Genomic DNA, 72,089 nt, shown 5'->3' with positions numbered 1-72,089 from the left:
TTGCCACTTTTCCAAGCCTTCAGTGCTCTCCAGCTGGCTTTTATTGGCTTCACACTAAGTTACCTGAAACACGTGTTTAAAACATTTTATCAGCAAGAAATACTGGTGAGTGAATCCCAGTTTAATCAAGTTTAAGTAAAAAGTCACAGTGTACAGTATTGAGGGTGCATCTGCAATTACATTTGTTTCTAAGATATACCAATTAACATCAGTGGTACTGTCATACTCAACTTGTGGAAATGTTACTCCTTGACCAGGTGGTAACAAATTTTGTATACAAAACCCCAACATACCCACTATAATTGTATTCTTACAAATACTCAATAACTGTTATTCGCATGAAAAAGTATTTAAGGTTTTGTAAAAACATTTAACAAAAAGAGGATTACTCACATTGCTATTATAGAGCTTTCCTTTGTGATTCCCTGGTTATAATCTAATTAAATAAAAATGCACATGCCTTAGTATAATAACCCATTTTAACATTAGTAATACCCTTCCCGAGACGGCATTCAAACGATTACGTCGGGCAGAACCACGACAGCCGTTACGGAACCCTAGATCAATCGGGCAGAGTATCTAATATGTATCCAGGGGTTATGATACTTACAACGAGGCAGAGCTTCGCTAATTAGGGGGGTATAATACCCGCGTATTATGCCTACTATTCAGAATTTGAGATTGAGAAACGATTGTGAGCGAATTCCGAATGAAATCCGATGCATTCTATATATAGCGTTGAATTATGTCTTTCTCGCGGCCCGCGTCACACAAGAGAAGGGCCTACGCGGCCCGCGTTGACCTCTGGTCAATGCGTAGCTTGTCCGGATCATCGCCTAGACCTGCCACGATGATGACACGTGTCATCACCGGGCTGCTCCACCATTCTGAACCTCTCACGGCCCGCGTAAGGGTTATGGGGTACCTTACGCGGCCCGCCTCAACTTCAATTTTTTATGTTTTTCATTTGTTTTAATGCTATATTGTATTTTGGGCTCGGTTTTTACATACGGGGTGTATTTTAGGAAGTGTAGGGTGTCAGGGGTGTTTTAGGAGGGTTGTTATATTTTGGTACAACTCCTGGAGTATTTAATAAAATATATAGTGCACTCACATTAAGTATAGTAACCCAATTCTACTTTATCCCTACGTCACGAGACAGAACCCCAACGAATTTAGGCAGAGCCTTGACATACGTTACGAGGCCCTACGTCAGTCGGACAGGGTATCAGTGATCAGGGGCTACAATACTTAAAACAGAGCAGGGCTTTGTTATTATTATAATTAAAAATAACAACAATGAGAGTTGGCAAGAGATAAAGGTGTGAGGATTTATGAAAGCTTACAACTCCTATTTATACTAAAATTTGTGGAGTACATGCAAAGTTTGTTTATCTACATCCTCCACGTAAACAACAACAATTAATTCATGTCCACCTAAACCCCTCCCACGTAAACAGCAATTTGATGTTCCCAAGATTTTGCCATACAACATGCATACTAGCACTAAATATAAATTTTAGCTATTTATTTTGAAACTCACATACACATTTTCAAAATGTGAATGTTTTATTTGATTTTAATATTAATTTATATATTATAATTAATTCTAACTGCTTTATTTATTTGGCGCGTATAACTTCTAAAATATGATGTTTTACAAAACAATGGATATGTCTTTAGAACAAGAATATTTGTATCTACATTTTGAACCAAGTTTCATTAAAAACGGAGTAGGTTCAAATATAATGTATTTTTATAATTTAATTATTAAATGGTTCATACGCTTGCCCAAAGTATCTTATATTTTCATTGGTCAATTTACCCATGATGCATCATTTTAATAACATAAATATTTATATATTTTGGGAACGTTACATCCTCCCCACCTTGTTTTAAATCTCGTCTTCGAGATTCCCTGTAATATGGATGAATATTTTTAGATAGTTTAGTTTCTAGGTATATTCTGGTCCTTGTTTTGAATTCCACTTTACTTTGACCAGAACTATTCTCTATAAGATTCTTATTCTTGGCTGAAATATGTTTTGTATTTTAACACAGCTTTTAGTTACAGGTTTCCTAATACGTCAATAATCGCAAGGGGAATTCTTATACTTTCGATGGCGTTCCAACTTATAGAGTTCCTGTTGTTTATCTTGTCGCACGAACTACGAGTCGGATGATCAAACGAAATAATGTTTGATATCGAAATTATAGATGTATACGAGAGATTGCTGATTAAATCTAAAATTATCATTGACACATCTGTTCGTGATTTATCCCTAATTTTCAATCATTATGGTCTTTGGATTTCCTCATAGATATACATATCTATATAATCATATATTTCACATACTGTAATATACACATCATTCATAAGGTCAATGTATTTAACAGATTCATATTTCCAAAGACATGTCAGACATCAGTCATGGTACTATTTAGGGAATTCCATTAACATAACATATACCTCATCTCACCCGGTCTTGCCGGAGAGGTACCCCCATCTTACCCGGACAAGCTGGAGTGTATACCACATCATACCCAGGCTTGTCGGAGAGGTAGTTATCATTGTATTTCCCATAAGCATAATTTTTCTCACATCATGATTTGCATCATTTATTTTGACTTATATCAAGAAACAAGGAAATTAGTATTCTCATGACGGATCATATTCTAGAACCGAGTAGTACTAATAAACAAGAGATAACAGTGGCCAGGTGTTATTGCTTATTTATCATACAGGCACTGTTCTAGTCATCATCCTCACGGGATACCAATAACCATCACACTTTATCTACACAAGTAATTGGCTTATCTCAAAGCTTTATACCAAGGCATTTTCTTAGAGTCAAGTCTAAATACTGTCCTGGCTGTTACCAGTGAATATCAATATCCTAACTCTTTCATTTAAGCATAGATATTATTATGGTTGTGGCTTTCTTTTGCTTGGGAAAAAAATGGAGTTTTGACAAAAATATCGTTGTCTCCATTGAGAGTATGCTTACAGCTAACTTTATTAGATTCCGTCACAAGGAATATTTTATTGAGACAGATGGCATTTTAAAACATAATACGTTTCAGGATTTATTCTTATATGACTTCATGTTTTCATAAAAATCACCAATGATATTTTCTCTTATGTTTATCTTACAGAAGATATTATGTTGGGTATACCATCAAGAAATTCTATTGGGTATATGCATATGTGTGTATAAAATTTCAAATCTCTAGTTAATATTAAACTTACGGAATATATACACACATATATAAAATAATAACTATACATCCGATGGTACCAATCATCAAGCTTATTTCCATGACTTTATTTTATCCTTGTATAAAAGTAGTATGTCAAATACAATATGTTGGAATTAAAAGTTTAGGGAAATAAATTACTCAAAATATAAATTTTCTGGACTCATAAGAACAATTTCATTTTTAACTAATGGGTTAAACTATACCAGGCTCACTATTTATATTACCTTAATAATTTCTCCTCAAGTAACCATCTATATATCTATTCCAATTATCATATGCCTACCTTTTCCCTTTTGAATCAATCATAATATACATTTAAGATTGAGAGGCATTATTTAGAAGAATATGTGCATATGTGACCCATGACATTGTATTTATGGGTTACCAAGAGATATATATACTATACATAAATTACTTTCTGTAATTGAAAACTTTAGTTATAACAATATAGCGGATATATATAAGATTAAATATTAATACATAATATAAACTTAAAACATTTTTTTCCAAATCTTATGTAGTGTACTTCATCCCATACCATCAAAGTATGTCTATTTTATATTCAAAATATGTTAAGATTAATACTTTACTTCGTATATATTCGAGATCTATATTCAAGTATTTAACTAAATAGATCTTTTATAGATTCACGTAATCGACTTTATAAAAATTTATTCGTGTCACGGGTATAGCACTGATATTTTATTACTACAGTTATCTTATGAGAATCTCCATCTCCATTATTATTCTTTTAGTATTAAGTTTAACCAATCACAATCCAATCTCATCTCTTTTATCTTCATTATAATCTTTTTTTTTAAAGTATGAGAACTTCGAAACTACTTAAGGTAAGTTTAACATCCAATTCATCAATTCAACTCATTTACTAATATTGTATTATTTAGCTATTATACATCAGCCAGCTGACTCGAATATTTTTCTTTATAATTTAGGATACACAATCCTATAACTAATATGACTGGTTAATCTTGTAGTTAATCTTATAATCTTATATTAACCATTTCCATGCATAAGATCTATTCTGGACATACCTTAATATTAAATATTTGTAAAAATGTTTTCAACGTTTAGTTAGGCCTTTCTACGTAGTCCAACCAACCCAAATCTAAAAAAAAATTAAATGATTTTATTTAATCATGAATACCCATCATATTCATTTAACCATTTATTTTATCGCTAAGTGATGTGGAAAAAGTAGTTCAACTAATTAAACTAAAATTACCCTAAATTAAGACTCAAGTAATAAAAATCTAGACTCTTTAACCTGACTAAACTACTCACCGGCAAGTGTACCGGTCGACTCTAGCACAGAAAAGTAAGTCCGGATGTCGAACCCACAAGGACTCTATGAATTACGTTAACGACTCAATTTAGACTAGACACTGACACGACTAAACGAATATTGTGTTTGGGGGGGGGGGGGTTTACTAAAATCCTAAAATTATGATTAAATTGAAATTAACTAAAACACGAACGAAAACTAGGGTTTTGTTTCAGATGAGATTAAGGGCTACCTAGACTTGAATCCAGTTTAACTACGAATGGACTTCTAACGGTTTTATTGTTGTATGGAGCCGGGATCGTTAAATACTAAACCTTAAGGTATTTCAATGCTAAGACTTCCCGACCCTTCTCAGGAAGAAACCTAGGAAACCCTACAAGGCTGTTATGATTACCGACTGTTAGATTTCCTCTCAGTCCTCTAACGACTCTAAAAGTGCCCTAATATGACTATCTACCTCTCAGCGCAATAATCTAAGGCAATTCTAGGTTCTGACTTGGTTTACTAGACACAACTGCAATTAGGGAACTAACTTCGACTTCTCTCAAAATCTAAATTAGCTATATACTGCACCGCGACCTAATAACTAACCCGAGCCTCTCAGCGACAAGTTAAGCAGAATACTTACTTCTAATTGTATTTTAATTACTGTTTCTAAGGCTATCGGCCGATTTACCCAAAGATCACCCGAACCCGCAAGGATGCAAATAATCAACACAGATCTATTATGTGATAAAGACCGTTACTAAAATCTATGTGAAACAGCAAACAATCCACAATCAAAAGTAAATACGCACACGCACCAAATCAGAAAATCTAGAACACTTTACTTTCAAAGTCAATCCATAATCAAACAATAAAAACCGTTAAAAGATCCAAACATAAATTAAACCTTCATCAAATCTAGGTAGTATCTAAGTTTAGCCAAGAAACATGTTGTTCAAATCAAACAAAACAAGTTCAAAACAAGAATTCATCATAAAGTATTGAAAACGCGAAAATAAGGAACACCGGGAGATAAAACCCGAAAGATCTTCACTCTCACGATCCAAGCTTCAACCGGATGATTCCCGTTAGCCAAAATACTCCGAAAAGCTCAAAATCTCCTCTGAAATTCGTCCTAGGGTTTTTTTGTTCGCAACTAGGGTTTTCAGTTAAGTTTCTTGGTAATATTAAGTCAAACCCTAAACCCAGAAGTCAAAATCAGTCAAATAGGGACCCTCGCGTGGCGCGAGGGTGGCTAGGCGTCACGCGGCGCCTCTAAACTCAATTTCTTGATTTTTTATTCTTTTCCGAATTCCAGCTTCTCCGACGCGCGTACGAATTCCGTTTTTCTTCCGAACTGCTCGTTTTTACTCGTTTTTCAACACTTTAAGCTACGGGACCTGAAATCAAAGCTTAACGTCAGCAGTATCATAGTTCTAACCTAAAACAGACTCAAAACGACTGAAAACTGACCAAAATATACACTATAAACATATGTACTTTTCAGTACATCAAACATCCCCACACTTACTCTTTTTTCGTCCTCGAAAAAGAATTATGCAACGGAATCAGAAACGAACAATTACTCGGGTCAAAAGTATAGGTACAATTAATTAAAACCAAAGCTTGCGTTAGCTGCGATTGCGAATATACTTTATCCACTCTAAACCCGAATCCAATCCCAAACCCTTATCATGTGAATTTAATTTAAGTGCGGTCAATCCACCTAGGGTCTCACACTAGAATCAACAGTCCACCTACTCCCAACTCAAGCTTATAGGACTAAAAGAATGATCATTTGACCAATTCCTAACCGTTTTATACCAAGATAAAGAGAGTTTGAAATCAAATCTATATATTTTTTTTTTTCATTTTTTTTTCTTTTTCAGCTTGCTTTTTTTTTTCAAAATCATTTTCGTGAGACTAGACGATGCTTTCCCTAACCCAGCGGTATTCCGACTGTAGAGTCGCTATCCCCAATCACAGATTACATAGGTTTCGGTACTTTTATTCTGCAAGTCGATTTCACACATCCCAGAGACATTCCGGCTGTAGAGTCGCTATCCCCAACCACAGATTACATAGGCCTGTGTTACTTTCATTTAGTTTCTAGCTCACTTTTATTTATTTTTTTTTCTTTTTTCAGCGAGATATGATAAAAAACTCTAACTATCTTAGCTTATAACGACATCCCTTATACTATTTTTGCCAGTTTTAGTTTCCCATATTTCCCAGGCGAGAACCCACTAGCAGACCGACAATTAAGGTATATTAACTCAAAGGAACTTAGAACCAAAACCCGGGCCTATCCACATATCCCAAACTAGACGCAAACTCGGTTTATTTAGATCTCATATTATAATTATTTGAACCCGAGCAAAAATTCATTTTTTCTATCATTTTCCGCTTTATTTTGCAAACTTCTTTTTATTTCGAAAGACATTTTCTGATTTTTCAATTTTTTTTTATAATAATAAAGACTCAATATTTACATGTATCCCATCCCCACACTTAGAGATTTGCATTGTCCCTAATGCAAGAACGAAAATACGACTCAACAACTACCTAAAAAAAAAAATAAAAACAAAATAACGAACTAACGAACTAGACTCGACGACGAAATAAAAATACAACAACAACAAAAAGAAGGAAAACGACTTAACTCAATATGTGAGACTGTCAAAGTGCCAGTCGTTTCCACATAGCCCTCCAATACCGAACGTGCTCAGCAAACAGTACCAAACTCCCTCACACACGAACGGAAAGCGGCTCCAAATCATCAACCTAAAACCAACATAGCATACCAAACCAACTACTACAAACGTTCAACGTACCAACATCCCAAGTTCAAACAGAAAATAAAAATATGTCTGCTAGTACAACCATATCGAATCTACCAAAACAGCATAAACAAAAAAAAATAAAGATATCAAACGATATATGCTGCTTCAGTCCATCCGCTCCATCACTCCTCATCATCCCCAGAATCCTCCTCCATCTGCTGAATACCTGAACCGCCGGCCTGCTGCCAACCGAACTGACCACTGTAGGCATATCCACTCTGACCTCCCCACTGGTCATACCCCGGGTACTGACCATACACATACGGGGCCTGCTGGTCGCCTCCGTAAACCGGTGGAGGTAATAGTCCGGCAAAAGGCTGTGGTATCGGTGCATTAAGTGCCATACCTGACATCATATATCGGAGCATATCATCCTGCCTGTGGTGGCTCTGCATCACCCACTGCTGGTCCACCCGCATCCTACTGTCCATCTGATCCAACCTCTCCTGGGTGTAGTCAAAAGCAGCCTCGGGAGTGAACGGGTTGGGTCTCGGCGGTCTAACCGGCCGTGGTGGAGGGACCGCACGCCTCTCTCGAGGTACCGGCTCTCTCTGTGGGGGAGCTCCAACCTCATGGTTCCACTCTGGTGGATCAGATTGGGTAAGAATACCCGCCAACTGAAGGTCCAAAACACCCCAACGAACTGTAGGCATACCCACATTCATCTCAGTAAGTTTGTACTTTGTGAGGGCCCGAATGTTCCTTGCCAACCTAGTGATGTAAGGGCCCATATCCAAAGCAGCCCTTTTACCTCCCCGACGAGGCCTATTGAACGACCACGCGAAGAAGCTAGCCAAATTCCAGTTCCGCTTCTCCACCATACACATCAAGGCGAAGATATCTAGCCAATTTGCCTTGTTCTCCCCCGACTTTCTCGCCACCACAGTCGTCGCTAACATCTTTAAATTATACATGTAAATCGGGTCACGAACCGATGAGATAAGGTTCGTGTGCGCGAACGACTGTGTCGAGATCGAACCCCAAAATTCACCCAACTCTGTCGGGCCCAAACTCTTCGGCCTATTATAGTTAAACACACCCCGAAGCCCATTCACGAACTCTTCCGTCGCGACCTCTTCCGACGAATACAAACCCAGTGCCACCCCAAATTGGGGTATAGTCATCTCGTACAAATTCCTCCCCAACGAAAATGATACCGCATTAGCTTCAGAAAATGCACCCTCCTTGTGACGGAAGGTACAATGGAACTCTATAGTAAGCTCGGTATATTGCGTCTCTTCACACGCATCCATAACCATCCACAACCTTGGTCCTAGCAACTCATTGACCCGTTCACTCGCCCCCATACTCTCCAACCATTCCCAATCTATGATCCGATGTTCCAAAGTTTGGGTTACCACATACTTTTTCATCTTAACCCTTTCTTCAGTATCTTCATCAAAGTCTAACATCGGATGATCACTCAACTTGTCAATCTTGGCGTACACTCTCCTATCGTTCCCACGATACTTGATTCTTCTCTTCCTTGGGTTGGACGAGGATCCTGCACCTGACATGATCTGCAAAACAAGACATATTTGACAAGAAAACAATGCAGATTATTAGTACCACGAGCTATTTTTGGTCTTTTTAATTTTTTTGTGTTTTTATAATTTTTTTTAAAGAAAAAGAAAAACAATAAAGAACTAGCCGTATAGCATTTCGTTCGCGGCTAATTTCGAAAAAAAATGGGTTACCGTTTACAAAGGCGTAAGTTACACATCCTTTCGCCTGAATGGAGATTGAGTACGGGCAAAAAGTTGTGAACTTGTACATGCATATAAGTAAACCCGACACTAGACTCAAACTACTATCCTAAAAACACTTCTAGACTCACGACTCGAACGAACTATGACTCAATGTACACTATCTCCTCCCGGCACTTTAATTGTCCTCAATTAAGCATAAGTGCCAAAATATCCCTACACTTGAGGCGAAAACACGTGAGAGTTGGACATTTTAAACCTTAACATAACATTTGAAGCAACAAAATCTGTTAAGGAAACTAAATTCGTTTGTAAAAATCAGTTCAAAAACTTATTTTTTTTAGCAAAAATCCATAGTTACACCCAAACAAACCCGCAAAGCTTAAACATGATGCGTAGTGGTCCAAACATACCCCAAACGTGCCAAACAACCTCAAGCAAACCAACCCGAACCATCCGCAGACCCGATTTGTAGGTAACATCCAAACCTTACCACCCACATACCACTAACATGACAAAGAGGAGCAAAAATTCTAACTTTAAGACCCTACACAAACCCTAACACCAAGACAAGACTGACCCGACACTAAAACAAGGCAATAAAGCTACCTACTAGTGAGAAATTACAAGAAACATACCTTGGAATCGGATTGAACAAGAAAAATGAGGTCTTGAACTTTTTGCACACGGATTTGCCCAAAATCGTGAAAATGGGGTGAGAAATCGGGTGAAATAGATGGCTAAGATTGTAGGGAACGTGATTGTGGTGATTTTGGAAGAAAAATGGAGCGATTTGGTGAAAAAACGAGTGAGATATGGTGAAAATGGTGAAATTCGCGATTTAGGGTTTGGAAAGGGGAAAGGATGGGTTTCAGCGAACAGGTTCAACTTTAAAATGATTTTCAAAGGGCCAGGGGGGCGTCGCGTGACGCGACAGGGGGTCACCCAGGCCTCGCGTGGCGCAGCGGTATAGAAAATAAATGTTTGGGGAATTGGCCAGTAATAATCCCACCTAGACCTTATTGGCCATTAATAATCCCACCTCAGAATATTCCCCACACCAGTCCCACCTTTTACCTATTTTTCCTACAATGGTCCCCCGTTAAAAAAACTTAACGGAGTTAAGCTTTTTTCCAAACTACAAACAGATTTTTTAGGGCTTTTGATCAGAACGATGATACGAGTCCATTGATGTAAAACTTACTTCGAAATGGTGCTCCAAGTGACTTGATTTTGGTTAATTGGAAATTTAAACACCCGAATTGAAGCGCCGTTTTCATCGTTTAGAGCACCGTTTCGAGGCAAGTTTTACATCAATGGACTCGTATCGTCGTTCTAATCAAAAGCCCTAAAAAATATGTTTGTAATTTGGAAAAAAGCTTAACTCCGTTAAGTTTTTTTAACGGGGGACCATTGTAGGAAAAATATGTGAAAGGTGGGACTGGTGGGGGGAATATTCTGAGGTGGGATTATTAATGGCCAATAAGGTCTAGGTGAGATTATTACAGGCCAATTTCCCTAAATGTTTTGAACCCTTAACCCCTCGCGTGACGCGAAGGAGCTAGGCGTCGCGCGAGGGTCTGTTTTTGGCAAAATGTTGCGTAAAAAATCCTTGTTCATGCCTTAGAAAAATTTCAAACTCTTTCCCAACCCAACGAAAAACCTCAAAATTTTTTCTAAGTGTTTAAAACACTTACCTGGGACCTCTTTTCTCGTGCTTTCTCCGTTCCGTAGCGATGATGAAACCTGCAAAATTCTCAACGACACAAAACACAAACCGAAAAACTACGAAAAACTATGAAAAACACGAAAAATTAAGAAATTTACAAACGGTACATACTCTACACGAGAAGCTTTTCGCGCTCACTGTTCGGCAAAGGTAGGTGGGTCCTCTAGAGGAATTTCTTCCTCTTCAGTAGTATCAATAGGACCTCCCAAGTAATGTTTCAGTCTATGGCCGTTTACCTTCCACACACCCTTGTCGACCTCATCGTATAGCTCAACCGTGCCATATGGAAACACTTCTTTCACCACATACGGGCCACTCCACCTCGATTTCAATTTTCCTGCTATCAATTTCAACCGTGAGTTGAACAAAAGTACTTTATCACCTACCTTAAAATCTTTCAAACCTCTCAACCGCCTATCATGCAATGCCTTAGTTTTCTCCTTGATACTCCATGATCTTTCATAAGCGGCATCCTTCAATGCTTCCAACTCATGAATCTGGAAGAATCTCCTCCTTGCGGCTTCGGTAAGGTCAAGGTTTACGGTTTTTAATGCCCACAACGCCCTATGCTCTAATTCTACCGGAAGATGGCAAGCTTTGCCATACACGATCATAAAGGGTGTTGTGCCTAACGGTGTCTTATAGGCGGTACGGAATGCCCACAAAGCGTCGTCGAGCTTTTCCGACCAATCCTTTCTACTTTTTCCTACCGTTTTCTCTAAGATCCTCTTCACCCCTCGGTTAGCATTCTCTACTTGGCCACTAGTTTGCGGGTGGTACGCGGTAGAAAGACGATGAGTGACACCGTAGCGTGCAAGTGCCTTTTTCATGGCGGAATTGCAAAAATGCGTGCCACGATCACTTATGATAGCTTTAGGGACTCCGAAACGCGTAAACAACTTCTTAAGGAATCTCACCACCACTCGGGCATCATTGGTGGGCAAAGGTTGAGCTTCGACCCACTTCGAAACGTAGTCAATGGCCACGAGGATGTACCTATTCCCACTAGAGGATGGGAAAGGTCCCATGAAGTCAATGCCCCATACGTCAAAGATTTCCAAGACTTGGATGGGATTTTGAGGCATTTCATCCTTGGATGAGATGGTGCCGGTACGTTGGCAACGGTCACAAGTCCTAACAAACTCTACGGCATCCTTAACTACCGTTGGCCAATAAAACCCACTATCAAAAACCTTTTGTGCCGTCACATTCGCTCCGTGATGGCCCCCCGTTAAACCCTCGTGCACATGTCTAAGGATGTCTAAACCATCCTCCTTTGAAACGCATCTCCTAAGCACTCTATCTCCACCTATCCTAAAGAGGTAAGGGTCGTCCCAAATATACTTCCTAGCCTCCCTAAGAAGCTTTTTCTTTTGTTGGTAGGACATACCCCTCACAAGATCTCCGGTTGCCAAATAGTTTGCCAAATCCGAAAACCATGGCAAACCCTCTACCTCGGCACTAACAAAATCTATGGTTTCGTGGGGAAAGGTATCTCCTATGGAATCCTCACGAACCTCCTCTCTCTTTGGATCCTCTAATCGTGACAAGTGGTCGGCGGCCACGTTTTCTGCTCCCTTTTTATCCTTAATTTCTATATCGAACTCGGAGAGCAAAAGAATCCATCTAATAAGACGCGGCTTTGCGTCTTTCTTTTGAAACAGAAATCGCAAAGCGGAATGGTCGGTGAACACGGTGGTTTTAGAAAGCACGAGATATGAGCGAAACTTGTCAAACGCAAACACTACGGCTAAGAGTTCCTTTTCCGTCGTGGTATAGTTCTCTTGAGCATCGTTTAGAGTTTTGCTCGCGTAGTAGATCGGATGAAAGTGTTTATCGACTCTTTGACCTAGGACCGCACCTACGGCATAATCGCTTGCGTCACACATGAGCTCGAAAGGTAAGCTCCAATTGGGCGAAACAAGTATCGGGGCACTAACAAGTTTTTCTTTCAAGAAGTCGAACGCCTTGATGCACTCCTCGTCGAAGACAAAAGGTACATCCTTCTCTAAAAGCCTAGTCATCGGGCGTGTGATTTTGGAAAAATCCTTTATAAAACGCATATAAAAGCCCGCATGACCCAAAAAGCTCCCAACGGACTTAACACTAGTAGGTGGAGGCAATCTACTTATTGTATCTATCTTGGCCCTATCCACCTCTATGCCTTCTCTCGACACCTTGTGTCCTAACACTATCCCCTCCGTCACCATAAAGTGACACTTCTCCCAATTCAACATAAGATTTGTCTCTATGCACCTCTTAAGCATCCTATCAAGATTAGAAAGACATTGGTCGAAAGTGGTGCCATAAACCAAGAAGTCATCCATGAAAACCTCCATGGAAGTCTCAAGCATGTCTTGGAATATGGCTACCATGCACCTTTGGAAAGTTGCCGGAGCGTTGCATAACCCGAAAGGCATGCGGCGATACGCATAAGTGCCGTAAGGGCATGTGAATGTCGTTTTATCTTGATCCTCCGGGGCGATGGGGATCTGAAAATAACCCGAAAATCCATCGAGAAAACAATAGAATTGTTGACCCGCTAGACGCTCCAACATTTGGTCAATGAATGGTAAGGGGAAGTGGTCTTTCCGGGTGGCGTCGTTTAACTTTCGATAATGTATGCATACACGCCAACCGGTAACGGTACGGGAAGGGATTAACTCGTTCTTTTCATTCATGATCACCGTCATCCCACCCTTTTTTGGGACGACTTGGGTCGGGCTAACCCATGGTGAATCGGAAATGGGGTAAATTACCCCGGCATCTAACAACTTAAGAACCTCTTTCTTAACAACCTCTTGCATGTTCGGATTAAGGCGCCTTTGAGGTTGCACCACCGGCTTATAGTCATCTTCCATGAGTATTCGGTGGGTACAATAGGCGGGGCTTATGCCCTTGATATCCGAAAGGCGCCATGCAATAGCTTCCCTATTCACTCTCAACACCTCTAATAACCTACCCTTCTCTCCCTCCTCTAACTTAGACGAAATAATGACGGGATTCTCGGAACCCTCACCTAAGAAAGCATACTCTAAGTGGGATGGGAGGACCTTGAGTTCTAAAGGGGCGGGTTTCTCTATAGGAGTACTTTCACTCTCACTCTTAATTTCACTCAATTCTAGCACTTCAGGGACCCACTCGTCCTCGTCTACCTCTTTACTCTCACTAACAATCTCCTCTACCTTCTCAACTACCTCCTCTATCCTACTCTCGACTAGGTCGGCTCCACTAATGTAGTCAAAGCAATGGTCAACACAAGATAAGAAAGACTCTATGAAATAGACCGAATGACAAGGACTACTAAGATCGTCGGAACCACTAGGGTGTTCCATGGAGCGTGCTATCTCGAAAGTCACCCTCTCCTCGCCGACTTGAAGTGTGATTTTCCCGTCGAAGACATCGATGATGGCCTTGGCGGTACACAAGAATGGGCGTCCTAGAATGATGGGAACCTTTTCGTCGGCTTCCATATCAAGAACGACAAAGTCTACGGGGAAGACGAACTTATCCACTTTGACTAGAAGGTTTTCAATAATGCCTCGTGGATACTTAACGGACCTATCGGCTAGCGACAAAGACATGCGTGTAGGTGACAACTCTCCTAGACCTAACCTCTCATACAAAGAATATGGCATTAGGTTTATACTCGCTCCTAGGTCGGCTAGGGCCCTACACTCGGTATCACTCCCAAACAAGCACGGGATGGTAAAAAGGCCCGGATCCGTCAATTTTTCCGGAACCTTGTTCAACACTACGGCGGAACATCCTCCACTAAGGGGGATGTTAGAAACCTATCCTAACCTATCCTTGCGTTTTAGAAGGTCTTTTAGGAATTTTGCATATTTCGGCATTGATTGAAGAGCTTCTATAAAAGGAAGGTTGATCCTAAGCTGCTTAAAGATCTCTAAAAATTTCCCGTACTCTTTGGAATAAGTTTGATTTTTAAGGCGGGAAGGAAACGGAGCACGGGAAGTATCAACATTGGGTGAAGGAACAACCTGAACGGGTTTCTTTCCTACACTCTTCTCACTCGAAGGCCCCCCGGTGTGTGCGGTACTTTCTGGGATTAACCTAGGTTGCACTTTACCGGGCGCCTCCATTTCAATCTCCTCATCTACGGGGTCCTCATCTTCTATCTCAACACTCTCGGGTCTCACTACCTCTCCTAAGGTCCTACCACTACGGGTCGAAATTGCCTTCAAAGAGCCAGATGGGTTGGGCCTTGTGTTGCCCGAAAATTGACCGGGAGGTCGTTCTTACAACTGGCGTGCAATATCCCCAACTTGCCTTTGAAGGTCTAAGAAGCTTGAATGATTATTCTTTAGGAGCGTAGCATGGTCCTCTAATGTACGTTGGGTAGCCTGATCCTTAACCAATAATTGGGAAAGAAGGTCCTCTATCCTAGACAAACTACCACCTGACCCCTCACTCTTAGGTTGAACCTCTTGGTTTGACCTCTCACCTCTAAACTGCCCCCTGAACCTGAACTAGCAAATTGACCTGTTTGACCCGACCCCCCACTAGAATAAAAACCTGGCCCCCTACTTTGGTATTGACCTGACGGAAAACCAGGGGGTTTACCTGAGGAGCGATAATTATTAGCACGCCAATTAGAGTTACTATTGTTGAACGGGTTAGTTGGACCCCTATTTTGACCTGCTAAATACTCGACCTGCTCTAGGGTGATGGTTGGGCAATCTATGGTGTCATGTCCCCCTCTACAAACCTCGCATCTATCTACCTTCTTCTTAATTTCTAGCAACTCTTTGGTGATATAGTCAAGCTGAGATATTACCTTTGAGTCTGAAACGACTTGATTCACTCCTCGAGAAGATGAGGAGGTAATCACAGGATTGGAATTCCCGCCAGTAGCACTATGATCTATATCAGCATGAGCGAAGCTCTCAAAGAGGTCGTTGCAGTCAGCCACAGTTTTCTTTCCCATTAGGTGGCCTCCTGCGGATGTGTCGAATCGGGCCTTGCACTCAGGGGTAAGACCATTATAAAATTTTTCTACTAAGGCCCAATCCGACAGTCCATGTTGGGAACAACGCGAGAGCAATGTTTGAAACCTCTCCCATGCTAAGTGATAAGGTTCGTCAGGCTCCATTCTGAAGGAATGGATCTGATCTCGAAGGCGGGATGCCTTCGCAGGTGGGAAATACTTAGCAAGGAAGGCATCTCTAAGTCCAGCCCAAGTGGTGTAAGTACCTGCCGGCTGCGAATCAAGCCAGGTGGCTGCGCGGCCAGCAAGCGAAAAGGGGAAGACTTGGAGATAGCGGGCATCAAGATTCACACCTTCGATGCCGAAGGTGCTACACAGACGGGTGAGACGGTTGATATGTGCTGGCGCGTCTTCATCATCACGACCGTGAAACTGACAAGAGTTGTTAATGGCAGTCATGATGTATGAAGGAATTTGCCAAGACTTATCATTGGTGATTTCAGGGAGGGTGATGGGTGAGTTTGCGGTAAAACCCGCGGTGGAACGCTGGTGGACAGTTTGGTTTTCGGCCATTTGGTGAACTGGTGGTGGACTAGGGTGACGGGAGGGTGGTGGGGAATTGTGGGGTGATGACTTAGGGGTAAAGTCGAAGTTCGGTGGTTTAGATGGAAGTGTAGAGTCAGAAAGGGCTGAAGATGAAGTTGGGGGTTTTCGAACCTGAGGGATTGGTGTGGAGACGGAAGACTTGTCAATTGGTGGCTTCACTGGTCCCTGCGAACACGTGTGGGGCATGAACTGCAAAACCAAGAATAAAACAAGTAAGTCAACTCCAATAAAAGACTCAAAGAAATACGAAAAAGACACTAAAAGTACTTGGACTCCTACGACTCACAAACACACAAAAAGCACGTAACGATATCAGTTGAAATCCAAACAAAGCAGTTAACGCAATTGCCAAGAATCCCCGGCAACGGCGCCAAAAACTTGATGTGGAAAAAGTAGTTCAACTAATTAAACTAAAATTACCCTAAATTAAGACTCAAGTAATAAAAATCTAGACTCTTTAACCTGACTAAACTACTCACCGGCAAGTGTACCGGTCGACTCTAGCACAGAAAAGTAAGTCCGGATGTCGAACCCACAAGGACTCTATGAATTACGTTAACGACTCAATTTAGACTAGACACTGACACGACTAAACGAATATTGTGTTTGGGGGGGGGGTTACTAAAATCCTAAAATTATGATTAAATTGAAATTAACTAAAACACGAACGAAAACTAGGGTTTTGTTTCAGATGAGATTAAGGGCTACCTAGACTTGAATCCAGTTTAACTACGAATGGACTTCTAACGGTTTTATTGTTGTATGGAGCCGGGATCGTTAAATACTAAACCTTAAGGTATTTCAATGCTAAGACTTCCCGACCCTTCTCAGGAAGAAACCTAGGAAACCCTACAAGGCTGTTATGATTACCGACTGTTAGATTTCCTCTCAGTCCTCTAACGACTCTAAAAGTGCCCTAATATGACTATCTACCTCTCAGCGCAATAATCTAAGGCAATTCTAGGTTCTGACTTGGTTTACTAGACACAACTGCAATTAGGGAACTAACTTCGACTTCTCTCAAAATCTAAATTAGCTATATACTGCACCGCGACCTAATAACTAACCCGAGCCTCTCAGCGACAAGTTAAGCAGAATACTTACTTCTAATTGTATTTTAATTACTGTTTCTAAGGCTATCGGCCGATTTACCCAAAGATCACCCGAACCCGCAAGGATGCAAATAATCAACACATCTATTATGTGATAAAGACCGTCACTAAAATCTATATGAAACAGCAAACAATCCACAATCAAAAGTAAATACGCACACGCACCAAATCAGAAAATCTAGAACACTTTACTTTCAAAGTCAATCCATAATCAAACAATAAAAACCGTTAAAAGATCCAAACATAAATTAAACCTTCATCAAATCTAGGTAGTATCTAAGTTTAGCCAAGAAACATGTTGTTCAAATCAAACAAAACAAGTTCAAAACAAGAATTCATCATAAAGTATTGAAAACGCGAAAATAAGGAACACCGGGAGATAAAACCCGAAAGATCTTCACTCTCACGATCCAAGCTTCAACCGGATGATTCCCGTTAGCCAAAATACTCCGAAAAGCTCAAAATCTCCTCTGAAATTCGTCCTAGGGTTTTTTTGTTCGTAACTAGGGTTTTCAGTTAAGTTTCTTGGTAATATTAAGTCAAACCCTAAACCCAGAAGTCAAAATCAGTCAAATAGGGACCCTCGCGTGTCGCGAGGGTGGCTAGGCGTCACGCGGCGCCTCTAAACTCAATTTCTTGATTTTTTAATTCTTTTCCGAATTCCAGCTTCTCCGACGCGCGTACGAATCCCGTTTTTCTTCCGAACTGCTCGTTTTTACTCGTTTTTCAACACTTTAAGCTACGGGACCTGAAATCAAAGCTTAACGTCAGCAGTATCATAGTTCTAACCTAAAACAGACTCAAAACGACTGAAAACTGACCAAAATATACACTATAAACATATGTACTTTTCAGTACATCACTAAGTATTTTAATAGAAATCTTTACAAGTAATCCCAACATCAGTTATTTCATAAAACTATGAAAGTATGAAGTCTTATGGTCAACTGGTTACAAACCAGAAGGAATAAAGTAAAGTGGGAAATTGGTATACCTGGGTTTCAAAACTTGCTTTGGCTCGATCCACTAAAGCAATCTTTTAAATTTTTATTAATTCTTAAAATCCTTTTGGTTAATTTAATAGCTTTGGTTTTATTTATTTAAATATAAACTATTTTGAAACAATATTATTAAAACCACGAAGGTTTAAAGCTTTATACCATATATTTCAATATGTATTTTAAACCAAAGTAAATGATTGGTTCCAAAAGAGAGTCATAAACATGACTGCTTTGTTAATAATTAACTTAGTTTTATGTATATTATAATATTATTTGAGTAGGTGGCATTAATTATCACAGACAAATTTCTAGTACAAACATCTGGGTACAATCATAAAAATAGATTGATTAAAAACGGAGAACATTGCGACTTATATATATATATATATATATATATATATATATATATATATATATATTGCAAGCTACAACTGGAATTCAAAATATACTAGTGACAATGCATCCGTAACTTATTTTAGTCTATCTAGGTTATAAGAGTATTATACTCAACATGCTTTTATATAAAGTTTATTCTATCTCCTGTCTCTACTAGGTTGTATCTAATGGGCAAAGTTCCTTTAAAATTTCTAGCTCATAGGTGGCATGGGTGCTGGGACTGGTTTGGCCGTTCAACTATTTAATATAAGTTAGCATTTACTGCTGTAGTGGCTAACATATGGAGATTTTCCCATTGTTCATCTAATTCATCTTCCCCTGGTAGGTTATTGTCTGTTTCCTGAGTTTGTGCATTTGTTTCCTTATTAATTATCACTTCCTTTGGTTGTGACTTCTTTATTTTCTTTATTTTCTCTTGACTTTTTCTTTTCTCTTGACTTTTCTAATAATTCTACTTCTCTTTTTAGTGGCAAATGGTTTCTCAGACTGTGCCTTACGAATAAAAATTCCCTCCTCAGTATTTGCTGAGTATCCTGAGGGATTTGGTTGAGATGATGTTTCCTTATCTTTTGGTGAACTATCTAATTAAAGATAGATGTCTGAAATTCTTTGCTTACCCATACTGTAGACTAACAAATAGGCAAATAATATAAAACACATAATCACATAAGTTATTTCCTAACACAGAATTTAAAACGTAAGTGTCAGCAGAACACTTCTTTGGCTTAGACCAGTGGCATAGCTCTGATACCACCTTCTGTCACAACCCCCGTCCCCCTGGTACAACATGGGAACGGGCGGCCGCGAGCCAGTTCTGGTGGTATCTTGTTTTGTCTAATTTGGCAGCGGAAATTTTCATCAGGACCGTAGTTAGGAAATATTTTATCAGAGTAAACCACCACATTTTATAACATTAAATACATGGGTAAAACCCAAGTTTGTAGTACACACATTTTCATAGGAAAAAATCCTATTTTGTTTAATAAAAACATCTATTTTATTTTAGGTAACTTTATTGCCACTTTTCCAAGCCTTAAGTGCTCTCCAGCTCGCTTTTATTGGCTTCACACTAAGTTACCTGAAACACGTGTTTAAAACATTTTATCAGCAGGAAATACTGGTGAGTGAATCCCAGTTTAATCAAGTTTAAGTAAAAAGTCACACTGTACAGTATTGAGGGCGCATCCGCAATTACATTTGTTTCCAAGATATAACAATTAACATCAGTGGTAATGTCATACTCAACTTGTGGAAATGTTACTCCTTGACCAGGTGGTAACAAATTTTGTATACAAAACCCCAACATACCCACTATAATTGTATTCTTACAAATACTCAATAACTGTTATTCGCATGAAAAAGTATTTAAGGTTTTGTAAAAACATTTAACAAAAAGAGGATTACTCACATTGCTATTATAGGGCTTTCCTTTGTGATTCCCTGGTTATAATCTAATTAAATAAACAATGCACACGCGTTAGTATAATAACCCATTTTAACATTAGTAATACCCTTCCCGAGACGGCATTCCAACGACTACGTCGGGCAGAACCACGACAGCCGTTACGGAACCCTAGATCAATCGGGCAGAGTATCTAATACGTATCCAGAGGTTATGATACTTACAACGAGGCAGAGCTTCGCTAATTAGGGGGCATAATACCCGCGTATTATGCCTAATATTCAGAATTTGAGATTGAGAAACGATTGTGAGCGAATTCCGAATGAAATCCGATGCATTCTGTATATAGTGCTGAATTATGTCTTTCTCGCGGTCCGCGTAACACAAGAGAAGGGCCTACGTGGCCCGCGTTGACCTCCGGTCAATGCGTAGCTTGTCCGGATCATCGCCTAGACCTGCCACGATGATGACACGTGTCATCACCGGGCTGCGCCACCATTCTGAACCTCTTGCGGCCCGCGTAAGGGTTATGGGGTACCTTACGCGACCCGCCTCAACTTCAATTTTTTATGTTTTTCATTTGTTTTTAATGCTATATTGTATTTTGGGCTCGGTTTTCACATACAGGGTGTATTTTAGGAAGTGTAGGGTGTCAGGGGTGTTTTGGAGGGTTGTTATATTTTGGTACAACTCCTGGATTATTTAATAAAATATATAGTGCACTCACATTAAGTATAGTAACCCAATTCTACTTTATCCCTACGTCACGAGACAGAACCCCAACGAATTTAGGCAGAGCCTTGACATACGTTACGGGGCCCTACGTCAGTCGGACAGGGTATCACTGATAAGGGCCTACAATACTTAAAACGGAGCAGGGCTTTGTTATTATTATAATTAAAAATAACAACATAGAATGAGAGTTGGCAAGAGATAAAGGTGTGAGGATTTATGAAAGCTTACAACTCCTATTTATACTAAGATTTGTGGAGTATATGCAAAGTTTCTTTATCTACATCCTCCACGTAAACAATAACAATTAACGCATGTACCCCTAAACCCCTCCCACGTAAACAACAATTTGATGTTCCCAAGACTTTGCCATACTACATGCATACTAGTAGGGCTGTGCAACGGTTCAGAACCGGACCGAACCAGAACCGAACCGGAACCGTTAATTGCTAAATTTAAGAATCGGAACTGAACCGTATTATAACGGTTCCGGTTTGGTTCCGAACCGGTTAAACGGTTCTCGCGGGAACCGGTTGACAATTAAATCCTAAAATTAACAATTCAATAGAAACGAATCAAACCATTTAAAACATTAACTAAGAGTTGCAACATTCAAAGTTCAAACCAACCAAAATAAAAGTAGCAAAGCAACAATAAAATATTTCAAGCCATAAACAATCTCTAAATAAAACTATTACAACCATCGTGTTGACAATTAAAACAAGCGATACACTATTTATATACACATTTACAACTCGATCAACATTGATTTGATTATTTTTGTTCAATTTTTATTTTCACATACAGAAAACTATATGTATCAGAAAGCAAACATCTAGAAAGAAAATATATGCAACCATAAAAAAAGGTCATGTAGAATAGCGTACCTGTATTTGCAGGGTGTTGATGGAGATGAACTTGTATCATAGCAATTAGGGTTAGGGTTGAGAGATGGAGAATAATTAGAAGATGAAAGATGAGATCGTGGAATGAATATAAGAAGAGGGAATAAGAACTAGGATGGTCGTATGATGTTGAAAAGCCCATTAATAAAATAGGGTTTTAAATATTTATAATCCCAACTGGTTCTAGCGGTTCTTTAACCAGAACCATGGTTTTAACCGGAACCGAACCGGGAACCGTTTTTACCCAAATTTAAGAACCGGAACTCGACCCTATATCCAAAAATACGGTTTGGATCTAGCGGTTTCGGTTCGGTTCCCCGGTTCTGACGGTTCTAAACCGTATATTGCTCAGCCCTACATACTAGCACTAAATATAAATTTTAGTTATTTATTTTGAAACTCACGTACACATTTTCAAAATGTGAATGTTTTATTTGATTTTAATATTAATTTATATATTATTATTAATTCAACTGCTTCATTTATTTGGCGCGTATAACTTCTAAAATATGATGTTTTACAAAACAATGGATATGTCTTAGTGAGGAGGCACCAGAGAGTGACACATGTAAAAAAGATTTTTATTTATTAGTATATATATATATATATATATATATAAAAAGTTTAAGTAAAAACTCATAGTTTAAGATTAATTTCTAAGCATGTTGTAGTTGTATACATATATATACAGAGAAGAAGAGGATGGCAAATGATATTTACAAAATTAAATGTTTGTTGAAACTAGACAAAGTATTAATTATTTGTGGTGGAAGTTGGCTACAAAGTCAATTTTTCCTACAAAGTGTAAAAAGTCATAAAACACCATAATGCCAACCATAAAACACACTCAAAACCCACAAATAACAAAGTTAAGATCACTAAAACGGCATATCTGTGGGTTTTGTGTTGAGTTTTGGATGATAAGGCTTTGATTATCGAATGACTAACATTTGTGTGTTTTATGTTAATTATCGTGTTGTGTTTTATATTCATAATTCTACGATTGTGTGTTTGAAGTTTTTATAGACTGTTAGGGATTGGATATTGTATTTTAGTGATCTTCATTCTGTTATTTATTATAAGTTACGAGGTTATGGTAAATGAATTGTAATTAAACTTTACTATGTATATTAATGATATAACAAATACTTTGATATAAATACTATTTTTAAATATATAAATCATGGGACGAGATATGGATCTCATCATAGTATAGAAAATAGGGAAATTGGCCTGTAATAATCCCACCTAGACCTTATTGGCCATTAATAATCACACCTCAGAATATTCCCCCCACCAGTCCCACCTTTCATCTATTTTTCCTAAAGTGGTCCCCCGTTAAAAAAACTTAACGGAGTTAAGCTTTTTTCCAAATTACAAACAGAGCTTTTGATCAGAACAATGATACAAGTCCATTAATGTAAAACTTACTTCGAAATGGTGCTCCAAGTGACTTGATTTTGGTTAATTGGAAATTTAAACACCCGAATTGAAGCGTCGTTTTCATCGTTTGTAGCACCGTTTCGAGGCAAGTTTTACATCAATCAACTCGTATCATCGTTGTAATCAAAAGCCCTAAAAAATATGTTTGTAATTTGGAAAAAAGTTTAACTCCTTTAAGTTTTTTTAACGGGGGACAATTGTAGGAAAAATAGGTGAAAGGTGGGACTGGTGAGGGGAATATTCTGAGGTGGGATTATTAATGGCCAATAAGGTCTAGGTGAGATTATCACAAGCCAATTCCCCTAGAAAATATTACATATTAAAATAAAATCATACTACAAATAAAGTATCCGTTAAAAAACAGGACTAAAGTTTTTTAAACTATAATTTAACAATATCCGGAATATGAAAATTTATTTCATACATTTTTAGTTATAGATAATTATTAATTAAATTTGAAATTATATGTGTGATCTCTAACTATATTAATTAATATTATATTATACTATATACTATATTATATTAGTTGATACATTTATATTAGTTATAGATAATTATTAATTAAATTTGAATTTATACGTTCATCTCTGACTATATTAATTAATATTATACTATATCATATTATATTATATTTTGTGTATAAAAAAAATTAATATGTAATATTATTATTAGAAGTGAGGAGGCACCAGAGAGTGACACATGTAAAAAAGATTTTTATTTATTAGTATAGATATATATATATATATATATATAAAGTTTAAGTAAAAACTCATAGTTTAAGATTAATTTCTAAGCATGTTGTAGTTGTATACATATATATATACAGACAAGAAGAGGATGGCAAATGATATGTACAAAATTAAATGTTTGTTGAAACCAGACAAAGTATTAATTATTTGTGGTGGGAGTTGGCTACAAAGTCCATTTTTCCTACAAAGTGTAAAAATTCATAAAACACCATAATGACAACCATAAAACACACTCAAAACCCACAAATAACAAAGTTAAGATCACTAAAACGGCATATCTGTGGGTTTTGTGTTGAGTTTTGGATGATAAGGCTTTGATTATCGAATGACTAACATTTGTGTGTTTTATGTTAATTATCGTGTTGTGTTTTATATTCATAGTTCTACGATTGTGTGTTTGAAGTTTTTATAGACTGTTAGGGATTGGATATTGTATTTTAGTGATCTTCATTCTGTTATTTGTGGGTTTTAAATGTGTTTTATGGCTGAAATTGTGGTGTTTTATGACTTTGTACACTTTGTATGAAAAATTGACTTTGTAGCAAAACCCAAACCTTGTCATTTAATATATATATATATATATATATATATATATATATATATATATATATATATATATATATATATATATATATATATGGGATGGTTCAAATGAAAACCACTTTTATTGCGAAAACTCGAAACTAACTAAAAAAAGCCTAAAAAACACACCAATTTTTTTTTTACAATTTTTTTATTAAAATTCGCTAGTTTTTATATATAAAAAAACCTTTTTTTCAAAAAAAAAATCAGTGCACATGTGTAATAATTCACATGTGTAGTACTATTACACATGTGTACTATTATATATGTGCACTACAATTTTTTTTTGAAATTTTTTTTTTTATATAATTTAAATAGCGAAAATTGGTATTGCAAAAAAAAAATTGGTATGTTTTTTAGGTTTTTTTAGTTAGTTTTCGAGTTTTCGCGATAACTAGTGGTTTCAATTGAACCTTCTCCTATATATATAGAGAGAAAAAGTATATCGTACATTACGGCTTAACGTACTTCACGTACGACAACGTGCGTGATTTGTTCTATAACATGCATGATTAATGTTTTCAATATACGTGATTATTGTGTTTCAACATGCATGATTTTGGATTTTTGAGTTATAACGTGCGTGATTTTAAAATGAGCGTGCATAATTACCTGTCGTACGTGATGTACGTTAAGCCGTAATGTACTTTAACCTTCCTCTATATATATATATATATATATATATATATATATATATATATGGTAGGGTCACAAGAGAAAGACATGTTAATTGGAACCGTGAGAACAATTTTGTACCACATATTTTCTTTAAGTAAGAAAAATCTTTTTTTATAATTACACGTTTTGAAGAGTGTTTTTTATATATACATATAGTGGAAAGTTCAAATGAGAAGAAAATTTTTGTAAGAATAAAAAAGAAGAAATTTCAACCAATAAGAATGCTTCATTTTACTTCATTTAATTTTTGTATTTAATATTAATGTAAGGGTATATTGGTAAACTTAGATAGATCATTAATTGGTAGTCTTCCTTTTTAATAGCTAACTACATTAAATTTGTAACTTATTTTCAAAAACATATTTTTCAAAAAATGAAAAATATATAATTTAAAGTGTAGCATAAATTACGAGATGTGTATGATGAATTATGAGATGTGTAGGATAAATTTCAATATGTGTAGGATAAATTTCAAAACGTCTAGGATAAATTTTGATGTGTGTAAGCAAAAATTTAAGTGTGGAGGATGATAGTGTTTATGACTAACTAATTAGTCAAAGATAATAATAAATGAGTTGAGAAAAAAACTATTTAATGTTTTACACTTGTACCCTTTGTTCTTTTTCTTCTTAAATTAATTTTCTTCTCAAATGAACCTTCCCCTGCTTGTATATTCCCAAATTTTAATTATACACATATATTTCTATATTGTCAGTTTTTTAATTTTACATGTGTGTATATTATCAAAATATATGTACGATACTTGTTTTCAACTTTAAACACGTATTTACATATATGTACAACATAAAAACATGTGTCAGAACCATAATCTTCCTTTATTTATATATTTATTTGTACAATCATTTGTACATATATGAACATTATCAAATATAGATGAACAATATTTATATTTAATTTTAAACATGTGTATATATAAAAAAAACTAACAGAAAAAGTTACGCTTTTTTCAAAAATAAAAAATCATAATTTTATGTAGTTTGTCTTAGGAAAATGCATGGTCAAGAATTGTTCAGAACGTTCTAAACTACCCTAATGATTCGCACACGATCCAAACCCTATATATACAGTGAGATTTCTCCAGAAAGTGTTTTCGACCATTGGGTGAGTGATTTTAATGGTTGAGATTAGATGAGTGACATTTTTGTAAGATACATGTTTTAAGTACTGATTGATTTATTTAATGGAGGACATTTTGGTAATTGAACATGTTAAAAAAATAAACAACTGTGATTCAATAACCCACCCTTCTTTCTCGCATAACTTCTATCTCATTCTCTCCCCACATTAAAAAAATCCCCTAAAATAATGGATGAAGATGAAGATATAAGATTTGATTGTGTTTAAAAGCTAAAAATATACTAAATCGGAGTTCGTTTTTGGTTTTTTATCAAGGGACGAGAATTTGAGTTCAATTTTGTTTTTTATCAGTAGTGTGCTTTATATTGGGGGCGCGGTATAACAACCCTCCTGAAATATTTCCGACACCCTTAATATATTTAGAATGTCCCTGTACACCCCGTATTCGAGAAATGGCCCTAAAGACCTTTCATTTTGTAAAAATAAAATAAAAACAATTTTTATTGGTTCCTGGCGGGCCGCGAAGACTACCTCTTCGTCTTACGTGGGCCGCGACAGCTCAAAGTCAGGGCGACACCCTGAGCTGCCACGTGGCAGCAACGTGTTGGGTCTAGGGTTTGAGTCGGACAAGCCAGGGCCTACCCTAGCTAGCCTCGCGGGCCGCGAAGCCCTTGGCTGAAACCTTCGCGGGGCGCGACAAAGGGTCGAACATACACTATAAATAGCAACCATCGGCCTTCAGTTTACATCGTTCAATTCTCAACATTCTCTCTCAATTTCTATAGAGTAAACACTATACTCGGGCATAATACCCCCTTAAATAATGAAGTTCTGCCTAGTTGTAAGTATCATAACCCCCGGTTACGTATTAGATACGCTGCCCGATTGATCTAGGGTTTTGTAACGGCTTTCGAGGTTCTGCCCGACGTAGTCGTTGGAATTCTGTATTGGGGAGGGTATTACTAATGTAAATATTGGGTTATTATACTAACGTGTGTGCATTGTGTAAATAATAGATAATCACCAGGAAATCACAAAGGAAAACCCTAAGATAACAATGTGAGTAATCCCCTTTTTGTGAACCTTTTTGCAAACTGTTTTTACAAAACCTCAAATGTTTTACATTATACTAAACAGTGATTGAGTATTTGTATTCTACAATTATCGTCGGTATGTTGAGGTTTTGTATACAAAATTTGTTACTACACTGTGAGTAGTAACATGACCACAAGTCGGGTTGACAGTACCGTGGGTGGTAATTAAAGTAGATGGAAACAAATGTAATTGCGAGATCGCCCTCAATACTGTAAAATGGTTTTACTTGTCTTGATTAAACTGTGATTTACTCACCAATATTTCCCACTGACAAAATGTTTTTAAACGCGTTTCAGGTAAAAAAATGTGAAAGCCAAATAGAAGTCAGCTGGACAGCACTGAAGGCTTGGAAAAATGGCTATAAAAGTTGCCTAAATAAAAAGATGTTTTATTTAAGTAAAATAGGGTTTATCCCTATAAAAATGTGTGTACTAGAAACTAGGGAATTTCCCATATGTTTAATATTATAAAAGCGTGTTATTTTACTCTGATAAAATATTTCCTAACTACGATCCTGATGTAATTTCCGCTGCCAAACTGATAAACACCGATACCATTGATACTGGCCGCGGCCGCCCGTTCCCGGGGTGAATATGGGACGGGGGTTGCGACACGTGTTATACGTGATAATGTGTTTCATAACATACGATGATATGATCAGTGTAGTGGGTGTGTTATACAGTAAAAACACAATACAACCTGTTCAATAAACCACATCACCACATACTAAATAAACACAATACCATATACGATGTAAAACACAATACCAACATGTTTAGGATAACACAAAAGCCACATACTCAGTAAAACACAATACCCCTTACTGGGTAAACTACAATAAATATAACAAAGCTGCATTAGTGCAATGGAAAAAGTTTATAAAACCAAAAAACCGATAAATCATAATGTGAAGAAATAAATCACGAACATGCATAAAAGGTTAACGTTAACAAAAACATGCATTTCGTTGATCTGAAAACACGATATACTTATCATTCCCACAATCAATAATTGCGTTAGACATCGGAATTAACACTTGTAATTACAACCCTAATTACAACATTAGGCAACATTATGGCCATGCTTTTCGAATCAAATTTGTCAAAAACACAATACCCTAACTTTTCGGGTATCCCATCAACCTTAAAACCCAACAGGCCTCCAAACTCCATATCACGTACCACCACTTATTGCCTACTAGTAAGAGCTAAAATCCCCTTAAACAATTGCCTCGGAGATGACCTTGTTTTAAGGTTGAACCAGTTCTGTGTTTTTTTATCGCTTCTTTTTAGGTTTTGAATATTCAACTTCGTCGTCATCCGAATACATTTTTAGTCTTTTTTTTATTCCCCTTCACCGTTACTCACTTAACACTGTCCTTTTGTTAACTTGGTTGTCTGTTGTCATATGAGGAATCAACATAGCTCTTTTTTTACAAGTGTAAAACAAGGAGACCATTAGCACAAAAATGGGTAACTAGGAGAACATTATATAAAAATAAATGTTCTCCCTAAACTTAGGCAAATAACTTCTGCCTGCGGAACCACCTTCCTAACTTTTTTATCGCCACCACATGCGTTTGCCACCATTTTTATCTGTGTTCTACTTTCCCTACACCATCAAAAAATAACTCCTTAACATGGATTTACATCAACAAAAATATGTTTTAACTTATTTCCCACACACATAAACCTAACAATGTTTACTGCAACTTCCCTTCAATAGTAAAAGCACCCGCAAAATTGTTCACCTTCTCATACACCATAAACCCTGGTTTTCGATTTCAAGAAAAAGTGCCACCTAAATGTAACATCCGCCAAAAACGAATGCCCGAACTTGACTTGTATTGTAAATCAGACCCTTTAGAAATAAATAAATAAATAAATATGAGAATTTTTATTGTTTTTTATTATATTTTTATTATTGTTATATTGTATTTATCGTTACGAATGCGTAATTTAAAAAAAATAAAAACGATTTAAAAACATAAATTATATAAGTAATAATTGGTTAACGTAGTCAGTTGTTATAAAGGGGTAAACTAACTAAGTTAGTATGATAAGTTACATAAGTTATAAGTTAAAGTGGCTGAATCTGACAAAGCTTGAAAGTTATTAGAAAGGGGAAAGAAAAGAAACACAATTGTTCAAAACTCAAACAGGTAAAATAGTTTTTAGTACAAATCTAATAGTTATTTTTATTGTTATTACCTCAAACATATTAAAAATTGTAAAACACATATCTTAAAGATGCAATTTATGAAAAAAAAAAAAAAACTAGTATCAAGCACCCGCGTTACGGTGGGGGTGTAAAACCGTGAGAAAAAGCATCAATGCCACACCACCGACAACGACCGCCAATACTGAAGTTGCGACGTGTTAATGCGAAAAAATTAGACCGGAACGTAAAATATAGAAAATAATAACTAAGTCGATTTAGGACACGCGTGTTGCGACGAACCTGTAAAACATGAAAAAAATAGATGATGTAAAAACGTTGAGCGGAATGTAAAGACATTGAACTATATACGCACGTTGCGTCGTGTTAACTCGTAAAATTTTGACCGAAACATAAAACGAAATTTACGAAATATGAAAAGGAAGAGACCAAAGTTGAAAGTAAAAAAGTTGTGAAATTAAATTGGAAAAGATAAAAACTTTTGGGTTAAAAATAAAAAATACAAATAGTTTTGGGTTAAAAGTGTAATATCATTTTTTTGAAAACTCCCCTAAACCTTAAGTACAAACCCTCTATGTATAAAAATGTTGCAAATTTATAGTATGGAAATAAAGTTTTGGATTAAAAGTGTAATATTTTTTTTTCTGAAAACTCCCTTAAACCTGAAGTACAAACACTCTACAGTAAAAACTCTATAAAATAATACACTTGGGACCACCAAAATTTATTAATTAAAAGAGTTATTAATTAATCGATAAATTAATAATTATTAATTAATTTTTATTAATTTATAGAATTATAGTAGAATACTTAGTTTACAAACACCTTTCAAGCTTCCACTTAATTATTGTATACAATGCATGTATATCAAATGAACGGCCCAATTTGAAAGAAACCTTCAATCTCCCACCTTATTATGCTTCTTGTGTTCAATGAGAAATTGATTTCTTGTTGAGCTATGAGAAAACAACACCAGAAGTTCTTACCATGCTAAGGAAAATTAGAGACGAGATTCAAGGGAAAATTGATTTCAACAAAAAACAAAAGACAATTGAGTCATTTTTCAAGAAACCTTCATAAATCATTCATGTAATATGCTATATATAAGGAATTATTAATTTATATTTTATATGGGGTCTAAAGAAATTATCAAAAATGTATTATCTTATAATTTTAGCGAATTATTAATTTAGCACCTTATCCCCGAGTCGGGACCGGCAAAAAATATTATGTTAGAGAGTTTATTAAATAATCAAGTATTAATTTATTGAGTTTGTACTGTATATATAAAAATGTTGTAAATTTATAGTGTGAAAATAACCCAATGCAATTTATGAAAAAATAAATAACTTTTATCAAAGCACATGACGGGTAATTATTTTTATCAAATATACAATGAATTTTAAATAAAAAGCCAAGATTTCATGTTCCATCGCTCCTCAACACATAAATCCACACAGGGAACAAGACCGCCTGATATATGGGGCCATGGCCTTAAAATTGACCCCGTGTAGTATTAAAGATATTGTAAACATAGATAAAAAGTACTTGCCAATGATCCTTTGGTGGAGCGGTGGAAAGGACTTGGCTATGTGAGTGGTCTCAGGTTCGATTTTCACCTCCATCAAAGGTGAGGCATTGGGGTTATTCCTAACCCAAGAATGGCAAGGACTTCGGTTTAAGCCTGAGGGAACCCGAGTTTTTTATTACGGCCAAGGTTGGAGAACTCGCTAGTCGCTAGCGGGTCGGTGAGGTAGGGACTAGCGACTACTCGGAATTAATCGGGATTAATCGGATCGGACTTTTTATGTATAATTTTAAGTTTTTATACATATATACATATATTTTTATACGTAATTTTTTTAAGTGGACAAGTTTTGACCGGAATCTGGGAGGTTTTGGCCGGAATATGTGTTTTTTCCGATTTTTTCTGACTTTTTCCAATTTTTTCTGATTTTTTCCGTTTTTTTTTTTGTTTTTTCCCGATTTTTTCCGATTTTTCCCGACCGACTAGTCGCGATTAGGGCCGACTAGGGCCGATTAGGGCCAACTAGGCCGACTAGCGATTTTTTTACTGATTAGCTGAAAATTACTCAGTTGATGGGCGACTAGCGACTATTCAGCGATTAATCGCCGACTAGTCGCGATTTTTGCAACCATGATTACGGCGCATTTACTCCAGCGGGTCGCTCTGTCACAACAGGCGGTCGATTTATGTGGAGGGTGCAACTCCTATCAACTGGCAGGGGGTCGGAAATTTTCTAGGGGAAAGCTATGTCCCATTTCTACCGAGGCGTGGGCCCCGTTAAGACAACATAGTCCTTGGGACAGAAATGGGGCGGGCCTGCGTCTTGCGGGTGTGTATTAACCGTCTGTTGTGAATTACACCTTTCAAAAAAAAGACAAAAAGTACTTATAAGTTATAATAGTGTATTTAGAATTTTATAACGCGTTATATTATATTGTTTTATTAAAATAATGAAGACGGTAATCATCGTCAAGTTATATATAAAAACCAAATTATGTGATAACTTTGATAATATGTACGTTTGTGCTTTGATTACTTGTACATTTCTATTCACAACTTGGTTTCTAGTAAAATTTATATCGACATGTATATAAAAATTAACACATCACGACATACCCGAACTTTATAAAACATCATATTTTAAAACATATAAGACAAACAAAATATTCTCAAATTAATTATATCTATACTATATAATAAAAGAAACCTGATTTGGTTTACACATGTCATTCAATGGGGGCATCAATAATTTATTGATAAATTTTAAATTTTAAATTAAAAAGATTTAAAAATTATATTAGAACTTTATTTTAATTGTAAATATAAAGTCTAAAATGTGTTTTAGATACCTTTAATATTTGAACTGATTATCTAATTAATAGATACAAATCACTATTTTTCATAAAAACTATTTACGTCATTTTATATCTCATAAACAATTTAAATATCTTCTATCCGATTTAATTTGAAGAGATAACAACGTAATTTTCATAAATTCTCAAATAGTTAATATATACTATTAGTTAGCATGTATAACAAATAAATCATTTAATTTGAGTTTTTTGAAGTTCGGGTCATTACAATATCTATATCTATACTATACAATAAAAGAAACCTGATTTGGGACACATGTTATTCAATGAGGGCATCAATAATTTATTGATAAATTTTAAATTCTAAATTAAAAAGATTTAAATATTATATTAGAATTTTATTTTGATTGTAAATATAAAGTCTAAAATGTGTTTTAAATCTAATCTATAATTTATGGATTTAATTTTGATTTGAAATTATTAAACAAAAACCCATAAAATTAGTAACCATTTAATCAATTTCGTAAGTTTTACTTTCCCTTCTAGAATTAAATTAGATTTTTGTGATAATTAAAGTTTTGCCAAGAATATAAAAAATCATTATTTAATATTCAATATATTACATCAAATATTTAGAATTAAACTCCACTTCATTCTAAATACTAGGTATGTTTTTTTACTCTTCATATGCTATGCATATTATCTATGTCACATAGAAAACATCATGTATTTTTATATAAGTTAGATACATGTGTTTTAAAACAAGGTAAACTCTTAACATACATATTTTTTCCTATTATAACTAAGATGTAGAGGTCTGTGAAAGGTATCTTCACATTCGGAATGTCATAACTTTTTTTTTAAATTTAGATTTACTTAGTTGTCGTATGGTGTCTCATGTCTTTATTTTTATTTTTTCACTTATATATATGTTTCATTGATTCAGTTGTACATGTAAAGTATTACACTATACATAGTATTTTCTCAACTACAGTTAATTGGTTTTATTGATTCAATTTTTGTCTATTCATTTACATTACTTTTATCTGTCTAGAAGTCCCTTTTCAGACCTTTCAAATGGTATGGGACATATTACATTATCAATAGTTTTTATTGGTTTCCTTACTAACTGTGATAAAAGTAATTATTTCGTACAATTCATATTGGTTTATAGCTTTGAATACGAGTGTAATGTTAATGATAGCGAAAGTGAGGAAACTATATTTGGATGGTAGAAAATATAATATTATGCCAACATTAACCGTCAGAATAATCTATTATCAGATAAAATCAGACACGTTACCTTTGAACAAGAAAATGTCACAATAAATATTAGTAGTGGTACAAAATTTTAAGTTCCTATGACAAATCCTAAAACAAATAACAAATCATATTATTATGAATGGCTATACAAACTTCAATATTTATTTCGTATTTGGTCTGCATATTACTCTATATTATATATACTTAGATCATATTATGAACATATTTTTTTTATTTCACATTATAATTATGATTCACCCCGTGTATTACACGGGGCAATAACCTAGTTATACTAATAAAATATAACAAAAAAAATAATGTTAGCCCCTCGTATCATAACTTTGCTAATTATAGTTTTATTGTTGTAACAATATTTAGAGTTAATTACATAGTTAGTCCTTGTAGTTTGCACAAAGTAACATACTTAGGTACTAATAGTTTAAAATTACATTCTAGGGTATTAACTTTTCATTTTGTAACATTTGGAGGTATTAACGTTATTTGTAGGCTTAAAATCACATTCTATTAGTACCTAAGTATGTTATTTTGTGCAAACCACAGGGACTAACTATGTTAATACCCTAGAAGTTAATACCTCCAAACGTTACAAAATGAAAAGTTAATACCCTAGAAGGTGATTTTAAACTATTAGCACCTAAGTATGTTATTTTGTGCAAACCACAGGGACTAACTATGTAATTAACTCCAATATTTATTAAGAGTATGTTCTAAACCTCTGTTACTGTAATTCAACTAAAATAAATATTCTTTTCTAAACTTTGTTTAATTTTCAACAACCTTTCACATCAAATTCTCTATCTTTATTTCTATTTTAATCACAAACACTTATTTTAATATATTTTATTGGTTTCATACACTCATAAAAATATATTTAGAAATGAATAGTAAGTCTCGGTACTTAGAGAACTAGTGTAGGTTTTCTAAACCTTATCTCTATTCTAGAGATCCGATGAAAACTACAAATGCAAGAAAACCTTATATTTTTTCTCAATAATTTTAAGAAAATACTATTGTGAATGCTCTATGACCATACGATGTGCAGGGGAGTGCCAACTGCCAAGTCTGCTCCATGGTCACAAAACACCGTGACGGGTGAGGTGCGAAGAGGACATGAGTCACTGACAACTCTCCACCGTTTACACAATTTGTCACAACCCCAAAATACCACCTAGGGAAAGTCCCTGTTAGACGTGTGACATTCCAACAACGAGCCACTAATTACATTGAACTCATACATATATTTAAATAAAGCTTTCATTTATTAACATAAAGTATTACAAAACGTTACATATCATTCATTGTATACAGCGGAAGCAAAACTCATTTGTTAAGTATTTCATAAACCATGTGTACATAACCATTAGGTTTGTATTGCAGTTCCAAGTATCTCGACCCATGACCACTTCAGCATTCCAGACAGCAGGTTCCCAATGCTATAACCCTATAGTCCTGCAAGCATGCAGACAAGTGTGTCAGACGACGCTGGTGAGTTCAAAGTTTTGTTACCGAGTCTAGTTACCAGATACATGTATAAAACAGTTTAACAATTTGATTTGATGTTGTTATTACTCGATTACCGTATGTGGCGACTAGATGTGAATGCCCAACCCCAATGCCTCCATTTAAGCATTGGTCATGAGGTCAAGGTATCAAACAACCTTGAATAGATGTAAGGGGTCTTATATGTACACGATGAGAATGCCCAACCCCAATGCCTCTAACTAGGCATTGGTCATGAAGTCCAGGTAATTAGTTCACGCCCGTCCTTTCGGCCCGGTGTGAGGGTGCCAAACCTAATAGCGCTATCAACTAAATACCTCGTTGCTTCTTCAGCAACACGGTAGATGTATGGGGTCTTACATGATTTATACTGTGTTCAATAACCAACATCCCAAATAAACAGTTTACCCAGTATTCCCTTTAGAAACGTTTACCAGATGTCCCAAACCACCGGGACGCATGCTTAGAAAAGAGCAGTGAACTCAGCTTTGGTTTGCTCGGTAAGATTAATTACTTGTTTAACAGAAATGATCAATCGAATCCTATGATAGTTGTACATAACAGTCAGTTCACATACAAGCTTAGTGCGTATTGTTTCACATGTACTCATCAGACAGTGCATTAGCATTAAGCAGGCTGTGGAAGTGATATCAGTCAATCAACAGGGTCCATGTCTCACAAAGGCATTTATCAATTCATGTCATCTACACTGTTACACGCAAAAATCACAAACACTACTCAACACATTGCAACTACTCGCATCCTGCTCATATTACCATTTTCCTAGCTAACATGATTTAGCTCCTTATAAATAATATAACCATCTGACTACTATTGTGAGCTCACAAGAACAACATGTTACTTGAAATTATATACATGCGTGTGGGTAGCCCATTGGGCCCAAGTTCAGTTTATTATCATAACTACAAATTAATACTAGCTCCACACTTTGAGTCATAACAGTCAATTAGGCTTCGGTCCACAACACTTTATGTTACAGCTACATCGATTGGTCCAGCAAAACAGACCCAGTTATGACCGACCTATCTTAATTATTTTTAGTGTATAAGTGTGTGTGCGGCCCATTGTCTTACCCAGCCCTAGCCGACGAAGCGTAGCCCAAAGATTAACCCACAACATCAGATTATAACCCAACCTCTATTGGACTCTCAACATCATAACACTTAATTCCTTTATTGGGTCTCGGCCCACTATCCCCATATTCATTTAGTGGATTAATAGTCTATCTAAACAGCACGATATGAACTAATGTTGACTATAGAAATCATGAATTCAAGTATCACAAAAATTCACATGTGCTCACCTAATCTGTTAATTGATCGAACCTACACCCCTATCGGCTGCTTAATCAATATTTAATACATATACATGAAATATCATAATCATTACTTAACATCACCCATACTAATAGATTTCAGCAATTTACCAATTGTTGTGCACATTAGCCGTAAACATGTCATCAAATAACAAACATAAATCATGCAGTAACACTCCATTTAAGTATATTGTTACCCTAATATTTAATCTTCAAGAACATCTATATGCAAATAGTACATGTTTATTAACATATAAATATATGTCATAACACAAGAATTTAATTCAAAACATCAAGATATCACACTAACCCATACTAGCAGATTGCTTCGAAGGGGGAAGGGATCCACAGCCGTGTGAGGTATCCTGATGGGGGGGTGGGGGGGTAGGGTTTTGTTTGAGTTCTTGTTATCTTGTTTACGTAGAGATATGTGTATTAATAATCTAAGTTCAACAACAGCCCCAAATACAAGTCCTATTTGGGTTCGTCCAAGCCCAAACGTGACTACCAAGGTTCCAAGTGTGTTTGTGTTATATGTAGGCCCAACATGTATAAACTAATAATCGGCCCAACATATGTGTTTATTACTCATAATTGTGGTGTAAGTAACCCAAGTTCGTTCGGCCCAAATGCAATGTGAACAAATTTAATCTAAACTAGCACAAAACGTTTCGCACAAGAAGGGAATGAATAACAGAAGATTTAGATCACAAGATTAAACGTTATTAACCTCAAAAGTGCGGGTTGTCACATCATCCCCAACTTGAAAGAAATTTCGTCCCGAAATTTGACAAGTAGGCACAGAGGAGTGAAGTGAGAAATCAAGATTGTTGCGAATTTTCCTCAGGTGCCACACAATTCCTACATGACACCCACTTTTTATTAAGCATTTATGTCACACAATTATTTATTTATTTTTTCACATTTCACGTTCACCAAAATATATGGTTAAATTAGGGATGAACATTTAGTATTTAGTATCGATACCGGTATTGAACCGTGTCGTACCAAGGCATTTTCAATACCAATTCGATTTTTTTTTTTGTTTTCCAGAATCAGTACTTTGGTTCGATACGGTACGATATTGATACCGAACAAAACAGTAAATTGTAGATCAAGTGGTAAAAGACTTGTATGCCTCTTGAGAGATACAGTTTCAATTCTCACTTGGTGCAGTTGATACCAAACAAAACCGTAAATTGTAGATCAAGTGGTGAAAGACTTGTATGTCTTTTGAGAGATACAGTTTCAACTCTCACTTGGTGCAGAGTGAGGCACTGATGGGCAATGATAGGAGACCCAAGGAAACTTGGGTTGGATCCTTGAGCCACACGGGTTTTACCAGTAATTTCACCGTTGTGCATACGGACGGATGGGTTACTGGGTTTTTCCCGGAATTGGTGATGAACTCGCGTTACTCTCGGAATACTCTGTTTGTCTAGTGGGTACCCCGAGAATGTTCGGGATTGATTCTGTGCCGTTTAAAAAAAAAAAAAAAAAAAAAAAAAAGTTGATATATACCCCGACCGCCAAAGTAACCCAAACCCCCCAACGATCCGGGAACAAAAATCCCCTAAAAACCAGTGAATAATAATAACAACAATGGCAGAAGAGGAAGTAGTGATCGAAGTGGAGGCTGCACAATCCGTGTACGGTGACGATTGTCTGGTTATCTCACAATACCCACCTCATCTCAACCTTCTAATCAAGCCCAGAACCGCTGATGTTTCCTCTCAACAGGTTTTCCCCTTTTCAAGATCCCCATCTTTCATTCTATCCACCTGTTTATGTGTATACAGTCTGTTGATCATTAAAAAGATGACATTTTTATGCTCTGATTTCAAGAAAGTTTAGTTTTTTAGTTATCTGTTTTGTTGATTTTGTGTTTTTAAATAGATGGGTAATTAGTTTATTTGAAGTTGGGTTTTTTTAATCTTTTTTTTTTGAAATTAGTTGTGTGTGTTATTGAAATGTTGGTTATTGATGCTGAATTAGGGTTTTGGTCAAGGTTGGAGAACTCGCTAGTCGTTAGTCAGTCGGCAGGTGAGGTGGGGTCCGTGGGGACTAGCGACTACTCGGGATTATCGGGATTAATCGGATCGGGTTTTTTATATGTAATTTTCAGCTATGCAGTTAATGCGGTAAAATATCGGATATCGGTCAAGGACCGATATTTGAGATATAGGTTATCTCGGTGAGATATCGGTGGGATATCGGTAATTTTAAATTTTTAATATAATGAAAAATTTACATATGTAGCAATTTAACAATAATAATTCAGTGATATATCGGTTATATCGGTGATATATCGGTTAGATCGGTCAAATATCGGTGAAATATTTAACAATAATAATTCAGTGAAATATCGGTTACATCGGTCAATATCGCCGATAATATCGGTACCGATATTCTGACCGATATTTGACACCGATATTTTACTTGGGGACCGATATGACCGATATAACCGATATCTAACCGATATATCACCGATATTAACTGCATAGATTTTCAGTTTTATGTATACATATACACATTTTTATAGATATATATTTTAAGTAGCTAGGTTTTAACTCTTACCCGACTCAGTTTTTTAAGTATACAAGATTAATTGTTGGAATTCACATGGTTTGGTTGGAAACTGACCGGAATATACAGGTTTTTTGCCGGACTCTGGTCGGAATCGCCGATTTTTGGCTGGCCGACTGGGCCCGATTAGACCCGACTAGGACCGACTAGGCCCGACTAGCGATTAATGGACCGATTAACGAAAAACTACTCAGTCACTGGCCGACTAGCGATTAATCGCCGCCTAGTAGCGATTTTTACAACACTGGTTTTGGTAGTTTAAGTTAGGTGGGGTTTTTAATTATTTGCAGGGCTGGCAATTGGGTATCTGTTAAGACACGATTAGACCTGTTTGACTGAAAAATACACCCTTTGACTTTTTTAATTTTTAAAATAATTAAAATTACAATGTTAGGATCTATTGTTTATTCATCTTTGTACGTAAAACATAAAACTGTTTTATAAACATGAGGTAGAAAGTAGTTAAACGAGTCGTAATCATGTTTGAAACTTATGTTGTGCGCGCCGTCAGAAACCTGTTAAACCTGTTAAGACACGATTTGCCAGCCTTAATTATTTGAATTGGGTGGGTTATTTGGAGTCGGGATCGGGTTGCTGGATCATCAGATGCTTCAATGCTGATTTGACTCAGGGGTCATTATATTAATTTGGCGAAAAAATCAAAATTAAACCTTACTAAAAAACAAAATGTAGTGAAAATGGTTTTATTAGTGTATTTGAAATTTGGATTTGGAACTCCTTTGGAGGCGAACGATGTCTAAAAACGACAAAAAGGATGAAAATACCCTGAATGCTTAACGTAACGAAGAAGAAGCTTGATATGTAAAAGAGATAGAGAGAGTTGCAACTTTTGGCCATAGTTGTCGATAGCGAATAGCGACAAATAGCAACAAGGCACCTGTAGGCTACGTAGCGAATAGCGACAAATAGCGACGGCTATTTTATACATAGCGTTTACACTAGAAAAAGAATTTTGAAAATTTTTATACGTATATTACATCAAAATACCTTTGTGTATATGCTATTTAACATGTATATTTAACAAAAACCTATAAATCCAGCTATTTTATAGCTATATCTAATTGCTATTTACATCAATAAAAAAAAAAAAACAATCGCTATCATCGCTATTTGTCGCTATGACCCATATAGCGACACTACGTCGCATGGCTACATAGCGCGCTATAGCGGTCGCTATAGCCGCTATTAACAACTATGCTTTTGGCTGTACATAAAGCCTTAGTTTTAAAATACGCGCATAATACGTGATGCCCTGATGAGAGTGCAGCGCCACAGCTGATGCGTTGCATTTACGTGATGCGAGCGCATTTCGTATAATGCGCTCTGATGCACGCAACATTGTTTCTTATGTTTTTTTTCCTAGATTTTATGAACTGGGTTCGGTTTTTTCAGTAATTAATATCTTAGTATGCTTGATTTGAACCAAAATGCACAACTCTTATCTTCTTATTACGTCATCTGTTTTACTTTAAGTATGTTTTTTATAAGTTTTTATGTATAAATATTTTTTTAATATTTTATATAAAGAGTGCATCACATACGTGATGCGCTCGCATCGCGCATCAGTTTTTTGGACTAAACGCACCGGAGCGCATCACACATTTTAAAACCAAGCATAAAGCTTATTTGGTTGCACATAGAGCATAGTTGTTAAAAGCCATCGTCTCTTGCGCCTAGGCCCATTTTTTAGGCGAGGCGAGGCGAGGCGAGGCAGTTGCGCCTTAAGTCGAGGAAATTGTGCTTTAATTCTCCAGGTGATGGTTCAGGTGCACATTCCGACGAGATTCCTAGATTCCGGAGAGTTTCCGGCCAAATTTTCGAAATTCCGGCAAGATTCTAGCCAGATCCGTACTTTTATCTAAGGAAAACTACTTTTCTACACTAATACACTAATATTTTAGAACTTTTGGTACTAAATAAATGATATAAAGTGTTATATAATAGATTTTGTTATTTTTTATTTAAAGAATAGTATTCTTTTTCTAATACATAATATATTTTAAATACTTTTTCATTATGCGCTTTATTTTTCTCAGGCCCTTGCTTTTTTTGCGCTTTGTGCCTAGGCCCCAGGCGAGGCCTATGCGCCTTGAGTGCGCCTAGCGCCTTTAATAACTATGACATAGAGTAATGCCTCGCATCTCGATTTTTGGGACCTAAACACTTCATAGTGCAAGAAGTCTTTTAAAACCAAGGGAACTCCACATGATGAACAACCATATGAATCAAAATTTGTCTTTTGACAGTTATAAGATCTCAAACTCAGATGTTGTTCCTTTTTGCAGTTTGTGGAAGCCGTTATAGGAATACGAGCAAGTTCCAAGGTATTTAAGGCATCTAAAAATGGAGTACCATTTGCATTGTTTAATAACCTTACATTTGGATATCATCTATTAACCAAATCACACCTTCACGAGCTTGCGTGAGGGGGCTCTTTTTGCACACGCGGGTCAAAATTAGATTTTCAAGGAGACTGATATGTGATATGTAAAACTGACCAAGAGGATGAAGAAATTATGAATGGTTTACATGATGTGAAGCTTTTGCCTCACCGCTCACGCCTTGAAGCACGTGCTTTTTAAAAACAAGATCATGAGATGTAGGATTTATGATAGTTTTTTATGCATTTTCAAGTTATATGAAAGTCACACTTTTTTTTTAACATTACGCCCCGCTTGCAGTATGCGCGTATAATGTATATATGTGTGGGCCATCGGGGGGCAAAAGTGAAAGTGCACTAATTTTAACGTTATTTTACTAATTTCGTGAAAATAACGTTAAAAGCTGAGGAAGGTTAATCATGCATCATGTGGTGGCGTTGATAGCTGAAAGACAAAAGGGTACATGCACTAATCAGTCTTTGTCCCGATTGCTGAGTGTTATTTGCCTTATATCCAAGGCTTGATGCAAAACTACCATCGAGCCGGGGGGTCTCACTGGAAGCAGCCTCTCTATTCCTACGGGGTAGAGGTAAGGCTGTCTACATCTTACCCTCCTCAGACCCTACCTTTGCTTTGCTATTGGTCGGATTTACCGAGTATGATGATGATGACGACACTTTTTTTTTAACATTTTTATACAAGTCGTGCATCTCGGATACTAGTTCCTAGCTGACGTTTCATCCCTTTTGTATGAGTTTTCACGGTAACAAATATTAACTTTTTACTGTAGTATCCAGATGAACCACCGGACATCATGATTATAGATTCCAAGGGTCTAGATCAACAACGACAAAATCATCTCGTAGCCGGTATCCATAACAAGGCTTGTGAACTCTCTTCAACTTCGATGCTTGTAGCACTTTGCGAGGTATATTACTAACCTAGATAACTTAAGTATTTGTAGTTCATTTTCATGAGTTGCGGAAGTAATTTCCGTGAATATATTGTTAACATGGTGTGAGGGCTGCAAATGAACCGAACGAACACGAACACAACAACCTTGTTCGTGTTCGTTTATTAAGGAAAAATAATGTGTTCACAAACAGTTCATGAACACTTACCAAACGAGATTTTTTGTTCGTGTTCGTTTGTTAAGGAAATGAACGTCTTCGTGTTCGTTTGTGTTTGTTCGTTAATTTTAAGTACTGGACAAAAGCGAACACAAACGAAAGTTCATGAACACAGACGAACACAAATGAAGGCAAGCAAACACAAACGAGCGTTTATGAACATTAACGAACACAAACCACCCCTATCTTGTACCGGGAATTTTGATGTTACCGAACGTTCACGAACATAAATGAATGAACGCGGTCCCTGTTCATGCTCGTTTGACTAACAAAACGAACGGAATTTGATTTGATGTTCGTGTTCGTTCATTTATTAAACAAACGAACACAAACGAACTTCCCGCCGAACAGTTTCGCTGAATGTTAAGTGATTGTTTTTACAGATAATTAGAAACAAATAATGAGTTATGATAAAACGAGGCGTCGGAGACGGTGTTTAGACTTTAGACGCGCTTTGATAATTATTCGCTTATTTTTTTACTAGGAAGCAGTAGAGAAGCTTACGAGCATGAATCACCCTGATGGAGATTGTCCTTTGTGTTTATCTCCTTTGCTCGACGACGGTGCATCGGATAATGCTCAATCGTTTATGAAACTGATGTCGTGTTTCCATTGCTTCCACCGGTAAGTGGTAAATAACTTTCGTTTCTTCTGAAACAAGTAATAACGGTCTAATTGCGCTTAGATGTTGATAATGAATTTTACCGTTTTTAACTTATTGTTATTTGAATGCAGTGAATGTATAATAAGGTGGTGGAAATGGCTCCAGACGCATAAAGAAACCGATCGTGCTAATTCATCCAGTCTACATGAGATTAAAACTCAATCAGGTGAATCAAGTTTAGGGGCTTTAATGTATATATTAAAGAGTAAACTTTCGTTTTGCTCCCTGTGGTTTGGTCACTTTAACGGTTTTGCCCCAAACCTTTAAAAATAGCCATTTTACTCCCTGATGTTTTGGTTTTGTTGCCGGTTTGCTCCCTGTGGGGAGCAAAATGGAAACACAAGACAATTTGGATGGAGTTAGAGGCGGGGAGCAAACTGGCAAAAAAACCGAAACATGAGGGAGCAAAATGGCTATTTTTAAAGGTTTGGAGCAAAACCGTTAAAAGTGAGCAAACCACAGGGAGCAAAATGGAAGTTTACTCTATATTAAAACTTGGTCTAGTTTTTTTTTTTTTTTTGTATAGAATGAGAAGGCATTTTGGTTATATGGGTTTCTCTTTTTGTCATTATCTGGTTAATATAGATATCTGACTTTGTTAAACGTTGTTATCGAATAGATATGAATAAAGACCCTGAAGACGGGATGGGTACTTGCCCAGTGTGCCGTAAGGTGTTCCATGCTAAAGACATTGAACACGTGCTCGACTTGGTGGAGGGTTATTCTCAGTTGGTATGTCTACAAAATTATTATTAGTCCGCAATTAAGTTTCTTGACGATATCATGTGGTGCTTGTTGTACTTTAAATTGTATAATCGTAGTACTTGATCGTTGGAAAAGTGGTGGCAAAGTGAGCGGGTCGGATAATGGGTCAAAAACATACATTTTTGTACTTTTTAAAAACGGGTCGGGTTGACCCACGACACTTTTTGCCCGAATGTGTTGGATTTTTTTTTTTTGAGTTAAATGCCATTTTAGTCCCTGTGGTTTGGGCCATTTTGCCAGTTTAGTCCAAAGGTTTCAATTTTAACCTGTGGGTCCAAAAAGGTTTCACAGTTCCCATTTTAGTCCACTGGGTTAACTTCATTCGTTTTTTCTGTTAACGAGAAGGCCAATTCGGTCATTTTATATGGCTGAATTGCCCTTTTAGTTAACAGAATTACATACAAAATGACCAAATTGGCCTTCTGGTTAACAGAAAAAATGGATGAAGTTAACCCAGTGGACTAAAATGGCAACTGTGAAACCTTTTTGGACCCACATGTTAAAAATGAAACCTTTGGACTAAACTGGCAAAATGACACAAACCACAGGGACTAAAATGGCATTTAACTCTTTTTTTTTATAAATAGTAAATGTCAAATATGATTTAAAAGTTATCTTCTTGCTATATTAGTCAAATATTTTGATTAAAATCATTTAGGATGATTTATACATTAGACATACATTGTGTCCTACTTCTGACCTGTTTGACCCGTTTGAGATAAAACATAATAATCAACCTATTCATAAATAGATAGGTCAAAATGACGCCCTTCGTTTGCAACAATTTACATTCCGTAATAATCATTTGTCATGAATTTTACTTTCAGAATCTTGAAAATGCCGACGACATAGAAAATGACACGCTTCTTCACTCGGATTCCGAAAACACAAGGCGGCAGAATTTCGAGGTCATCCTGAAGCTACAGCAGGAGAACAACGGCTTGATTGAGCCTAAAAAGACTGAAGTTTTGATGCCCGGAATGTTCCTTCCCCGCCCCGCCCCCACCACATCAACCGCCGCCACCTCAGATAAAGAAGCCATCAATAGTGAACATGTAACCGAAACTAAAACGAATGGTGGTGTTTCTAAGCTGAGTAGCAGTAACCGTAGAAACTGGAGGCCAAGAAGCAACCGCACCACCTCTGTCGCCACATCAGACAAAGAAGCCATAAATGGTGAACATGCGACTGAATCTAGAACGGATGGTGGTGTTTCTAAGGCGAGTAGCAGTAACCGTAGAGGCTCGAGGCCTAGAGGCAATTACAGAGGGAATAATTCAAGAGGTCAAGTTAATAGACAATGGGTTATTAAAGAGAATGGAAATGCCAAGTGAAGGTTTATGTTATATTACAATTTTGTTCACATTACTACACTTTTTTTTAATCTCTTTTTTTACAAGGGTGTGTTGTTCTTTTTGTAATCAAAAGAACAGTTTGTTGGCGGCGCAGTTTGTTGCTCGTCTACCTGCTATCCTTATGTAATTTGCCTTGATGATTGGAATGAAAATCTAGTTCTTTAAAAAAAAAAACACACCATCATGAAGTTAAGAACCTGGTTCTGTTTGCTACCCTTGATAGGGAGCTATCGCATGGATACACACATGTGCATCCAACGTCGCAAAGGAAATGGAGGGATGATGTGGCGCCTAAGTTTTCATCGTTTGGTGATGTAAAACGGAAGCACAAATACGACGGAATGCACTTTTCGAATGAATACAAACACAACTTTTTTTTTGAACGATCAACTTAATTAACACACAGAAGGTCCTCAAAGCGAGGACCTCTTCAAAAAAAAAAAAAAAAAAAAAAAAACTACAACGAATACAGAGGGTTTTTACGCCATTCTTGCCAAAGCAAACAATTACAATCAAACCTATGTCTAAACCAAAAAAATGATCTAGACTTGATGTTGTACAACGAATACAAACACAGCTGAATGCACTTTTTGAATGAATAATAAAAGAGGGCAGATATAAACATGCCATGTACTCTAAAGTCAAACCGCTTTTCCACAAAGTCAAACAATTCTACACAGAATCTCCAACGCAACATTTTTCAAGTGGTATCAGAGCATATGGCTCGTATCTACTTGTGAATTAACTAGAAACGTTTGAAGAAGTTTGATCGATTTTCGAAAATTTTGGACACTTTGACCGTCAAATTCTACTCATTTCTACTCTTACATTCTTATTTCATCATTTTCTACCTAAACCTATCGGAGTTTAAAAACTGATGAAAACAGAAGTTATATTTGAAGTCAAAATCAGAGCTTTAGGGGCTGTTTGGCAACATCTGAATGGTTAAGTGCTGAACCAGTAAGAGGTCTGAACCATTAAGTGCTGAACCAGTAAGAGGTCTGAACCATTAAGAGCCTTTATAATGCTTAACCGTTCAGAGGCAAACGTCTGACCAATTCAGATTAGAGGTCTTAACCATTCAGAGACAAATGTCTGAACCATTCAGACATCTGCTCGTGAAACAAACAGTCTGAACCATTAAGTGTTGAACCAGTTATAAAAGTTTTGTTAGTATAACATATGCAGCTTTCAAATAGAAACAAATGGAACATATTTCATTGGATCATCTCACTAATCCAGTGTGCACAAATGTTTTAGTCTACAGTGAAATCTTATTAATCCAGGTCTATAGAGCATGGTCTAAACGAGTACAATTACGGAACATTTCAACGAATAAACACACAACAATTTCTTTGTTTTCTGGGCACCAATAAGTAGAGTTATATCATCATTCCTTTTTACCAGTCATACCTGCAACCACCTGCAATATTTCATTATTAGCTGGCAGTGTCAAAAACAAGCTAAAACCTCAAGTGGAAAATAAGTGTTCGTCGAAAAGAAATTTAAACTTGATAACAATACGTGTCACTCACATCACTTAATGCAGGCTGAGGAGCTTGTTTGGTTGATTCAAAGGAATCCAGCATAGGCCTCACGAAAGCAGGAAGAGCGAGCCCTAATATTTACAGTAATAATCAGGTTAATAACAAGATTATTAAAATCGGGGGGGGGGGGGGGGGGGGGGGGGGGGATCTCATACTTCATACATAACCTAAATATTGAAGACATGTATCATTTTTATTTTTGAATTGCTAAGCTTTTTCTCCCCTAAATCCTATACTAAATTACACCTCCCAACATCATATATATGAACAGTTACACCACTTTACTTGGGTGCTGTTTGTTTTTGCAGATATAAATTGTCTGCAAGCTGATTTCATCTGTTTTCATGTCTGCAACTGAAGATGTGGTCTGAAGCTCTGCAAGCTAAAAATATAAGACTGTTTGTTTTTTACTGTCTGCAAGGAGAAGAGGGAGGTCGTCGGACGGCGAGGAGAAGAGGGAGGTCGCCAGAAAACTGGTCAGAAGAGGAGGAGCGGCGGCGAGGAGAAGAGGGCTGATGTTTTAAGCGTATATGGGGGAGGAGTATATTAGGGTTTTTTGTGAAGATGTTTGAAGAAGGGGGTCCTTAGCTTATTTTTTAAGATGAAAAAAGCTGAGTTCAGATCTGTTTAAAAAAAAACAAACAAACAGTCTTCAAGGGTAACGTCTGCGCGCCTGCAGACATCAGCTCCCTTGAAGATGTTTGAAGAAAAAACTCCTTAGGTTCTTGTGTTTAGCTACATCCTATGTTGTTAAAGGTGCATAGGCCTTACCCGGAGCCTAGGTGCAAGATGCATAGTATAAAAATACCATTTTAGTGTAGGCCGTTTTAGACCTGTTCAGACTATTTTGGCCAGAACTTGGCCTGAAATGCACCTATCCAGGATAGGCGCAAATGCCGTGCGCTGCACTTTTGCGCCTAGTGCAATTTTGACAACATAGGCTACATCAGTAAGCACACCCATTGATTTCATCACTGTGACTTCCTGCAATCTATGTATCTAGCTTCGGTGGTTGGTGGGTATGCGGTTTCTTTAGTATTTTAAACAATGTGATGGCCTGTTCTTCCAAAAGCATTCAAATCTCAAACAAAACCCTAAGTCCAATCGAAATTGAAGACGCAAAAAAACTAACCAAATATGAAACAAATTACTAATGAACAAAACATGTTTCTAATCAGTAATCACATAACTTCAACTTCATAAAATCAATATCCTACAATTCCGTTACAAGATACAGATCCAGATGAATCATATACTGTAACCTAGCTAGTGATTTATGCATAAATTGAAGTATATAGGAAGAAAAAGGTTTATTATCATCATCATCATCATACTCAGTAAATCCCACCAATAGCAAAGCTAAGGTAGGGTCTGAGGAGGGTAGATGTAGACGGTCTTACCTCTACCCGTAGGAATAGAGAGGCTGCTTCCAGTGAGACCCCTGGCTCGATTGTAGTTTTGTATCAAGCCTTGGACCTAAGACACATAACACTCAAACAATCGGGAGAGAGACTGATTGGTGCATGTACCCCCCGTGTCTTTCAGCTATCAACGTCACAACATGATGCATGATTAACCATCCGCCTAGAGGTGCACAAACCGGTTAATTTTAATAACCGGATCGGTTAACCGGTTATACCGGTTAATTTGACTTTTTGACTTTAACCGGTTAATGCTTTAACCGGTTATTACTTTAACTGGTTATTTTTTTAACTGGTCCGGTTAATTACTTTAACCGGTTCGGTTAATTAACCGGTTATTTTCGGTTATTAACCGGTTTTTTTGCCTTTTTTTTTTTTGAATTTTTCGGTTAACCAGTCTATCGGTTAAAAAACCGGTTTAAAAAAACCGGTTAATAACCGGTTATTATACTAAACACTTATAACCGGTTACTAACCTACGGTTAAATAACCTATTGAACCGGTTATTCCTAAATCGGTTATTAACCGGTTACGGTTTCGGTTAATAACCGGTTACGGTTAATTAACCGGTTATTTTGTGCACCTCTGCATCCGCCACTTTTAACGTTATTTTCACGAGATTAGTAAAATAACGTTAAAGTTAGTACCATTTCACTTTTGCCCCCCGAGCGCCCACATTATATGTGCACACCGCAAGCGGGGCATAAAAAGGTTTATTATCGTTACACCTAATTCCCTTCCTGAATTCAAAACCCTAAGTCCAATTCAAATTAACACTTTTCTACAAGATATTACCGCTAGGGGTGTAAACGGGCCAATCCGCTTCCGACGTTAAAAACTCAAACTGAGCCGAGCTTAAACGAACCCGAGCTTTTATTTAGACTCGTTTAATAAACGAGCTTGCGCCTTAAGGATGGCAAATAGAACACGATATTCATAACAAGTTCAACAAAACATGTGTCTGTCTAATCACGAAACTTCAAGTTCATTGAATTAAGATCCTACAGTTCCAGAACAGGATTAAGATCTAGATGAGTCATATATAGTGTGAACTAGCTGGTGAATTATGCATAAAATGAACTAGATCGGAGAAACTAGAAAATTAGGGTTTGTGAAGTAAAAAATAGGGGAATACCGAAGCCGCCGATGAGGCAGGAAGCAGCAACAATAGGCTCTTGAACGACGAACATCCTGAGCTTCTGCATAACCGCCATTGCTGCTCTTTGATCTTCTTGTTGACTTCAGGCGTGTGTTGTTGTTCAAGATCAATGGTAGTTTTCAACGGTTCAAATAATCTCAAACTTTCTTAATTTGACCGCTAATAATCTTAACTCAGTTATTTACTGATAATAATCTGAAATGGTCCACTTTTGGTCGATAATAGTTTGCGTTAAAAATAGTTTAACGGAGTTACAAACCGATGTTTTAGGGCTTTTGATTAGAACGAGGATACGAGTTAACTGATGTAAAATTTATCTCGAAATACTGCCCCAAAACGACGAAAACGGTGCTTCAATTCGGGTATTTAAAGTTTCAATTAACAAAAATCAGGTTGTTTGGAGCACCGTTTCGAGGTAAGTTTTACATAAATCGACTCGTCTCCTCGTTCTGATCAAAATTTCTAAAACATCGGTTTGTGATTCGAAAAAAAACTTAACTCCGTTAAGCTATTTTTAACGGCGGACTATTATAGGCTAAAAGTGGACCGGTTTGAATTATTATCAGCAAATAACTGAGTTGGATTATTATCGGCCAAATTGAGAAAGTTTGAGATTATTAAAATCCAATTTGCCTTTATTTATTTATTTTACAGTGACGAAGGTTGTTCGGTTATTAGCTTCTTTCGGCTATGTATCATGCTAGTTTTTTTTTCCTGTGATGAAGACTGTTCAGTTTGGTTCGATTACTAGCTTCAATTGAAATTGAAACAGAAGTTATCGATTAATATTTTACTAACCAGTTGATTTTCAGTTTATTCGGCTAGATTGTCGATTTTTGGTTAGGTGCGGCTAATTTCGGTTAAAAATCAAAATCAAACTTGGGCTAAATTTTTGAAGTAGATGAATACATTAAATGAAGGTATTACCTTTCACTTTAATACAATATGTACATATAAATGGTTCGGTTTGATTAGTTTCGATTGTCGAGTGATAGCATATTACCTTTCACTTTAATCCTCATAAACTAATCCTTTTTATGGTTAACATGTTTTGTAGAACTAACAACTAGTCATAAGCTAATGAGGTAGTGGTGGAGTGGTTGGGGAAAGAATTGGCATTCTTTGTGACCAGGGGCGAAGGATTTAAGGGGCGGGGAGGGGCGCCCGCCCCCCCGAACTTTTCGGTCAGTAGTGTTACATATGTACGTTTCGTATAGGATTTTGTAGGTGTATACGTTTTCGACCCCCCGGTTTTATAAAAAAAAAATAGGTATATATGTTTTCGACCCCCGGTTTTAAATTTTTTATTTATATAGCCCAAATAAAATATTTAATTGGTCCAAATATTATAGCCCAAATCATTATATTTGGTAGAATACTAGAATGTATATTATATAACTCAAATCAAATCATTATATAGCCCAACTTAAAAGCCCACCCTATAAAAAAAACCCAAATTCGTTTACTTTGGGACATCGACAGAAGAACAGAAGCCACAAGCCAGAACTGCAGAGGGGGGGGGATGCAGGTTCCAGAACTGTTCGACTTCAGCTTCCTGTTCGAGAACAAAAGCCAAAACACTGCTCGTTGTTGTGGTCTTGTACTCTTGTTCGACTTCTTCAATCTTCATAAGGTTAAATGTATGTGTTTTTTTATCTTTAGGTTTAATTTAGGGCTGCAATTTATGTGATTTAGGTTGAAATTAGGGGTGAAATTGGCCCGAATTTTTGCCCTAAACTTGTTGAATCATTTTGTAACTATGTCTAATTTTATTTGTTTAATCTTATTGTGATTTGATTTAGATAGATGTTAGAGTTTGAAATTTAGGGTGATTTGTTAACTTGTTTTGTTATTAGATTATGCTATGTGGAAGAATAGAATGATAACTTTTTTTTTAATGTTTGAGAATGTTTTTTATTTGATATTAATGTTTGACCCGACCCAACCCGAATCGAATCACCGACGTCCGACCCGAACATACACCGCAAAACTACGCGATAGAAAATTTTTTTTTAGGTCCGTTACTTTCCGACCCCCCAAACTTTTTTTTCAAGCTTCACCACTGTTTGTGACTCAGGTTCGATTCCCACTCTCCTCATTATTTTATGTGGCATCCGGTAAAGAGCATAAGTGAACATATCACGAGCATATTAGACGCATGATACACGAGCCTAAGTCATTGTGACTGTTGGTGGTCAAGTCATTGGCATTGCTAAAGGGGGCTTCTAGCACGCGTTTGCCGCTGTTAACCAACATTGTATCGTCTAAGGCTTTGCGATCAGAACACCAGGCTTCTGTTGCTTTAGAGGCGGCGAGTTCGCTTATGAGACGACAATATCAACCGCGTAACTAAGTCCTGAAATCAGATACATTAACCAAAATTTTCAACAACTTAATAGAGTATGATTCAAATCAAAACCAAACAAAAAGAATCTACTCATACAAACATTTATGTAAAACTTAAACAACTAGAAGTAACAAGTAGCAAACAAACATAAGTAACATATAAACCAACTTCCTTTAACTGGTTTCAGCAACATTTCCGAATTGCCAAGGGTTGAATTCGGTCGTGCTGATGTTAACTTCTTTAACCGTGCCGGAACTATCAGCAGCAGCTCGGTGTTCATTATACTTTCCGTTGAACTCGTAAATCTCCAAATCGCCCCACGGTGTGGGAGCAATTTGGTCAGTCTGGTTAAACCATTTTGGGACGAATTCTTGACCCTTTGACTCTCGCATCCGTTTCTCAGCCCTCTGTTTCTCTTCAAGACTGTTAAAACAACAACATTATGTTCAATTTTTCAATACATTATTGTGTGTGTGTGTGTGTGAGAGAGAGAGAGAGAGACGTACATGCTCTTTTCTGAACCAGCTTTAGACAAGTCACCTGCCTCAAGTGCGTATCTATCTGGCCGTAAGCGAGAATCTGATGGCAATAAATTCTTTGGAGCGGTTGTAAAGCTGTTTACTTTATGTGCAAAATGTGTGTACTGGAATTTGTCATCTGCAGGGGACTCAGCAACTCTCCAAACCTTCAAATTTCAGAAAAAAAAAAAATAACGAATTAAGCCGTCTTCAAACTCATTATACTGTTTCTTTCAGTCATTTGATAGCAGGCAGCATCTTATATAAAGAGAATGATTAGCCGTAGCTACAAAATTAGCACAAGTAAAGCAGCACATGCAATCTAACACCCTAAACATGTTCTTTGTGGCCATCAGCTTGAACTTTTGTTTTATGCCGAGTCATTTATCGGTACCCATACCGATTATAGGTATTCGGTACATGTATCGGTACCCAGCTTTATTGATTTCAGTATTTGGTATTGGTACGTGTACAGGTAAAAAATGGTACTAGTACCGATTTTTATATAGAACTTTAAAGGGTTTCTTTTATATTATGTTTTAGAGTTAAATGTCATTTTAGTCCCTGTGGTTTGGGCCATTTTGCCAGTTTAGTCCAAAGGTTTCATTTTTCGCCTGTGGGTCCAAAAAGGCTTCACCGTTGCCATTTTAGTCCACTGGGTTAACTTCATCCATTTTTTCTGTTAACGAGAAGGGCAATTCGGTCATTTTATATGTAATTCTGTTAACTAGAAGAGCAATTTGGCCATATAAAATGACCAAATTGCCCTTCTCGTTAACAGAAAAAAAGGATGAAGTTAACCCAGTGGACTAAAATGGCAACAATGAAACCTTTTTGGACCCACAGACAAAAAATGAAACCTTTGGACTAAACTGACAAAATGGCCCAAACCACAGGGACTAAAATGGCATTTAACTCTATGTTTTATTTTGTATTATGATATTTATGGTACTCATATACCTATTTGGTACCCATATCATATTAGTACTCGTACCAATTTTACCTATTTAGTATCCAACTGTATTGGTACTCGTACCGATTGTACCTATTTGGAGTGCTCAAAAAAATAAATAAATAAAGTGGTACCAAAGCGGGTACAATACCGAAATACCCGTACCGTACCAATATATTTGGTATGATATTCGGTACCCAGTTTTGTTCAAATTCGGTACCAATATTTTCGGTACCGGTACGGGTATTGTACCAGTCCCATCCCTAAAAACCAACCGTTACCCGAAAAAATTACATTTTTATATAAAAAATTCTTTCTATTTATGGTTGTGAAAGCTTACTTCTTTGAGTTCAGTGTTTGGAAGGGGTTCTCCTTCCAAATCACAAGGTTGGTAACTCATAGCTTCGTTCCACTTTCCCGTCATTAATATTTTCGGTTCTTCTTCAGAGTTATATACGTATCCATCCACTTCGTAACGACCAGCGCTGCAAATATGTTTCAAGTACATAAATCAGAATCATTTTGATATTAAACGGGATGGACTTTTTTTATACATTTGAAAATAAGAAAAGACGTGAAAACGTTAGTTACGAACCCAAACCAACCACAGGGTTGAAAATACAGGACAACTTTGTCTCCGGTGGTCAAATTGGTCAACACCATCTCCCCTGGGGAATCAATCCATGTTCTTCCAAATATTAAATTGTTAACTTTTGTCGGTGGGGGCACTAACTCTAGAATTACCCCGTCTTTCTTTAGCTTCAAACGAGTTCTGCAAGCAACACAGTAAAAGTAACAAGCTCAGAACTGTTAAAAAGTTAAATTGACAAGATCACTTTATAATCTATATGTCTAGATATACACAAGAAGTGAAGAAACTGTAGTGGAGATAGTTACCTTCCGAGAGGATAAACATCGAGAGAGTTACCGAGAAACTTGGTCTTCACCTTTGAAGTTATATCGTATATGAAATGCTCGTTTTCAGCATGTGCAGCACTTATAGGAGGGTGATGACTAACCTGATTCATATTAATTATTCAAGTATTAGTCACATCTTAATCTTATACAATAGCACAATGCAATTAATCAGCATCTATGCAGTTAATGCGGTAAAATATCGGATATCAGTCAAGGACGAATATCTGAGATATAGGTTATCGCGGTGGGATATCGGTAATTTTAATTTCATGCAGAATATATATATATATATATATATATATATATATATATATATATATATATATATATATATATATATATATAGGGCCAGGATCATTTCAGAACCATAAATATTTATAGAACTCGCAGAACTCCAAATAAACAATCTTTTTATTTATATATTTTTATGTTTAGGATAATTTTATCATTTATTATGTGTATTTTTACGATTACATACATGTTAAGAGTAATTTTATCATTTTCTATATGTAATTTTATAATTATACATATGTAAACTAGTTTTTTTACATATATGTAATTAGTTATGACACATATATATAATTTTGGCAATTAAACATATGTAAACTACTTTTAACATGTATGTAATCAAAGAAATACATATAACAGATGATAAAAACATCCTAAATACAAAAACTTATATATAAAATGACTGTTTATTAGAAGTTCTGAAAGTTCTGTAGTTGTTTAGAGTTCTGAAATGAACTCAACCCTATATATATATATATATATATATATATATATATATATATATATATATATATATATATATATATATATATATATATATATAGCAATTTAACACTAACAATTCAGTATACTCTCCTACCATTAACAAAGTAACCTTTTGCAACTTGCAAAACGCTAACAACTGAAGCAAGTAGGAACTGATTAAGACTTAAAACACTAACAATTAATAACTAAAACTTAAGACATTAAAACTTAAAACACTAATGGCAGCAATAAGAAGAAAAACGAATGGTAGAACTAGAAAGAAAGGTATTGATATCGGGAAAATCGGTGATATATCTGTCAAATATTGGTCAATATCGCCAATAATATCGGTACCAATATTCTGACCAATATTTGACACCGATATTTTACAGGGGGGGCGATCTTGGTTTTAAAATGCGCGCATAATGCGTGATGCGCCCGATGCGCTAATGAGAGCGCATCACAACAGCTGATGCGATGCGTTTACGTGATGCAAGAATATTGCGCGCATTTCGCATAATGCGCTTTGATGCACGCAACATTGTTTCTTATGCTTTTTTCCAGATTTTATGAACTGTGTTCGGTTTTTTCCATAATCCATAATTAACATCTTAGTATGCTTGATTTGAACCGAAAAACACAACTCGTACCTTCTAATTACGTCAGTTGTTTTACTTTAAGTATGTTTTTATAAGTTTTTATGTATAAATAATTTTTAACTATCGCTCGCATCGCGCATCACGCATCAGTTTTTTGGACTAAACGCATCGGAACGCATCGGAGCGCATCACGCAATTTAAAACCAAGGGACCGATAACCAATATATCACCAATGTTAACTGCATAGATCAGCATACACCACATTAGGGGAACCAGAGTAGTTCTTTAAGTAAAAATCTGGACGGAAACAAATGACACTAGGTTAATCATGTAAAAGTTTAAGCCCATAATTGCCCCTTGCCAAAGAAAAATACGTAGAATGTATATATAAGTTTAAGTTTTACCTGTTCTGCAATAAATGTAATGCCACAATGATTAACCATTTCATAGGTTTCACCGAGAATTGGATTAAACGGCTTCCAGGTTCGTTGCAAAGCATAATATACTGATATAAACCAGGATGCTGTAATAGGATAAAATTTATCAATTTCAGATATTTCATGTGTTTGCAAGTATATAAGACACACTTAAGTACCAATATGCATGACCTGTATATACTAATCGCATGTATGGATCCTCGCATTCATCTGCTAACTCCAAAAGATGGGAATATTCCATCAACTACAAAAATAACAGTGTCTTGATATAAACAATTAAACAAGCAACGTATATCAAGTGTATTGATGAAGTCGGGCAAACCTCTGCCATTTTTTGCAGCATTGTCATGGGCTCAAATATGAGTACGGGTAGAGTCACCATTGATGTGATATCAGCTCCCACATACTTCTGCATCGATCTCCAGTAACTGTCACGCTCCTGCAGAAAAATAGATGATGAGATTAACACAAATATACATTTAAGAGACCCCCCCCCCCCCCGAGTTGTGCGAACTTAGAGAACTCCGACTTCCCGTGCGAGTTTTGCCACCATTTTTTGCACAAACGTAGATGAAAATGTTACGAACATAGTTGTAAAAAAATGAGCGGTGTTTTGCAGCCTTTTTACGCTGCTGTAAAAAGCTGCTGACATCAGCATTTACACCCACTGTAAGAGTTTTCTACGGTGGTGTAAATCAACAAAAACCTTTTTTTTTAAGTTGTTTTTTTTAGGATTTTAGGTAAACAAAAAATTTGAAAAAACCTTTGTTTTGGCCGAGTTCTCTAAGTTCTCACAGCTCATAGGAGTTTTCATTTTACCCTAACCATATATATATATATATATATATATATATATATATATATATATATATATATATATATATATATACATATATATAAATTGAGTCCTTTTATCTTCATTAATGTAAACCGAGGCTTGTGAATGAGCCAAAAGTAAGCCGCAAGATGATGGAGATACATGAGATCATAGAAAAACAAAATTTTGCAAGGAGCATGTTATAAGTGGCCAAAATGAATTAAATATGTAAAATGATGGGCTTATGAAATATATGCAAGAGAAATAATTTACTTCACCTCCTGCTTCCATCTGCCTCTTTGTGCTTCAACCTCGGCATCATCTGTTCCTCCCTCAGGGTTGATGACTTCAAGCCCCTCATAACCAAGCAAGCTAAAAAGGAAAATAATCATTATGAAACCGTGGTTATACGAAAAAGTGATACACGCCCATCAAGGTAAACACATAGGTGCTGAATAGGTTAAGTTGAATTATACAATGACTTAATATGTATATTATATCAAAATACCCTGGTATACACGCTATTTTACATGTATGTTTAACAAAAACCTAAAATCCAGCTGTATTTAATCGCTACTTATATTTAAAAGAATAACTGAAATCCCGCTATCTATGGCTACATACCCTGTAGCGACCTTCGACCAGTGGCGGACTTATAGTGTGAGTAGGGGTGGCACGGACTACCCCTCAACCCCGTCTCCGTCAGTGGCGGACATAAGGCTTACCGGGGGGCAACCTCCGCTACGGCTTGGCGCGGAAAAATTTGGAAAAATTAGTGTAAATTTTGGAAAAATTTGACGTTTTTTCGATTTCGTTACGGCTTATTTATAAAACGTTACGGCTTAGTTTCGTTTCTAGATCCGCCACTGGTCTCCGTAGTGTAAAAATACCCCTCAACTTCGTTTCCGTTATATAAAGGATACCCCTGATCCTAAAAAAAATAGGATACCCCTAACTTTTTGGGCTAGTTCCGCCACTGCCTTCGACCTATACGCCACGCTATTCACTGTAGCAACCATAGCCACCGCTATTAACAAATATGGCTAAACATCAATATTCTCTAAGCATTAGGGTAATAACTTTTAGTACATAGAAGTATAAAACCAGTCCATATTATCCAATAGATTAAAGCAAAAGTCTTGCTGTTTTTGCTAAACAAACCACACACCATTGATAGCCAAATGATATCTAAATAGGAATCACAATATTTCATACAACCAGTCACAGTCAATAACCTCATAACTTTAGCTACAAAAACCAAACAATTTCACTTCTAATAACCGTCCACAATCTAAACTATCAATCATGAATAAGGCTGTAAACGAACCGAACGAACACGAACAAGGCCATGTTCGTGTTCGTTCGTTAAGGAAATTAACATGTTCGCGAACTGTTCACGAACGCATACCGAACATAAATTTATGCTCGTGTTCGTTCCGTAGTTGTCAATAGCGAGCGTAACGATCGCTATAGCGCGCTACGTTGCGTATAGGTCTAGGCTCGCTATTAGGGTTGTAGCGATAGATAGCGATAATAGCGATTTTTTTTGTTTTTTTAATATAAATAGAAATTAAATATAGCTATAAGATAGCTGGATTTTAGGTTTTTTGTTAAGTATACATGTAAAATAGCATATATATACCAGGGCATTTTGATATAATATACATATAAATTTAAAAAAAAAAAATTCTAGTGTATCGCTATTTATAAAATAGCCGTCCGCTATTTATCGCTATTCGCTATGTAGCATATAGGTACCTTATCGCTATTTGTCGCTATTCGCCATTAACAACTACTTCGTTCGTTAAGAATATTCAGCTGTTCACGAACAGTTCGTGAACACTGGTGGTCTCGAACACAAACGAACGCGAGCAAATAAAAACGAACACAAACGAACATTTAACTTGAAACTAAAAAATAAAAAAAAAACAGTGTTATCCTTAAATATTGGATATAAGTAGTTAAATACAACAATCAAATGATAAATCAAAACACAAGAAGTCTACTACAACCACCAAACGATGAATCAAGTTTAACTAACTTGGACATAATTATCCCCAAAAATGTCTTAGAATGTCCAAATTTTAGCTAACTTAGAAAAAATAAGGTTTCAACTTTTCAATATGTTTAGATAAAAAGTTTATTATTTATTATTTTTTAATATAATCAAACGAACACGAACGAACGTAAACGAACAAACATGAACGAACGAGACCTGTGTTCGTGTTCGTTCGCTAAGCTAACCAAACCAAATTTTTTTGTTCGTGTTCGTTCGTTAAGCTAATCGCACGAACATAAACGAACTTCCCGCCGAACGGTTCACGACCGGTTCGCTTGTTCGCTGAACGTTCGGTTCGTTTACAGCCCTAATCATGAACAAAATCCACAACCTAATCAAACCTAAAACTTAATCAATCAAGTAGCAAACAACAATACTAGAACCAAATCAAGCATATCCTATCAATCACACAACTCCACAGATCAAAATTCACATAATCAAAGTAAAAAAAACACAAAATCGGATCATAAATCGACCTCAATTAGGTCAATTAATAAATTAATAGAGAAGGATCTAGAACGATTACCCGTTAACTTGATTCTTAAAACTGGAGAAACTAGAAGCGATCGATGAAAAGAATCCACCACCACCACCAGTACTACTACTACCTTGATTCTGTGCCATAACAGAAAACCCTAGAACCCGAATAACTTTCCCCTTTTTGAAGTTGAAGCTAAATTATTATTATATGAAACAAATCACGAATCTAGTGATAGTAAGAAGATGAATTAGAATTGAATCCAGATCTTGTGAATTTGAAGAGATGCGATGTGAAATTAATAATAATAATAATAATAATAATAATAATAATAATAATAAAATAATATTATATTGGTATTTGGTAGTGCGACAAGAGGCAGGCGTAGACGCTTGCATTGGCGGGTTCTTCATTCAAGTCAACAACATACACGATATTTCTTTGAGAAATCGAACCCGGATCCCTTTTCTCGACCCGGTTCATAAATAATTCGGGTTTGAAAAACGGTTCTAATAAGTTGACATTTTAGGGTGGGGGTATATCTTTGGTGAGTGGGTGTTTGAGTGGGTGTTACCGATTGGTGACCATACCCCATGATTGAGTTAGGGTGTTTGAGTAGGAGAAAGGGTAAGAAATCGGTGTAAAGTCACCGAAGGTGGAGAAGGGTGATGGAGGAGAGAACAACCAATCAAAAAATATATAACTCAAACACCCTAAAGTGATTAACCATACCTCTGATTGAGTGTAAAAATAAGGAGTGAAATTGGGAGTTGACATGACATAATATTATTGGGTAGAAAATCACTCAATCACCCTAGAGTGATTAACCATACCCCTCACCCTTATACATGCTCTTAAATGCTCTTAAAAAATAAAATCAGTGGAAACCCCACTGACTTTGCCTCCCCTTCCACCGTACTTTCACAATGTTGCAATTTAGTTCTTTTACTTTGGTACCTTCAAAGTTTTATAAAATGACAAATTTAGTCCCTAAACTACTACTTAATTTTACAAATAGTTTGCTTTTGACACCCCAAATTTGTGGTAGTTTCCTTTTCAGCCCCAACTTTGTTATCGTTTCCTTTTTACCCTAAAACTTTATCAAATTTTATCTTTACCCTTTCTTAGCACTTAAGTTTAGGAGATGCAATTTCTAACCAAACTTTTTATGAACTTTGTAAATGCCACTTTGACCCCCTTGAGAGTTTTTGACTTGACGATATAAATTCGAGTTAGTCGGGTGGCGTATAATACGTTATGATTGTACGATATAAATTCGATTTACGTTACGTTTAGATCCAACTGCAATATAACTATAGGATACATTGAGTTCAATCGGATACATCAAAACGTGCATTTTCATATGGTTAACACATCACATAACATTTGGACTAATCCGTTCAATATTTGCGAAGTACCCGCGCCGCAATGCGAGCGGGTCTTATTACTAGTTCTATTATGATTGTTCAACCAGAATCGGTTTGGCCTCGCTACGCAACAGAAACTTGGCCCTAACGTCAATTTAGAAGAAGAAGAAAAACACTAAATATGAGATAACTTTGATAACATGTATGTATATGCTTCAATCACTTTTACATTACTATTGACTAGGGGGATTCAGAAAAAACCGAAACCAAATAAAAACCGTAACCGAAATCGAAAAAACTGATCTGAATAACGAATTTGGTTTTTCGTTTAGTTTTTAACTGAAACCGAATTGTGAATTTTGTTTTTGGTTCCACGTTTTTTTCAGAAGGTTTATTCGGTTTATTTGGATAACCGAATAAACCATTGATTTGATTAATTATTAAATAAAAGTAATAATATTTAATAAACCATATAAATTTTATTAGCCCACGTGATAAATATAAAGTCCAACTCACAAATTAAGCCCACTCATTTCCATCCTTATTCAAATTATCGTTCGGTGTATATTAGTTGTTGACCTGATGTTCGAAAGTTGGAACACAAACATGAATATAAATTAGGAAAAAAAGTACCCAGAGCATTCACATCCATGCCATCAAATTATGTGTGTAGAGTTTTTATAATATAAAGAGTATAAAAAGTGGTTGTGAGTGGAGGGGAGGGAAAATGTTACTGTTCTTCTGTATATTTGGGGGGACACTGTTCACCCCCTATAATTTTTTAATGTACTTTGAAAGTGGTTGTGAGTGGAGGAGAGAGAAAAAATAATGATAAAGGTATAAAAAAATATTATTTAACTGAAAATGAGAGAGAAAATGTAGTGTTTTTTAGTGTAATTTAGAGTGAAAATATAATGGAATGGATATGAATGCTCTTAGGTACAATTCGGTTAAATTTGGTTGAAATTGGTTTGTTTGGTTTTTAATCGAAACCAAACTAAATTGAATTTGGTTGAATTTGATTTGTTTTGCATATTCCTAATTTGGTTTGGTCTTGTTTGGTTTTTGGTCTGGGGTACAAAAATTTGAAAACCAAATAAACCGGACCGATGAACGCCCCACCCCTACTACTGACAACTCGATTTCAAAAAGAAAAAAAACTATATTAACACGTAAAGAAACAAGCACGTTGTAACAACATACTTAGAATTTTATAAAACATCTTACATTAAAAATTATAACAGAAAACAAAATATTTTCAAACTACAATTTTTGTGCTACACACACGTTAAAATTTGGTTCAACACAAAGAAACTAATCTATTATGTTACATAAAGTATGATAAATTTATATCGACAAATGAACCCTATCTAATGACATGAAGCAATTGTATAATTTTAATTTTATTTATTGGGCTTAATCTTGAAGGAACCCTATCTAATGGACATGAAGCAATTGTAATAATTTTAATTTTATTTATTGGGCTTAATCTTGAAGTTTCATAGTAGGCCCAATTGCATATCTATAATCTATTAATGATTTCATGCTAATTATACAGGCTTGTAGAGTTTGGACTTTGGATGGATGTGACATATTCACTGATAGTTAATCTGTCACTAGTTGAAGTCTATAGCTTTTAAAACATTAAACTTTCTGACCACACAACACATTTAACTAAATGTGTTATTTGTCTCAACACGACACATCTAACATTATGAAAGGTAATTAGTCTAATAACACAAATGACACGACACGTTTAATGCACTAATATTTAAGCAATTCGATAACATGTCGCACAACACGTTTAGAAAATAACAAGACATGATTAAAACAATAACATAAACATACCAAACTTACAATCCATGTTTAAATACAATATACTCATAATAAAACTATAAAGATATGTCATCTTGATAAATAGCTTATAAACATGTCGTGTGACCAATAACATATTTTGTATGATAAGTTAAACATGTTATACGTGTCATAAACTGGTCAAGCGGGTTGGACATGTCTGTTTTTAATCATGTCATTAAAGTGTCAACCTGTTTATGACTCGGACCCATTAACCTGTAACACTAACCCATTTCGTTTCGTTTTGAATCGAGTCATATCGTGTTAAGTAGTCGTGTCATAAATGGTTAGTCGAAAGTCAAGTATAAATTCATGTTCATTTGCTAAAACATAATTTAATTTTTCCCTAGACCAAAAAAAGTTTTAATTTTCTATATATATATTTTTTAAATTTATGTTAATTTTTTATAATTTTTTTCCCTAAAAAAGTGCATTGGATAATGGATACAAACAATCAAATGTGGATGGAATCATGAGGAAGGTAACCCTTGGAGCAAACTTATCCCCTTTTTGTTGGTTTCAATACTCTCACTTTCAACACCCTTCTGGTTTTGCCTTCAATAAAGCTGTTAATGGTCCCAACTAATTAAATAATAATTACTCTCTTTTTTTACCCATCCAATAATTGCCAACACATTGATCATGTAAATAAGGTTATATTTTATGTATTAAAAATAACTTTAAAAGTATAAAACATTCCTTAAATGTTTTTTTTTTCTTTCTAATCACCAACAAAGGAACTTTCATGGGGATGAAGACCCACGTGACAAAGTTCATATAGGATCATGGACCTTCAACGGTCAAAGATACTTATCATTCGTTTTCGATATATTTCTTTTTTTATTTTTGGTTAAAAAAATTGCATGATAAGTAAAATGTTATCAACTAAAATAATTATTAATGCAAAGAGTTTCTTAATTAAGTGGTATGGGTTTAAATCTCATTTTGATTATTTGCGGTGTAAAATTAAGGAGGGTGTGTCGTTATTCTAAAAAAATAGTGTTAATTGCCCGGATGGTCCCTATGGTTTCACGTTTAGTCCACACCTTTTGAAAATAACATGTATGCTCCTTATGGTTTGTCATTTTGTTCCTCGGATGGTCCCCAAACATTTACTCTGGGGACTATCCGAGTAACAAAATGACAAACCATAGGGAGCATACCTGCTATTTTCAAAAGGTGGGAACTAAGCGTGAAAAAACGTGAAACCACAGGGACCATCCGAGCAATTAACTCAAAAAAATATTATAATATATGTTTAAGGTTTGATTGTAATAACATTAACAATAGGTTTTCTTTTAAATAAATTTTATGAATTTATATCGAGATAGATGGTAAACGGGTAACAAGCGCGTCGCTACCCCTTTTTGAATAGCAAAATTATAACTCTTTAATACTTGCGTTTTACATCGAGATACATGTTAAATGACTGGAAACGGGAAGCAGGTGAATCAGGAACTTTTTTTTCTATTAACTCCCGGAAGAGCAATCCTAGACAACAAGATTGGTGGAATAATTTAAATGGTTAAAGTGGGTGCCGAAAAATGTGTTGTATTTTACATGGAGATTCTTGTAAAATCATATCCTTGTTCTTACAGTTTGCTAGTTATGTAAGCTCAATTTAGAATAGGTGGAGCACGTATTTATAAGTTGCTTGCTTATTTTATGAAGAGATCGATCAACTTTATGCTAAGTCTTTGGCTTCCCTCCTCATGGATGATTGAGTGAGGCCAACAAACCGATAGAAGAGGAGAAGAAGCTTGGTTTTGCGATCACTTATACATCCATTTAGTTTATTTGGAAGTGGAGAAACGATCTAATTAATAATGATCAGAGGAGAGATTAATCAGCTGTTGTGGAAGATATTAAAACAAATTTGTTCTTGTGGGTGCGCAATTGGGCTAATCGTGTGTCGCTATGTTGGCGACCTGGAGAGGTTTCCTGCTAGGTGTTTTCAATAGGTTTCATTTCGTTTGGTGTTACTAGTTATGTTTCTCTTCTTGGTGTTGTTGGTTATACTACGTCATGTTTATGTTCCAACTACTTACTACTTAATGGTATTTTTGAATAAATTCTAGCTTTCCAAAAGAAATAATACATAAGTTTCCAAGCTAAAATATATTTTTAAATGGCAATGTTGTTTTAAAACTAGAGAGAAAAAAAGAGTACAACCCGCTAGCAAGATGCTAACGGGACAGAAAAGTTGCACCAAAGCGTAATAAAGAACTATGTAGATGAAAAATCAAACAAGTTTGACCATTCCAAACCTTCCATAGCTATATTGTTTATTCATTACTAATGATTTAATATTTTTTTTATTTTTATTTCATGTAATAGACATGTTTTTAACTTAGACCATTGGGAGGGGGAAGATAATGCTTCAATCTTTGGCATTTTGCGTCATGTGTCGATCCAGTTAGCTTTTGGGAATTATGGGGCATTATCTTAAAACGAGTGTAGTGGTATAGTGCCCCATAATGCCCCAACCAATCATTACCCAGTTATTATTTTTTTTTTCAAACTAATACTAATAATATTTTATTAATTAAATAAAAATTACATAAATAATAAAACACATACACATACACATAATACTACTCGTTTTAATGGTATAATGCTTAAAACAGGTGTAGTGGTATAATGCTTCATATACCGCGCCACGAGTTCGCACGCACTAGTAACCGCCTCTTGCTCGACCTCCTCATCGGTCGAGTCACCCTCATCCGCTAAAAACTCTTTGTAATAAAAATTTGCAACGGATGACGAGGACGTTGAGAAATCCATTTTTATAGAAATGGTTTGTAGTTTGAGGTTGTATGTGTAGGTTTTTGTTTGTGGTTTGTATAAAATGGGGTGTAAGGTAAGTATATATATAAAAATGAAATAAAAAAAATATAATCTATCCGTTAATTTGATTGTTGGCAACGACCGTATTGGCCAAAAGAATCAGGCGCAGACGTTTAAAATAGGACACTCCACCCATTTTTTTCAAAAAAATAACGTCCCCGGGGCGGTCTTGTGGCCGTGAATGGGCTTTTTATACTCCAGGCACAAACTCAATAAAGTTCAAGCTTGAAAACTTTTAACATGAAATGAATATTTCATTTCAATTAAAAAACAAGGAATAAGAAATAAAGTGTGGGTGAGAGAGACATATCAATTTACTTTAATGGGTCAAAAATGGTGTGTTGCAATTTGACCCCACATATGTTGGTATTAACTGAACTTTATATCCACATGGTTCCTTTTTAGACAAAATGCTCAATTTAACATCCACATTTGACAAATACCATACAAGTCATTTCAGTCTTGAAGTTTATTTTACATACTTTATAACTTCTAGTTGAACTTGAGAAAACTAGATTCCTTTTTAGAATTTCTGTTCATAATACTTTTTACATGTGCTAGTCCAAATCAGAATTAAATAATTTTTTTAGGTTCATTTTAAATCACACATTTGTTATATGTTAAAACAAATTCTTTTTAGAGTAAATTATGATTTTGGCCCCTGTTGTTATATCACTTTTACCCTTTTAGCCTAAAAAATATTTTTTTAACATATAAGCTCCCAACGTCTTTTTTTTTTCTAACCCTTTTGACCCCTAACACTAACCCCATCCATTAAATGTTAGGAGCCAAAAGGGTTAGAAAAAAAGACGTTGGGGTTCAGATGTTAAAAAAAAAAAATTTGGGCTAAAAGAGTAAAAGTGATATAACCACAGGGGCCAAAATCATAATTTACTTATCTTTTTATATTTATATATGTAGTTCACATGTAACATAATATCAGTGGCGGATCTAGAAAATCCGCCAAGCCGTAACGTTTTATAAATAAACCGTAACGAAATCGAAAAAACCTCAAATTTTTCCAAAATTTACACTAATTTTTCCAAATTTTTCCGCGCCAAGCCGTAGCGGGCGTTGCCCCCCGGAATAAGGTAGCTCCGCCCCTGCATAATATATCTTACTTATAGAGTTGTAACATCTGGAATTTCAAGCTAGTTACAAGTAATTATTAAAACCTTATAAAGAAGCAATTTATATGTGCATATATATGTTGTAACCTTAGCTTTGGGAGGCTTTCAAAAAAATGGAAATTTTTCTTTCTAACCCTAAACTTTTAATTTTTTGACAATTTAAGTTTAAAGTTTTAATTTTTGTTTCCTTTTAAACCCTAAGGTTTTAATCTTTGACAATTTACCCTAAAGTTTTAATATTTGGCAATTTAAGTTTAAAATTTTAATCTTTGTTTCCTTTTTAACCCTAAAGTTTTAATCTTTGACAATTTAAGTTTAAAGTTTTAATCTTTGGTAATTTAACCCCTTTGATTAATTTGATTTTTTCATTTCTAATTCAAAAGTTTCCATCTTTTGCGATTTAACCACTTTGATTTTTTTTACTTATGTGTTGTAATATTGGCTTTGGGGGTTTTTCAAAGAAAAAATGGTTATGCATATGGTTGTTGTAACCTTGGCTTTGGAGGTTTTTCAAAAAAAAAATTGATTTTTTACTTTTCATCCAAAAGTATTTTATAAATTACTTTTAACCCAAAACTATTTGTTTTTTTTTTTTTTTACTTTTAACACAAAACTTTTAATCTTTTGACAATTTAAGTTTAAAGTTTTAATTTTTGTTTCCTTTTAAACCCTAAGGTTTTAATCTTTGACAATTTACCCTAAAGTTTTAATATTTGGTAATTTAAGTTTAAAATTTTAATCTTTGTTTCCTTTTTAACCCTAAAGGTTTAATCTTTGACAATTTAAGTTTAAAGTTTTAATCTTTGGTAATTTAACCCCTTTGACTAATTTGATTTTTTCACTTCTAATTCAAAAGTTTTAATCTTTTGCGATTTAACCACTTTGATTTTTTTTTTACTTATGTGTTGTAATATTGGCTTTGGGGGGTTTTCAAAGAAAAAATGGTTATGCATATGGTTGTTGTAACCTTGGCTTTGGAGGTTTTTCAAAAAAAATTGATTTTTTACTTTTCACCCAAAAGTATTTTAAAAATTACTTTTAACCCAAAACTATTTGTTTTTTTTACTTTTAACATAAAACTTTTAATCTGTTGCAATTTATCCTCACAACTTTTTTTACTTTCAACTTTGGTCCTTTATATTTTTCATTTTCCGCAAATTTTTAGCTTTATCATTCGTTCTAAATTTTGTGACTTAACACACCACAACGTGTGTCTTTGGTTTAACGTTTTTACGTTTCGTTCTAAATTTTGCGGGTGAACGTTTTTACATCGTCTATTTTTTCCTGTTTAATAGGTTCAACATAACGTGCGCGCACTAAATCGACTTAGTTATCACTAAAGAATCCCCGCCGCATTGCGGCGGGTCTTAATTCTAGTTATTTATTAAGATACAATTTGTTTGGAGACAAGTACAACCAAGAGAAACGCAAAGAGAGGGGGACATATATAAGGCCAGGTAAGAAAGGCAATCCTCCTTCGACGATCGACGACGAGACAAGAGAAAGGGATTGGAGTGGTTGTGGGCGTTTTTTTGTCTTTATTAAAAAAAACTGAACAATTAAATAAAAAAGGACATTTATATTCTATAAAGCAATAACATTACATAAAATAAAATAAAAAATACTGAAAATAATAAAAACGTAATTAAAAACATACCAACTAAGACTATGTTTTTGCATGATTTTTTTCCATTTCTTCGTACATTGGTGATTCGGGACCGGCAAGGTGATCGTTTGGTAGCGTTTGGTATGAAGGAGTAAAAGGCGGAATGAAATAGACCATTCTGATGGAGTGAAAAGAAACATTTTTGGTTATAAGTGATAATCGAATGGAGCATTCCACAAGGAATGTGACTCCTTTCAAATATAACAATTTTTATTACATGGTAGGGGGTGTTTTTCTTCGTTCCTTCAAGGAATGGAAAGAAATATATTGTTGCTAATATTTTTATTATTATTTTTTACCATTAATATATTATTATTGTTGTTGTTACTGAAGCAATTATATTCTTGTCGTTTTTAATAAATTGTGTTTCATTACTTCGTCTTTTTTTTTATCAAACTGTATAAAGTAATGATTTATTCTATTCACATATAAGTAACCAAACATCACAATGAAATGGTATGGAAGATCCATTTGATTCCGTTTTCCATTCCATTACTTTGTTGAGTTCATTATCTCGTTCATTCCATTACCTTATACCAAACAAACCCTACGTTTTTGCATGATTTGTTTTTTCATTTCCTCGTACATTGGTCTTTTGGGATCGTCAATGTGTTCGATGTTCGTAGCGAGGAATTTGATGTCGTCTCGTTTTTCTTTCGCCGATTCTTTCTCCTTTTTCAAATTCAATTTTTCTTCAAAAATCGCCGAAAACTTATTTTTTCCTCGGGCTTTTCTTGCTGAATATTATTGAACGTACCAATACATTTATTTAGCTCGAATAAATGTTCAGTACAGTCCACATCCGAAGTAGATGATTTTGATGGCCTCTTTTTTATTTCTCTCTACCGGGTGGGTGGCTCGCTTTAACTTCGACTTCATCTTCGATTAACCTCGTTACGAGCATCTGAACAAGTAGAGGAGCTTGTTTTCGTCCTTTTAAAGATTCGCTTGCAAGCGGTCCTTTCGCCCATTTGCTATGGTACATCGTCACTTCCCAACAATGAATATATTTGAACTGGTGTTTCTTTATTTATTTTTCTGATAAGTAGTAAACGCCATCGTCATGAAATCGGCTCTAATAGAACTCTCATTTCAATGTTGACAAAGATCACTTATTTGATCCCAAAATTCGTTTTGGTGTTGATTAGTAGCTATTTAAAAAACCGACATATTAGAAAAATATATATAACACTAAACAAAAAAAACAATATATATATATATATATATATAAGTACCGGTTACCGGATTCTCCGATACGTGTATCCAAGATTTGGTTAAAACTATTTCTTCCTCGGTTGTCCATTTTACCGCAACTCGGTCAATGCTTTGGGCCTTTTCATCCTCGGTTTTCTTCTTGTGGCTTCTCTTTTTTACCTTTCGACCTGACGATTCACCAATATCTTTGTGGTTGGGTTTCCGAAACGAAGTCAGGTGTAGGGTCTGTTGGGGATATAGAAACGAGTTGTTGGTGAGGGTTGTTTGGTAGTGAAAATTGAGACGTAGATATAGGAACCGGTTGTTGGTCAAAAGGATATCGTGGATAAAACATGCCAAGTAAAATATGTCTGTAAACCGATATGTCAGGTGAATTACCCGGAATTTGTAGATTATGGTTTTGAGGCGAACTAGGATTAGGGGTTTCGGGTCGGCCATATGGGTTGTGTGGATGCATTTTCTTTAAAAAAAATAGGAGATGTTTTATAAAGTTTGGAATGGACAGAACATATTTGTGAAAAAAGTTTAAATCGGGGTTGATTTATATAGTAAATGGGTAAATTTAATTTTTAATTAAAAACTTAAAAAAAACTAGCCATTCAACGGCTTTATTCTCATCACCCAGCCATCACTTGCCACGTCACCATCACCATTGCCCATCATGCCCAACTTCTCCTCCACCCCCCCCCCCCCGGGCGGTTCTACGCCACACCTCAAGCCTTGAGGCTCAAGGTGGTGTCGGGGGCGTGGAAGGCCTTCACCCATCCTCTCAACACCACCACATCGTTCGGTCTAAGGGAATTGTGGGTTAAAAGGATATCTTACGGCTATTAGAGATAAAGTTTTGATACTTACCATTCATTTAGTTTCTGTAAAAGCTTTTAAGAAACATTTTGAGTTAGTGGTTGCTTTTACATTGTAAGAGATCAGTTAAGACTTTTGTTGCAATAAATACTTTGATTGAACCTTTATATGTGTAAATCCAACCAAAGTACATTGGAAAATTAGAGTGTGACAAAAGTCATAATATACATACACATTTGCTTACCCATTGTCATTCATGTATCTACTTTTTAAAAAGGTTATTGGATTTTAATAATCCTAAGTTTCACCTGTTGGTCGATAATAATCTCAACTTTAAAAATTCACTGCAACGATCACAACTTGTAAAAGATTGGCCCCCCATTGATCCTTTTCTAACATATAAGAATTTGATCTCCTCAATAGATTCAAGTGCACATGTAGACTCCTCAATTGATTTAAGTGCACCTATGTTAGAAAAGGATCAATGGGGGCCAAAATCTTACAAGTTGGGATCATTTGAGGGAATTCTTAAAGTTGGATTTATTATCAGCCAACAAGTGAAACTTAAGATTATTAAAATTCAATAACCTTTTAAAAAGTTAAAACAAATACCAATGGGGTGGTTGTTCATTAACAAAAGCAAAACATTTAAACACCTAAGTTTGAGAGTAAGAGGTATTGGGTTCAAATCATATAGACGACAACAATTATAAAAAATTTGTCGTTAAAAATAAACAAATATGCGGAAAAAGGTAGATGCTCCAAAAAAAATATCAACTCTAGATATACGGAAATATAAAAAAAAAAATAAGATGGGTTTCTTATTTCATTGCTATAAAAGTAAAAACTTGTATGACAGATAACGTATAAGGCCTTGGGGTATACTTTAACTCTTCTTAACACCACCTAGGTGTCACATCACTTACTTTTCTCCGTTTCACTTTACCCCACATCAAGAAAATGGTTTAATCCTCTTAACTTTATTCTTTTAATGGTTTGGGTGTAAAAACTTTTAATGGTTTGGGTGTAAAAAAAGAAAACAAATTAAGACAATCTCTTAACATCATGTTAACATATAATCCCTTTAACACCCCTTAACATAAGGAATGAATGGTTTGCAATGTCAGTTAACATGATATGTCATCATTAACACCCTAGATGTTAAGGTACACCCCAGGGCCTAAGTACACATAAAAAAACTATTCTCGTGATGTTTTTAAGAGTAAATTGTCAAAATCGTTCCTGATGTTTGGGCATATTTGCAATTTTCATCCAAAACAACTTTTTTGTACTATATAGTCATTCACTTTTGGGATTTTTCGCTATTTTCATCCAAACGTCTGACTTTTTTTGCCAAAATCGTCCCTGAGATTTGAGATTTGTTTTCATTTTCATCCAAATGTTTGATAGAAAAAGTAAAACAAATTAGACATTTGGATAAAAATGGCAAAACATCCCAAAAGTGAAGGACTATATGGTACAAAAAAAAAATTGTTTTAGATGAAAATGACAGACATGCCCAAACTTCAAATTCGATTTTGGCAATTTACTCTGTTTTCAAAATTCATATGTTAAAATTGTAACCA

General features: G+C 35.7%; 3 protein-coding genes across 3 annotated transcripts; 1 reads left to right on the top strand and 2 right to left on the bottom strand.

Moving 5' to 3' along the window:
* The first annotated feature begins 38,245 nt into the window (after positions 1-38,245).
* LOC110900115 lies at positions 38,246-45,789 on the top strand. Its single transcript, XM_022147019.2, has 7 exons — positions 38,246-38,453; positions 41,606-41,644; positions 42,492-42,629; positions 43,316-43,455; positions 43,567-43,661; positions 44,115-44,227; positions 45,088-45,789. The coding sequence occupies exons 1-7, from the start codon at positions 38,316-38,318 to the stop codon at positions 45,592-45,594; spliced, it is 1,170 nt and encodes a 389-aa protein (XP_022002711.1). The 5' UTR covers positions 38,246-38,315; the 3' UTR covers positions 45,595-45,789.
* Positions 45,790-46,804: 1,015 nt separating this feature from the next.
* LOC110900114 lies at positions 46,805-49,877 on the bottom strand. Its single transcript, XM_022147018.2, has 3 exons — positions 49,719-49,877; positions 47,151-47,233; positions 46,805-47,038 (listed from the first exon to the last, which is right to left on the bottom strand). The coding sequence occupies exons 1-3, from the start codon at positions 49,795-49,797 to the stop codon at positions 47,006-47,008; spliced, it is 195 nt and encodes a 64-aa protein (XP_022002710.1). The 5' UTR covers positions 49,798-49,877; the 3' UTR covers positions 46,805-47,005.
* A 2,215-nt stretch (positions 49,878-52,092) lies between these two features.
* LOC110900113 (oxysterol-binding protein-related protein 3A) lies at positions 52,093-60,028 on the bottom strand. Its single transcript, XM_022147017.2, has 10 exons — positions 59,669-60,028; positions 57,362-57,455; positions 56,589-56,705; positions 56,438-56,510; positions 56,234-56,352; positions 54,457-54,578; positions 54,155-54,331; positions 53,900-54,044; positions 52,596-52,774; positions 52,093-52,512 (listed from the first exon to the last, which is right to left on the bottom strand). Exons 1-10 carry the CDS (start codon positions 59,764-59,766, stop codon positions 52,263-52,265), a joined length of 1,374 nt encoding a protein of 457 aa, XP_022002709.1. The 5' UTR covers positions 59,767-60,028; the 3' UTR covers positions 52,093-52,262.
* Between the last annotated feature and the right edge of the window lie 12,061 nt (positions 60,029-72,089).

The sequence above is a fragment of the Helianthus annuus genome, chromosome 13, assembly GCF_002127325.2.
Source record: "Helianthus annuus cultivar XRQ/B chromosome 13, HanXRQr2.0-SUNRISE, whole genome shotgun sequence".
NCBI classification, from domain to species: Eukaryota; Viridiplantae; Streptophyta; class Magnoliopsida; order Asterales; family Asteraceae; genus Helianthus; species Helianthus annuus.
Note: the sequence above shows the minus strand (reverse complement) of the source record. Positions and strands in the feature narration are given on the sequence as shown.

Bases quoted from the DNA above. Each gene is read 5' to 3' on its own strand.
- LOC110900115 (XM_022147019.2), top strand. From the start codon at position 38,316: ATGGCAGAAGAGGAAGTAGTGATCGAAGTGGAGGCTGCACAATCCGTG. The intron at 41,645-42,491 runs GTATTTAAGGCA...TTTTTACTGTAG, and splicing joins GAATACGAGCAAGTTCCAAG to TATCCAGATGAACCACCGGA. The intron at 43,456-43,566 runs GTAAGTGGTAAA...ATTTGAATGCAG, and splicing joins TGTTTCCATTGCTTCCACCG to TGAATGTATAATAAGGTGGT.
- LOC110900114 (XM_022147018.2), bottom strand. From the start codon at position 49,797: ATGGCGGTTATGCAGAAGCTCAGGATGTTCGTCGTTCAAGAGCCTATT. The intron at 47,234-49,718 runs GTATTCCCCTAT...TGTAAATATTAG, and splicing joins CTGCCTCATCGGCGGCTTCG to GGCTCGCTCTTCCTGCTTTC. The intron at 47,039-47,150 runs GTGAGTGACACG...GAAATATTGCAG, and splicing joins CTCAGCCTGCATTAAGTGAT to GTGGTTGCAGGTATGACTGG.
- LOC110900113 (XM_022147017.2), bottom strand. From the start codon at position 59,766: ATGGCACAGAATCAAGGTAGTAGTAGTACTGGTGGTGGTGGTGGATTC. The intron at 56,353-56,437 runs GTCATGCATATT...ATCCTATTACAG, and splicing joins CATGCGATTAGTATATACAG to CATCCTGGTTTATATCAGTA. The intron at 52,513-52,595 runs GTACGTCTCTCT...TTGTTTTAACAG, and splicing joins GCTGGTTCAGAAAAGAGCAT to TCTTGAAGAGAAACAGAGGG.